This window comes from Lactuca sativa, chromosome 4 (genome assembly GCF_002870075.4).
Source record: "Lactuca sativa cultivar Salinas chromosome 4, Lsat_Salinas_v11, whole genome shotgun sequence".
NCBI lineage: Eukaryota > Viridiplantae > Streptophyta > Magnoliopsida > Asterales > Asteraceae > Lactuca > Lactuca sativa.
This window is the reverse complement of record NC_056626.2, coordinates 398,139,389-398,211,477: the sequence shown is the minus strand read 5'-3', so window position 1 is coordinate 398,211,477 and position 72,089 is coordinate 398,139,389. Positions and strand designations below refer to the sequence as shown.

Here is a 72,089-nt window from a genome sequence, read left to right as displayed (position 1 = left end):
CTGTTTGGCTTGTTTGGTGTGTTTCTTTACTTTTCATAGGTGATATGAATACCCATATAATCGACTGTGGATCTAAGGAAGGTAAGATTCAATTTCAAAATGAACTAGTTAAGGGTCCCTAGAAGCATGCTGCTGCATGTTGTCTTAAGCCTCTACGATCTTGAGCAGGCCTTAATGATTCGGTTGACACCCATCGTTTCTTCCAAATCAGGCTAATTTATATTACTCGGTCTAGAGCTACCTTACTCTTCTCATATGAGTAAAGAGTTTCTCTGCTTTGTCAGGACTATCTAGCAGAAGGTACATTCGGTTCTTTAGCCACCTCCTTATATTCTCCATCTACTTTCGGTTCACCAACGTAACCCTTGACACTCTCGGTCTTTACCACTGAGGTTTATGGTTACACAACATCTGTGTTTGTGATCTTAGATACGTATACCACGTGCTGAGTGAAACCCAATATCCAACACCAAAAATGAATTGACGGTGAATTATATATTCAAGAACTTACTGGTTACCTGAGGAAATCTCTTTTTATTTTTGTGTGATCTTTTATGAAATTGTCTACTACCAAGGCATTTCTTCCCAAAGAGATCCAATTTACTTTTTTGTCAGATTTCTGATTTCTCTATAGTCACTAAAACAATAAAACCCACCTACCTATTCTAAAGACCGCATCGGTCTCACAGGTACTTCTTCCAATGTTCGGTTTTATATTGAAACTCAACGTTCGGTTGAAGATAAGCTACCCTAAGCCTATGATTAAAAGATGCCTTTCAATGTTTATTAACAAACAGTTGATCGTATTTTCGGAAAACCACACAAGCACTTCAAGTCTCTCTTGACTTTGAAGGAAGTGATTGTTGCCCGGAATCCTCTGCTTTCTGTCTAATTATAAGACATCACTCACATCCCATACATATTTGATTTGTTTCTTTATCTTTGTCACACTGATGCACAAAAATTTTTATTTTCCAAAATTCTGGTTACTGTTTGGTTTAAGTTTTGGATTATTTATTGTAACCAAACGAGGAGCTAATGTGGAATGTTAAACGCCGATTGAAGATAAGATTTAGGCACGTGAATTTGAACGGTTTCTAAAGCCATGCGTGCTGACATATACCTAGGAGTAACCAAACTGTCACATCGCGTTTTTTCAGGCGACGTTTAGTGATCTCATCATAATCATCACGGTTTTCTCTCTCCAGACAATGGTATATAAAGAGTTGAATATCTTATTTTTCTTTTACCAGCATTTAATTCTCTCAAACTTACCAGCATTCACTACAAGAAAAAAGGCCTTTTACGACGCGCAAAACACGACGCTCTTTGATTTATGTTACGCATTAGAGAGCGACATTAAAAAAGTGTCATCTCTTCAAAAATTTTAAGGATTTAGGTCGCGCATTACTGAGTGCCCTTAAATTAGTGTCTCATGTAAAAATATTAAAAACACGGAGGGCACCTATAATAAAAAGGGCGTCCTCTACAAATGTCGCTTTATAATTTTAAAAACGCGCGTTTCTGGGACTCAGGGGGGAAACTAAATCCCCCAAAATTTTGAACACCCGCTTCCTCTTCCTCTCTACTCTCTACACCCGCCAAATCGACTTCATTCTCTCCCTTCTTTCTCTCTGCAAACCCCTTCTTCTCCGATCGACTTTCACTTCCTTCTATGTGCCAACCCTAATCAAACATAACACATTTGAAATAGTAATATCTTCTTTCATTTTCTCCCCTGCTACTCTCTGTAAAACCTAGCAGCCGCCACCACTAGAAACATGGAAAATCCCCCAAAATTTTGAAGTACCCCGCTCACTCCTCTTCACCTCTACCCTACTCCATCTATAATGACTCCCCACGTTACAAACCCTAGTCTAGTTGTGCTTCTATCCTTGGTCCTATTTCTTCATCCATTCAGCAAATTAGGGGAACACGACTTCTCATTCATCCCTCAACTTCATCTTCTCAATCAAGAAAAAAGGATTCTGGTTTTTTTCGTGCATCTGCATCATCTTGGTGGCGATAAACTCTCTAAGGTTCGTTAATTGGTTCAATATTGTTTATTCTCAAAGTGTTGGATGTGGGGGTAAATTTGTTATATGTGAACAAACACAACATCACCAACATCCGATTGACGGGTTCGATTCTCCTCTTCTGGTTACACAAAGGTATGTTGTGCTTACCATCGTTCTTCTCCCTGTTACCTAATATGCAACTCCCATGAAACTGAGTTGCTCAACAGGATGAAACTCAACATCTCCGATCCGATCTTTATCTGATTTCGATTATTAAAAGCCAACTATAAACATCACACCACATGGTCGACAATCGACATACTCTCTTTCTCCATGTTGACTCCCTTTCTATCTCTATCAAGTTTCTGTCTCTATCAAGTTTTAAGGGCGTACAAAAGGGATATCAATATTGATTTTTTTTTAACATTCACTTGATTCTTGGAGCTTTTTCACTAAAATATAGGAGAAGATGAGTAATCTATTTCGAAGGGCTGCATCACAGGTTAGGCCCTCTTATTAGTTATTCTTCCCATTCATGCACACAATCAGAATCAAAATCAGTTTAATACACGAATTAAATCAGGAATATATGTTATTGAACTATATATGGTCCTTGTTAAAATTAGTATTATGCTAATATGATATCGGCTAGATTTATATTCTCCATCATAATTAAACCTTATAGCTTATGAAACATTGAAATTTCCTTGGGGCGCGGGACCTGTTTATCTAAATAAATAGAGAAGCTATTAAATTTTTAGCATTGCAAAAGTATGAAAGTTTATAACTTGTTTGTTTTCATAATTCATAGCGTATTTTCCACTTACTTTTTTTTCCATTGCTTCATGTGACTTGTAGTTACTGACACTCAGATGAAAACAGGCTTTATGATTACAACTCTAATGATTTGAATTTAATAAGATATTATATGTTATAGATTGGTTCACATAGAAAAAATGTTGGAGGTTCTAGAAGTGTGATGGTGAGGTGGACTAGTATAGAAGCTGTACAAACTGATGATTCTGCAGTTGATCGTAAGGGGTATGTTATAGCAATGCATCTTTAATACTATGCCTCAAAATATTGGATTTCTTTTAAAAAAATCGTTTTCTGATTGCTTCTATTCCAATATTAGGTATAAGGGACATGACATGTTGGCTCCTTTCACTGCTAGATGGCAGCCTGATGAATTGCATCCATTGGTAATAGATAAATCTGAGGTAAAGATTATTAACATTTATAAGTATTGGAATTTTGTATATTCTATGTCTATTGTGAAAAAGGTTTGATTCTTGTTATGATAGGGTTCATATGTGTATGACATAAATGGGAAAAAGTATCTTGATTCTCTTGCTGGTTTATGTTGCACAACTTTAGTATACACAAAACCCTTTTCTAGATTAAACAGTTTCTGAAAAATGTTTGTTTTTTATATTTCTTTTTGTAACTTTTAGGGGGGAGTGAATCAAGGCTTGTTGATGCTGCAACTAAACAGCTAAATATTACAGAGGTGGGACCTTATCTAGCTTCAACCGTCAATAATACATGACTTGTAACACTCTCTTGTTGTCATCCAGCTTTTGCATCTTTCCACCATCTTGAGGTCTTGGATTTGAGTTCTAACAGTCTTGTTGGGAGCATCCCTTCAGCAATACATGCATTATCTTCCCTAAGAGCTGTCCCATTCGCTCACAATAATCTTAATGGCTCATTATCAAATCATGGTAAGTTATATATCTAAAGCATGCACATTTCATTTTTGTGAGTATTTTGTAACATTACCTTTGGTCCTTTCCTTGATGCTTAATCTTTTTGAACTTGTATGACCATGAAAATGCAAGTAATATATTTCTTGAAGGTTAATCTTTTATAACTTAATTACCTTTTGAGTTTCATGGCTTACGCATATTTTTTTATTTTTATTTTTGTCGTTTGACAGGGTTCTGTGAGTCGAAGAATCTCGGTGAATTGGATCTTAGTAACAACATCTCTTAAGTTGTTTGATATTTCTTCAAACAATTTTTGTGAGTACATTGATTTTAGTCATAACATATTTGAAGGTTCATTCTCCTTTAGCTCCTTCTCCAATCATATAAAGCTTCAATTTGTTCGAATCAGAAGCGACAATGACAAGTTTAAGGTGGAAACAGAAGATCCTATAGGTTGTATTCCAATGTTCCAGTTCCTGCTGTTCCCCTGTTTCTACTGGTGTAACTCTTTTAGTATGTCAAGCACCAATATTACCACTGTGGCATGCTGAAATAACTCGGTAAACCTCAACTACTATTACTATTGATTGATTTAGCTTTATTGTATATATATGCATGCTAATTAGTAATTACTATCTAATTATTTATAGAATCCAGGGACTTTTGAGTTTTGAGGTTACACTGTTTCAGTTTTCACTGCACAAAACTTAGATATTGCAATAGCCACATCTGATGGAATTAAGTGGTATTTACTTTTTACTAATTAGTAATTACTAGATTATTCTTTCTCCCATGTTTTTGTACAAAAGCTTCTAGGTCGTTACAGCTTTATTGATGAGATGTCAGCATTAGATCCCAAACTTTATAATTCATTCTTCTTTTCTTGATATATTATTGCAGCATTATGATAGTGATGTGAAGGATATGTGTCTAGATTTTACAGTTAATGAAGAGTTATCTGGAAAACGACATGTTGTTTAACTTAAAACTGGGGGTAAAGATGTCATTGTCATAAATGATAATAAGTTGCAGTATATATATGCTATGGTAGATTATAAACTTAACCGACAGGTATAATCATCTCTCTAAAATGACCTTTTTACCCTTTCATTTTGGAAAAAGAAACAAAATTTGCTATATTTGATGCCACTAATTATTTACAGGTATTGCCACTTTCAAATGCGTTTTATAGAGGATTAACATATCTTATATCCCCATCTTGATTGAAATTGTTTAATGCCAGTGAATTTAATCAGGTATTAAGTATTGCTTAAATTGATTTATCTTAATTTTTTTAATTAAATCAACTAAAGTTTTTAATATTAAAAAAAAGCTTCTTTCTGGTGGAAACCATGACATTTGATGTTGATGATTTGAGTAATAACACACGGTACACTGGTGGTTACACTGAAGGAAGCTGGACAGTTAAGCTCTTTTGGGAGGTATGCATAAATTACATTTATGGTCCCTGTAATTTTAATTTTCCGGAATTACACATTTGGTCCTTTCACTTTTTAATTTACAAAAAGGAAATCACAAAATTTTAATTTATTTTAAATAGTTTATGGGTAATTTGGTAATTTGATGATACATATAGGTTCAGGAAGTTTTGGATGAAAATGGTGCTCCTTCTATTCTTATTTATAATAATTCACTCTTGTATTTTTTTGTCTAGTACTTTATCTAATCTGTTAACTTTACTTGCTTTCTTTTTTTTAGAGTTTATACAGGGTCATTCATGACTTCTCTTGATTTGCAGGTTTGTTAAGTTCATTTTGTTTTGTGATGCAAAAAAAGTGGCTAATATCTTTGTGTTAGTTGTGTTGTGGTTTAGTTGATATTGATTATTGATTAGTTAATATTGTACAACTGACATGATTATTGATTAGTTGATATTGATTTGAATATGGTTGATTCCACTCTCATACATACCATGTGTATTATTAATTAGTTGATATTGATATTGTACAACTGACATGATTATTGTGTAGGATTTCCGTGTTGTTCTTGATAAAGAGTTGGGATTGATATTGAAGCTAAGAGACATGATGAAGGGTTTTAGAGCTTCTTCAGACACCTTAATGACAAGTTACTAAAACAAGAAGGTGCCCCTTTATTATAGCAATGTAGTATTAGGTTATATTGTTAGGGAAAACCTCTTAATAACAATGTAAATTTAATTTATATATTGTAAGAAAATAGAATTGTATGACATTAAATTTTATGCAATGTATTGTATTTTTTGTATATGGTATTTTATTTTTATTATGAGACATTAAATGAAAATTTAATTTAAAAACTAATAAATATATAAATATTTTTTTTAAACATTTAAATTTACGATACGCAAAAATGTGTGTCATCTTCATTTATGACATGGCCTTTCTTGACAGGGGCTTTCTTGATACGCATTGCGTGTCATTAACACACGCGTCGTAAGGTCACGACACGAGAATGCGTGTCGTCTTTCTTTATGACAGTGCTTTCCTTGATACGCATTGCGTGTCGTAAACGCGCGTCGTAATTGCGCGTCGTAAATGAGCGTCGTAAATGCGCGTCGTCTATAGACGACGCGCAAAAGCGCGTCGTCTCTCTTTATGACAGGGCCTTCCTTGACGCGCATTTGCGCGTCGTCTGAGCCTTTTACGACGCGCAATGAGCGTCGTAAAAGGCCTTTTTTCTAGTAGTGATTCAAGTCTCTCAAACGACGAGTAAACAGTGTTCATCATCTTCTTCATTCATCAATGGCGACTTCCTCTTCAGTACATGAACACACAACATCATCATCCTTGCTTACCATTAAACCTAACCAAAATATGATCATTGAACTTAATCCGTTCTTATATGACTCGTATATGCTGCAGGTTGTGGAATGTTTAAAATATTCCCCCCTGGTTTTAGCCCTAACCCAGGTTGAAGCAGTTCCAATGTCGCTGTTATCACAGGTTTATTCCACGGCGACTTATGACAAAAACAAAGATCGTATCTATTTTCTCATTCACGACAAGAAGGCTTCGGTTTCAAAGGTGAAGTTCTGTTCAATTTTGAATCTTGCAGTCGATTCTTCTGTCATCTCGCCAGACTTCATCACCACATCTCAGCTGTTTTCAATGATGTATGAGATGGGGTATAGCGATGTGATAACAACCATCACCAAAGTGAAGAAATCTTGTTTACCCTCTCAGTGGAATGGCTTGCTCACTCTACTGATTAAGGGTTTGGCAGAACGATGTGGTGGTTCCGATACTACTAGCAAGGGTTTTCTCGCCATTCTTTACGGCCTCTACAACGGGGTCAATCTTCATTATGGCTCTATAATCTGGTCTCAGGTGGTGCAGAGTCTCAATACATTGACGCGGCATTCTGAAGTTTCATGTGGGCGTTTTTGGACCCTGATTACAAGGAAGGAAATTAATTCCTTGGAGATTCCGATCATGCAGGATGCTCTACTTGCTTCAGTTGCCACATTCCACACAAAGAAGATAATTCTCTCTGATCCGCTCAAGTTTCCTCATTATGGAATGATTCCTGAAACCATGTATCGTGGTGTTACAGAAAAGAGCAATGTTTTGGCTGACTATAGGAAACTTCCTCCTATCGGACCCAGAGTTCTGTCTCCAGAGCAGCAAGCAGCTTTGGATGCACTAGAGAAGCCTACCAACAGAGGAAAGAGGGTTTCAAAGAAAGAGGATCCTGAGGAATGTAAGTCCAAGAACTCTAAACGCAAGTCTGGTGAATGAGATACTTCTCAACCGAAACCAAAGAAGATAAAGAAGATGGCTCGCAGATCTAAAGGGAACACTCCTCCAAGCACAGATCATGCAGATGAGTAAAGTGAGGAAGAAGAACTTCATCATGTCTCAACCTGAGAGCCCACTCCTCCACGATCTCCTACTCCACCAAAATCTCCTAATCACAACAGAGTTCCAACTCCAACCCAATCGCCGAAACAGACTGTTCCACTTTCTGTTCCCCCTGTTACTACACCCCTTACCACTCAAGCAACAACTTTGCCAACCTCACCACCAATTACTTCAGTTCCTATTTCCACTATACCCTTATCTTCTCCACTTATAACTGAATCCACAACCACTACCATTACCAAATCCACCGTAGAAGTCAATGTATCTGATACAGGGGCTACTACTGTGACTACAACTCCAACTGATACCAAACCACCTTCACCAACCCCATCATCTGATTCTGGTACTACTCTTAGGGGAGGTGATGAAAAATTTGACTCAATTTACTACAGTCCTTACCGACTTCAAACCGATGATGAGACTGATGCTCCTGTCACAAGTCAACAAATACAAGGCATTCATGAGAAGTTGGATCGTTTGCTTGCCGAAAGCAAAGCCTATGGTGGTGGTGTTCTTAAAGCATTTCTGGAGACAGCCATTGAGCAGTACACTCAAGGAATTGACAATTCTACGAAGGCAGTTAATAAGTCTACTTCCAACTATAAGCAAGCTACCAAAGACGTTTCCGAGATTATTCATACAACTCAGATTTTTCTTGAGTCGTTAAAATCTCATGCTGACACCCATGCAGCACACTATTAATCCTCTGTGGACTCCTTTTCTAATTCCCTTCACGATCAAACTACTAAGTTTGAGGCTGTACGCTCTGAGCTTAAAACAGAAACCACTTCCTTCTTAAAACCAGTGGATTCTCGTTTTGATGCTTTTGCTGCTAATCTTGCAACAGAAGGTGCCTTGAAGGAGGATTTGGCTAAAAAGCAAGCAACAATTGATATTCAGAAAGTGGAGCTGGCCCAAGCAGAGAAAGAAATTTCTTTGTTGAAAGTTCAGAGGGTTGTTTATAAAAGTTGTGCAGGTGATGTAAAAGATATGCTGACAAATTTACTTGAAGCGCATGATCCAATTTTAACTCTGACTATTCGAAATCATCTTCAATCCAAACTCCTTCCATCCATTGCAATTTTAAGTGACATGAAAGGTGTTTCGGAGGGGGTTGTACCTCCAAAACATGGGGAGAGAGTAGTACTCATTATTTTGTTAAATCGTGACCGATTGTGAAGACAGAAGATGAACAACCGAAAGTCACAACAGAACCGAAGGTTAATTTAGCTTCGGGTTCTGGTTCTCAATCAAAGCAGAAAGGGGTTAATGGTGACAGTGAAAGTGATGTTGAAGAAACTATAGCCGGTGCTCTAAAATGAAGGAAAAGAAGCAGAGAGCTTGATGAAACAATGAAAGTGGTTAATGAAGCAGAGGAGCAGGAAAAGAGAAACAAGGAAGAAGAGGATGTCTTGCAATGCAAGAAGGCTTTGTTTCCTGAGTGGGACAGAGACACACTTATCAATCAAGCGATTGAATTTCCTTTTGTTTATTGGTTGGAACCAGTTGCTTCGTTTGATTGTGATAACTCTAAAGACTCGCAGTTTGATATGCCTATTACCAGAAAAGCTTTTATGTTTCACTGCTTTGAGGCGACTGTTGAATTTCCACATCTACACCCGAAGGTTGACAGGGATTTGATCGACTTTTACTTGAAGTATGGTCAGCCGCAATACTTAACTTGGAGTGCACAGAAGATTATAAAAGTTAGGGTACTGAAACCTTCACCTGCTGGGAGATTCGTAAATGTGAATTTCAAAATCACCCATGGATCAGCAAACACGGTGTCTATAATCTCTCTAGCAGATCTTCCAAACCTCAATCCTCATGACTGGATTCTGCTATACAACATTCTACTCTCTGATCCTAAGGAGTATGAGCCGATTTTAGATCATCTTAAGAGAATGTTGGTCTCCTATATTCATGAGCTTGCAACTATGGATCAGGAGATAGCAAAGGTGATGAATAAAAAGCCGACTGTGAAGCCAACGCCTAAACCTGGTGTTGTAAACATGATGAAATTGGGACAGATAGATTCAGCAAATCTAACTGTCGTGTTCATGAAAGGAGAAGGATTCAGGTTTCTGTTTGCTCTGGCTGATAAGCATCTGTTTTCAACAGACTGTTTGGAGCATATCATCAATATCATACACCGATGCAAGCAGAACTTAGCGGCTGATAAGAAGAACTTTACTGACATGCTTCGTTGGTATATTACTTTTCGCCATCATATGATAGTCATTATACCGAAGGTGTTCAAGACTGTGAAGAAGCCTCCGGTTGTTAAAAAGGAATGAATTTTCGGCTCCAAGGACGCAAAGGGGGAGATTGTTGAATCCATTTGTGTTGCGTCTTGGGCCTTATAGATTTTGTATCCGAATTGGGTCTGTCCATCCGTGTCTATCTAGATTAGTTTCGTTGTTATCTAGATTAGCTGTTAGGGTTATAGTATATATATGCATGCATGTATGCGTATATTAATGACGGTGATTAATTACGTAGATTCTTGTAACCCTAAACACCTCTACAGATTGAAGTTCTTTATCGAGCTCTTCTGGGGTGTTATCACATTAATCATACGGCATATTCAGTGCCATACTTGTGTTCTTATTACGTTCTTATTTAATATCCTGCTTAGAATCATACGATCCTAAAAGAACTTTGTTCTAACATTTATAATAATGATAATAAAATTAAACATAAGCTATACTTAGGTAAGGGTAAGCATAACTCACTTACAAGGGGATTGGCTAGGAACCGAGCTCTGCAGGGGCAGAACTTCCAAGGCGAAATGCTCTTTTTCTCAGAGCCTTCTGTTGCTTCGGGACTCGCCTCTTAGCACTTGGGAAATACTAGATGTTAGGGTAGGTTAAGAGAGAAGTTATAGAGAGAGAGAGAGAGAGAGAAGCGTTAAGGTGTGAGATTTAATGGTAGCTCTCGCATGCTCTTATAGCCTTCAGCCTTGGACTACGCTGGACGTACTCCTCGGGGTATGTTGGGTGTTCTTCGGTATGCAGGGCATATGAGCGTATGTTGCACATATGAAGGGGCATGTGGCGAACTTCAAATGGGGCGACATGTATTGTTTTGGTCCAAGCATGCGAGACCGTTGGGCGTACAGGTTATCTGCGTGTGGCGTACAGATGTGTACCCTCGCATCAACCTCTTCCAACTTCTGAATTATGTCACTTTCGAATAAAAGATCCATTTTCGACGTTCTTTATATCCACGCGTAGGTGGACACGTACTCTATAACTTTCGTTTAGACTCCGTCGCATAATTTTGAATTTATTTTTAAAGTCATATTTTAACAGGCCGAGATAGGTAAACTCCGTTAAAAATTCATAACTTTGTCATCCGACGTCTATTTTCATCTGTCATTTTATCATGGAGCTCTTATTAATAGATATTCTATTCTTGTTTAGATTATGTCGACTAAAAATTGGTCGATCTTAAATTCGAATTTCGTGTTGCACACTGTTATGCTAAATCTTGGAAAAATCATAACTTCCTCATACGAACTTAGATTTGGATGTTTGTTTTATGCACGTTCTCGATTTAATGTATACTACTAATTTCATTTAGATAGCTAAGGCTAAAAACTATTCTATACCAAAGTCACTTTTTACATCACACAGTGTCGTGCTGGTTTTGTTGCGAAACTTTGACTGGTCATAACTTCTACGTTATAACTCGGATTTCAATGTTCTTAATATGCACAGAACCCTTGAGACATATACTATAACTTAGTTAATATTATTTATTCTAAATAATCTTCTATCAAAAAGCCATTTTTGATTCTTATTATCTCTAAATTGACTAGCTCGAATTTGCGGGCGTTACAGTTATCTCCCCTTGAGGATGATTATGTCCTGGAATCATCAACGAAATGGGGCTTGTATAATGACTCGATACGTTATCTCTTCATCCTAGGTAATAATCGTAATTTCTATGTTCCTTCGAATGAGTATCTAACTCTTGGACTTCTTAACAGCAGGTGGTGCTCAATCTTGCACCTACTCTTTATCCTATGTTGGACTTTTAATTGTAACCTTCGAGTTACAAAATAAATCCTTATTGGAGACTCCTTCTTAATAGACTTAAGATAAGTTCTTTCTTTCGATTACCATAAAAGACCGATGGGTTATGTTCTAATGACCTCTCATCGTATGATGCAATGCTTAGACTCAGGTCTTTTGAGTCAGATTCCAGAATGGAATATACCTTCCTTCACGTTCTAATGTGATATAATCACATTCTAGTATGTAGCACTTCTATCTACAAGCTTCTTACTTTAACAACGATCACGATATTGCTATTGATCGCTTCAATTATCTTTCCCTTCAATCTTCTGGCTTAAGTTGGATACTACATCGAACTTAGTTCTCCGAACCACGTGACATACTCATCTTAGTCGGGCTCAATTTGGCATGACCACTAGGGTTGGCATAACAACCATCTTCATAATAATTACCGAAACGATGGTAATGACAGACATGATCAAAACAAAATCAATTACTAGCACCTTGGTAACCTTGTGACTTTCCAAGATATATGTGCGAGTCCTGTGCTTCTAGTAGTATAGGCCCGTACTACCATTCACACCTACTCATACTCGTCCCAAGTATTGTCTCGTAGTTTTCCAAGTCACCATAGAAGAATTTTGCATAGTCATTTAACACATCGGATAATGTAACTCAGGTTTATATTAATTCTTAAAACGATTACATAGATGTTCAGGTTCACCCAACGCTAGGCTTCTTTTAATAGGCTACACCACGTGATACTATCTATATGACTACTTTATATCTTGATCTTTGGATATAAATTCCTCACTCCTGATTCCTTGCATTTTCACCTGCTTCATCAAGGATCATCTATAATGCCCTTGCCTTTGGCTTCAGTGTCACATTCGACCTTGTTGCTTCATTCTTCTTCGGACAATCTCTTGACATATGCCCCTTGTCTCTGCATTCGTAGTATAACTTATCATTAAGCATATAATATCTGGAATAGTGACTGATCCTCCCACACTTGTAATAAGTCACTTCTTTGTCGCATCTCCCATAGTGCTTCTTCTCGCACTTTCCATACCACTTGGCTCCATACTTTTGGTCATCCAGGTTAGACTTCGAGAATCTTCCTTTCTTATCAGATCTTGAGGATACCTCAATATTTCTCTTTTCTCCTGCGTTATCTCTTTCTGGACTCTTTTCTCTTATGTGGATCTCTACATTCTTAGCTGCTCTAATGGTTGTTTTCAAAGTAGTTGCCATTTGGATCGTTGGGCCAAATTCCGTTGGCAATCCGTTAGCAAAATTATCGATCGTGGACAATTCAGTAGGCACCAAGTAGGGGAATACCTTCATCATCTCGGTGAATGCGGTGGCATACTCATCAACACTCATCTTCCCTTTCTTCAGGTTCTGAAACTCGTTGTTTAGGTCTATCAGATCTATCTCTAAGCAGTAATGCATTTTCAACTGCTCCTTAAATGCTTCCCAAGACATCCGCATGGCTTCTCCCCATGGCATTGTATCTGCCAACAACTTCCACCAACTTAAAACTCTGGTCTTTAATTGTCTGACTACAAAGGCGGCCTTTTGCTTATAGCTGCAGTTGTAGCTTTCAAATGCCATTTCCATCTCGGAGATCTAGTCCATAATTTCCACTGGCTTGTGGCTTCAAGAAAGTATTGGTGGTTTGGCACCCAAGAAGTTCTTATATATGCGCCCATCCCTATCAATCCATGACCACTTAGGGTCCAACTTAACTCATAGTAAGGCTGTAATTTCCCTCCTCAGACAGCTCTTTATTTAGTTCGGGCTGCACAATAGGTACAGTAGGTTCATCCCTATTAACCAACATTTTCCACATCTCCTCCCTTTGTTCGGGAATTATAGCCCAAATCATTGCTTGGACTCCTGCCATCGTGATTGGCTTGGGTACAGCTGCTACCTCTGGTGCACACTCAATCACAGGCTACTGATTAGCATTAGCATTTCCATTAGCGTTTCTAAATCTGCTTCAAGTTCTTACCATGTCGATCTATACACCAAATCAGACGTTCGGTGTACAGTGACGTGAGTTAAGATAGGGAATGCTTTATTTACGATTGACATATAAGTCTAACTATCACTTCGAAAAGTTATATGCTAGTACTAATACCGTAAGTAAACATTTAGAAATCTGAACACATAACGTTTCCAGATCTGGTTGGCAACAGACCATAGATATGATCAAACAATTTCATCATAAAGCATATAAGACATCTTATAGCATAAATCATTTAGCACATAAAAGTATTTTAGGCATCTTCCTTAAATAAGCTAGTGTTTGTGTCTATTTAGGTGTACAACCTAAAATATATTAGACACACTAAACTTACAATCATCGCTTAGCATTCTAAGTTTAAGTCTATAAATTTTCTGAAATTCCTAGTTCACTTAAACTAATGCTCTGATACCAACTTTGACATCCCCAAATTCACAGTCATTTTAAAATTCTTATTTATGCTTATTCAAAAATCAGAGTATTAATTTTAAAGAAATATGTTGCGGAATTTGTTCCTAGAAAAACACGATAAATATATTATCAAATCATTTCCTAAGAAATGTATTTTGTTTATATTAAAACTTTGGGATGTCATCGTCAATACAGAAACATAAGAATAAGCAGACCTTACATTCATTTACACTAATGATTTACATCTCCTTTAATCTCTCAGTGGAATGTAGCTTCGTATCGACACCTTTCATAAAAATAAACTGAGTGGGTTAGGTTGGGAAACCTGGTGAGTACATAAGGTTTTCAACCCACAATCAGTGTTGTAAAACTCGCCGAGTTGGCCGATTACTCGGCCAAGTACTACCTACTTGGCCCCTTAACGAGTCGAGTTACAAAATCCGAGTACTCCCCGATCGAACCTTTACTGAAGCGAGCAATGTTGTAAAACTTAGCCAACTCGGTGATTATTATGTATAATATTCTTAATCATTTGTTATTTAACACACACACATGAGATTATTACTACATATATATCTTAAATTTTCAATAATTATTCACGAAGTGGGACCATAGTGTGTTTTTCAGTTTTTGTGTATTCAAATGTATCTAATTTTGTTATATATTTCAATGAACTTATGATTTTAACTTATGAGTTTGACATATATAATTTCCCTAAAAATATTTCTACATGAATTACCGAATCCGAATACTCCTAAGTACTCCCGAGTACTCGCTACTCGCTAGTCGGCCGAACAGGTACCGAGTAGCGAGTTCTACTACCTTACCCACAATAATAAAGTTATTATGTTTCATCATCAAACAATTAACCCAATTACCCATCCCCATTATCTTCTTTATTCTCAAGCATCTACCCTAAGAATCATCTAATCCTCAATATTTATTCCTGAGGATTGTCCTAAGGATTAGGCACGAAGTACATCGCTGCCAGGGTTCATCCAACAGGCACTAAGTCCATAGCGGCCGATGTAATATGTTAGGCAGTAAATCCACAGCTACCAATATCCATTTATAGGGCACTAAATCCATAGCTACCAATTTTCATTTGTAAGGCACTACGTACATAGCTGCCAATGTTCATTTGTAAGGAACTAAGTCCATAGTTGTCAGGGTTTAATTATTTGACACTAAGTCCATAGTTGCCAGGGTTTATCTATCAGGCACTAAGTCCATAGCTGCCAATATTCATCTATATCATCTTTCATCTCTCATCATTCATCTACCCATCTTTACCCAATATTTTTATAGATATAAAATACATATACAGTTTAAATCAAATATAACATGTATATTTTGTTCACCCATCATAGATATCAAGAACACAGATAATATGTACACATATCATAGGAGTATTAAATACTTCATATCTATGTGTAAGATGAAAATAACTATGTACTCACTTGTTAAAGCGATGATTCCAAACTCGGGCAACGCTTCGCTTCTAACAATTCTATTTTCCTTCGGTGAAACCTAGTATCATTACCGCTAGATTTTAATCTAATATTTATTGCAACTATTTACAAGCGATATTGTTTTATAAGTGTTAAACAATACTTTTCAACCACTATCTACAGATAGGGGCCAAACATGAAACAAGGACGGGACCATTTTGGCATTATAGCACTTTTGAAATTCAACAACCCTCTGCGACTCTTCAAACTAGATTCCCCGTACCGCGAGTTGCTAAATGATATTATAATAAAACATTGTATATTATATTTTATAATATATTTATTGTTTTAAGTTTATAATAACGATCATACACTTAAACATAAAGTATACTTAAAGAAGGGTAAGCATAACTCACTTACAAGGGGTTTGGCTAGGAACCAGGCTCCACGGGGGGATAACTTCCCAGCCGAAAAGCTCTTTTTCTCGGAGCCTTTTGGCACTCCGGGACTCACCTCTTAGCACTGGGGAAGTACTAGAGGTTGGGGAGGTTAAGAGAGAAGTTAGAGAGAGAAGGGTTAAGGTGTGAGATTTAATGGCAGCCCTCACATGCTATTTATAGCCTTTAGCCTTGGACTACGTTGGGCGTACTCCTAAGGGTATGCGGGGCGTTCTTCGGTACGTAGGGCGTACGAGAGTACGATGCCCGTACGAAGGGTCATGCGGCGAACTTCGGATGGGGCGACGTGGACTCTTGTAGGCCAAGCATGCTAGACCGCAGAGCGTACAGGTTATCTACGCGGGGTGTACACATGTGTACCCTCGCATCAGCCTCTTTCGAATTCTAAATTCCTTAACTTTTGCATACGAACTCCGTTTTTGACGTTCTTTATATCTACGCATAAGTGGAGACGTACTCTACAACATTCGTTTAGACTCCGTCACCTGATTTTGATTTTATTTTTAAAGTTATATTTTAGGGAAAATGACACAAAATGCCTTATAAACTTTCTAGGGTTTACCTGTTGAGTCCCTAAAGTTTTTGTCCGGCTTTATGGGTCCCTAAACTAGGATATGATATTCTCTTTTAGTCCCTATCAACCTGTAATAGCCGGTTTAGTGACATTTTAGACAAAAAAAAAACTCACATTATGCCCCTATAAAGCCAAAAAAATTAAGTTCAGGGATCAATTTGTACAAAAAAGACTCCCCTTTTCTTCTAAAGCCAATTCACACTCAATTCGTATTAATCCTCGAACTTATGTTTTTGGCTTTATAGGGGCACAATATGAGTTTTTTTGGTCTAGGTCACTGAACCGGCTATTAGAGGTTGACCGAAAGTAAAAGAGCAAATCATATCTTAGTTTAAGGACCCATAAAGCCTGACAAAAACTTTAGGGACTCAACAAGTAAACCCTAAAAAGTTCGTAGGACATTTGTGTTAGTTTAAGGACCCATCAGCCTCTTCCGAATTCTAAATTCCTTAACTTTCACAATAGACTTATCAATATATTTACGATAGCCCAACGATTCTTAGTCTAGATTCCACAACGACGACGATGATGGTTATGGTGGTGGCGGTGTGAGTGTAGAGCGACCAAGAAAAAGTTATGATGAAAATGAGAGATGTTGGATGTTGTTCTGCAAAAGGAGGTTGGTTTGCTTCAAACATATATTCGAAGCTTCAAAAGGCGTGGAGAATAACTGGATCTGTAAATATCTGATTGGCTAACAGTTGCGGTGGAAACAAGTATGAGACCAAAACTTGCAATCTCAACGAACTCTTATGACCAAACTATAAACTTCAAAAAATGCATTGTTTCTAAACACCACGAAAATCAATATGTAATTACGTTTGACATATTCGTTCAAAATTTATAATTCAGAATAGTAACAAATATACCATATAATTCAGAATAGTAAGATATAGACCATAAATAAAGAAATAAATAAATTACATATATAAATATAAATAAAAAGATGGAAAAATTAGCCTGTCTTCACATGCTGTGATGCTAACGTGTTGCCATGTGCATGGTTTTATTTATTCTTTCTCTATAGACTTTTACTTATCATCATATATTTAAATATATTTGTGAAAACTCAAAAATAAGTATTGTAATGTGTATATATAGATGACAACAATGTTTGTTAATGGTTACATCATCCTTACCAATGCAACGCCATTAATATTTAAATTGAGATAAATTAGTTTTTGTAATTACTTTATCAATGCAATACCATATGTTTTCGTTTTAAATTGATCGCACTACACAAAACCAACTCTTTTATAAATATTTGCAATAACTCAAAGAGTTAAATCACTAATTTAAATATTGAAAATATCATATTAGTTTGCTATATATCCAATAAAAAACCACATGTAAATAGGACAGTAAAAGAACCAAACGAACATGTACGAGACTTGTTCATGTTCGTTCGTTTAAGTTAACCGAACAAATGAATGAACACGAACGGTTAAACGAACGAGTTTTTCTTGTTCATGTTCATTCATTTATCTTCGTAAACATGTTAAACGAACAGAGATAAACAAACATATATGAAAATAAATGAACATATAATATAGTTACGTAATCAAACACAATTAAATATATGGAACTTATATGAACGAACATAAACAAACGTAAACGAACAACATAAATGAACGTTTATGAACATAATTGAACGAACGAGACAATTGTTCATGTTCGTTTGTTTAACTAAATGAACGAAAATTTGTGTTCATGTTCGTTCATATATTAAATAAGCGAACATCAATAAATCTCCTACAGAACGGTTCACGAACAGTTCGTTGAACATTCGGTTCATTTACAACCGTGAACATCACCATCACAAATAGATTTTTCAAACGAGTAAATTGCAAAAATGGTCCCTGTGGTATGCAAAATTTTGGGGTTTAGTCCAAACCACGAGTTTTTTGGAACCATAGTCCTTTTGGAGTGGTTTCTATGTGGTTTTGGTCCCTGGACTTAACTCCCGTTAAGTTGGAACTGTTAAGCCCCCTCACGTGCCTCACACGTGAGGGTAATTTCGTCATTTCATGCCAGGGACCATTTTTGCATAAACGGTTTTTTGGATTAATTGACATTTACCCCTCATTTACTTTCCCCAACACTCGTCAACTCCCCAACTCCCTCCTTCTTGCTTCTGCTCCATTGAACCTGCAAAAAACCCTCGTTGCTTATCTAAACAAGATAATCGACACTACACATATAAGGGCATACGTTTAATAGGAAATGGTGTTCGTAATGTGGCATATCAGACCAAAACACGAAGTTGTTGATGTATCAACTGTATATGGTAAGCTGCTCTGTTTTCTTTAACTTTTATACTTTGCATTTTCTTATTGATTTAGAACAAAAAAATGCAAAATTTTAACTTTGTTAATATGTATAATTTTGATTTTTAGCTGGTGCACCCACATGGTTTAGTATTAAGCTTCATCACGGTGGGAAATTTACTAAATTACCTGATATAAAGTACATTGGAGGTGAAGTGCGTTATGTTGATTATGTGGACATTGATGAGTTTTCTGTGCATGAACTTGATGCCATAATGCTTGACCTAGGTTACCCAGACCCACGGAATTCTGAATTCGCTGATGAATCCCCAGTTATATACTACCATTTTAGGATACCCAATGGTGACTTTCAATTTGGTCTTAGAGCTTTAGGGAATGATCAGGATGTGATCAACCTTTCTAAATATATTGCACATAACAAGCTGATTGAGGTGTACACAGAGCATGGAAAGACAAATTTATTGACTTACTTCATGTCACCAAATGCAAAGGGTAAAGTTGTCATTGAGGAATTACCAGAAAATGATGATCAAGGGGCTGAAGTTGAGGGTCAAGTTCATGCAGATTCTTCAATGAAAAATGTGAACCATGGTAATGGTGAGCCTATTGGTGAGTTCATGTCTCTGATTCTTTTTGGGAGTAAGAATGATAGTTTCTCACCAGAGTATAGAAGGGGTAGGGTTGGGAATTCCAAAATAGGTGAAAGTTCTTGTAGCAATAGGCTTAATTTAGATTATATTGATGAGGTTGTTCACATTTCAAAGGAAAAGAATGATGATCTGGATGGTTCAACTAATGTTCAGGAGGCAGCAACTTGTGTTCATATTGATGAGATGGATGGTGTTAGGGAGGCTGCAAATGTTGTTCAAGAGGCATCAACTTTTGATGAAGAAGGCTACAACACCCCCCCCCCCCCTGTTAATAATGCTGATGAACAATTGAATGAGTTATTTGATAACCTTATGGAAAATTTGATTGGGAGTGATGATGATAATGCAGAGTATGAAGGGGATGGAGAATCTGAAGAGGGTAATCAAGAGTATGAAGAGGATGATGAATCTCAAGAAAGTGATCCAAATTTTGAAGAGTATGATGAATCTAAAAATAGTGATCCAGAGTATGAAGAAGATGAGAGAGAAATAGAAGATGAAGATCATATGGATGACATAATGGATGTTGACAACAATATACAGGATGTGGATGTGGACATGGGAGATTTCACTCTCAATGTTGAAAGTGATGTGGAAGGTGGGCATGAACCTGAAGATATGGAAGTGATTAACAATGAGGAATTTGAATCTTTGGATGAAGGATCCGACCAAGACAGAGAGAGAAGAGCTCTTATCAAGAATTTGAGAAAAGAAAAAAGGTGCAGTCTTGGGGTAGTACATAAACAATCTTTTTCAGTTGGAGATAAATTTAATAGTAAAAAAGAATTAAAGGAGGCAATTGATTTGCATGCACTAGAATCAAGAAGGAATCTTTTCTTTAAAAAAAATGACAATGTAAGGCTTAGGGCACAGTGTAGAGGTGTTGTACCTGTCACCAATAAAGGCCAAGTGGGTAGTCAAGCTACCACTTCAAAAAGAAAGGGTAAAGAATTAAAGACACAAAAAGTAACATGTGGTTGGTACATTCATGCATCTAGGTCAAATCCTGAATCCGACTGGTTTATAAGGACCTTAAACCAAACTCACACATGTTTGCAAACAAGGAAACTCAGGGCTTGTACTGCTTCTTTAATCAGCAAGAAAATCTTTGATCAAGTTGAGGCGAATCCAGATATACCTTTGAGAGCCATACAAGATCACTTTCAAAAGACCTACCAAGTGGGTGTTAGTATGGACAAGGTGTTCAGGGCAAAGGATAAGGCAAGAAAGCATATAACTGGTGACTACACAAAGCAGTATGAACTGTTGAGGGACTATGTTCTCGAACTTCAAGCCACCAACCCAGACACCACAGTGAAAATAGATGTATGTTCTGAGCCTAACCCTGATTCCCCAACTAGGCAGTTTAGAAGAATTTATGTGTGCTTGGGTCCACTAAAAAAAGGGTTCAAGGCATGCCTTAGGGACTTATTAGGTTTTGATGGTGCCTTCATGAAAGGACCATTCCCTGGGCAAGTCCTTTCAGCAGTTGGTCTTGATCCCAATAATGGAATTTACCCATTAGCATATGGGATTGTTGAGTCTGAAAACACAGAAAGCTGGAAATGGTTTTTAGATAACCTTGGGGATGACTTGGACCTTGGAAGAAACTCAAATTTTACTTTCATAAGTGACAGGCAAAAGGTAAAGTTGGAAGTAGTTTTTATACATTTGGTCATTTAAAGTGTGGTTGTAAGTTAATTCTAATGATTGACAATTAATTTTTGCAGGGTTTACATACTGCAGTTGAGCAAATTTTTCCCAATGCTGAGCATAGATATTGTATCAGACATATTCATGACAATATGAGGAAAAGATGGAGGCAAACAGAGTACAGGGACCACTTATGGAGGTGTGCATCAGCTACCACCATTCCTGAGTTTGAACATTTGATGAAGGAGTTTAGTCAGTATGATAAGGAGGCATGTGAATGGTTGAAGCAAATTCCTCCTAAACATTGGGCAAGGAGTCATTTTTCAGGTAAATCTATATATTCCAATTTGATCCTTATGTCTTTCACTTAGTGAACTATTTTACTTGTATGTGAATTGTATTAAATGTTTTTTAATGGTAATTTACACACAGGAAGAGCAGTTTCTGATGTGTTGATATCAAACATGTGTGAAGTGTTTAATGGGAAGATAGAGAAAGGAAGGGATAAACCTGTCATTGGATGTTTAGAATTCATAAGGGAGTATCTAATGAAGAGGATATGCAATGTCATGAAGGAAATGAAAAAGGCTAAAGGTCCACTAACACCCACAGCAACAGACATCCTAACTGCAAGAAAAACAGTTGCTTCACAATACATTGCTAGGTGGAATGGGGGAGACAAGTATCAAGTCACAGGAGCTTTGCAGGATCAACATGTGGTTGATGTTAGGAACAAAACATGCACTTGCAGAAAATGGGAATTAATTGGAATTCCATGCAGACATGCAATTGCAACTCTGAATGAGATGAGTAAAGACCCAGAGGCTGACCTTGACATTTACAAATGGGTTCACAAGGTGTATTTTCTAGAGACATGGAAAAAGGTTTATTCTTTTAAGGTGGAGCCAATTAAGGGTAGATCCATGTGGCCCAAAAGTGAATGTCCCACAAAGCTAATCCCTCCTCCACATCGCACTCAGGTGGGAAGGCCTAAGAAAAAGAGAAGACAAAGTGAGGGTGAAAGGTTAAGCAAAAAGCAGAAGGCAAGTCAAGGTGATGGAGTGAATGCTGCACAAGAAGGAGGTTCCCAAAAACCAACAAATGACGGAGTGCAGAAGCTATCAAGGAAGCATATCAGTGTTACTTGTAGCAAATGCAAGAACAAGGGACACAACTCTAGGACCTGTAAAGGGCAAGGTGGGAATCAATCCAAGAAGTAATGTGTCATGCATGCATGGAGTTTTTTGTGATTTTGGTTGGTTATGAAAACTTGGTTGTTATATTTACAATATTTTGTTGAAAATTTTTGGTTGGTTGTTATGAAAACTTGGTTGTTATCTTAGGTATGGTAATGTGTCCCTTTTGGTAATGTTTAGAATCTTTGGTTGTTATGTTTAGAAACTTTGGTTGTTATATTACAAATCTTAATGAAATATGCATTTTGGTTATGTACAATTGGTTCTAAATATATATATTTTGGTAACACATTCATACCATTTCTATTCATATGTTAATTCTTATACATTCATACCATTTTGGTAAAACATTCATTACACTTGCATCATAAAATTGTACATATATCATTATCATCATAAGTCACTACAAACTTGATCACATAAAATTACAAAAAAATGACCAAAACACCCTTCAGAGTATACCCCTACACAAACCAAATATAAAAGAATACAATCACAAAGAAAAACCAACTTCCAAACATGTATATTTTCAGCTTCAAATTATCATCCTTCAATGCTCTGACATTTGCCACCAAAATGTTGTTCTTGCATATCAGTCCATTGCATTGATCTTGTAGCATGTTCATACCTCTAACCAACTCATTGCACCGTTCCTGCACTGAATTCAAATTTCTTAGCAGACCAGGTATGATGGCTTTAGACCTATCACACATTGGGGGATCAAGCCACCCAATAAACCCACAAACGGAATCATTCATAGGGCATGCAAAAAATCTCCTTCCTGGATTCAGAGGGGTCCAAGACGTTTTCACCACAGCAACTTTTCCACAAAAACATAGCACCATTTTTGTTGTAGCAGAGCTCAAGAAGAAGAAGGGTAGAAGAAAAGAGACGTTGGGGAAGAAGATCGCAGGAAGTGGGGGTATTTAAAAGGAATTAATCCAAAAAACCGTTTATGCAAAAATGGTCCCTGACATGAAATGACGAAATTACCCTCACGTGTGAGGCACGTGAGGGGGCTTAACAGTTCCAACTTAACGGGAGTTAAGTCCAGGGACCAAAACCACATAGAAACCACTCCAAAAGGACTATGGTTCCAAAAAACTCGTGGTTTGGACTAAAACCCCAAAATTTTGCATACCACAGGGACCATTTTTGCAATTTACTCTTTTCAAACTCATCATCACCCACCCAAAAAAAAACGTTTAAATGGATGAGGCCCAAAATTGAAGCATGTATTTCTTAACCAAATTGGTGTATGGCCTGCCCAAACTATATCAAGCCTAAATATTGTGGTACTTATCCATTACTTCATGTCACCAAAAATATATCCAACTTTGCCATTCTTCGCCATGGGTAGTTACATGCGTATACAAAAACGATCATATTGGCATATCTTACAAAGAATCTTCCCCGAATAAAAATATCAATATATTCCAACAAAACACTGTAGAAAGTAATAACATGTATCTCGAATTGGCTATAGAAGGTTGTGATAGAACTTATAATTTGTGTCCCCCCTCTAACCCTACTTAATTTTTATGTACAAAGCTAGTTTTATTTTTTTATACTCTTCAGTATAAGCCAAATTCTTCAAATAGTTTTTTCAATCCATAGAAAGTTGGTTTTCACCCCAGCCATTTTCAAAAAAATTATCCAAGTCAATATAATTTTAGAGATTTTATTTTTCGGCCACTTTGTAGTTACTTTTAATATTATTCTTTTATATTTTAATAGCCCGTTTCAAGGTTTTGAGCACACTCTTGATATGCACAGTAGGCAGTAGGCAGTAGCATTGACTTCTTCCGCATTACGACATTGGGCCGAAGAATAAGTTATAGCTTTTTCAAACCCTTCATCACCCAACCAAGAGTTAAAAGTTTACAAGGACTAGGCATAAACTTCGCAGCCTATATTTATGTATGGTATTACAAAACACTATCAAGCCCAATAACATAAATATTACAGAATTTATCTATAAATCATTCTATAACCAAAAATCTATCCAACTTTTCCATTTTTTACTATGAATATTTACCGGTATATAAAAGACACTCCCATTGGTATATGATACAAAGAATCCGTAACATCCATAATATGGATGTGTGAAAAGTATGAAGAAAGATAGGAAACAACATGAGAAATTCGAAAGTGTAGAAAAGGCTCTAATGACAAAATGGTAAAATAGCTATTTTGCATTACTAACAAAAGAAATAATCTAAAAACCACTTTGTGTTAAATATAAAAAGTTTAAATTACTTATAGTACAAGTGGACTATGCACAAGGGCAAAAGTGGAAAGAAAATAATATTTCTAATTTCACATAAAATGATGGAAGTGGGAAATAAAACTCTATCTTAGATGCACGAAAATAAAAAAAATGCATGAAAAGGTAAATTATAGTAGATATAACAAGGAAATAAGATCAAAAAGGATCGGTTCAATACAATATCTAATGAAGGAGTTACAAGCTTGAAAAGTTAGAAGTAGAGCTGTACAAACCTAATGGGAATTCATACATTTTAAAGACGTCATGTTTGGAGTCTTATGCCCTATAATCTAACAACAATGAAAGGTAAGTTCCTTAATGAAAGTTATAGTTTATACAATAAAGAGTACACAGGAAAAAGATTTAGGCCCATGAATGAAGAAGTTATATGTGTTTGAAATCAACATGTTTAAGCACATAAAATGATGAAAGTTGAGTGAGCTTCTATGTTCAAGACTATATACCTCAAAAGCTACGAACATTTAGCCAAATATTTGTGTATGGAAGTTGTATTACTCAGGAGAAGCCTTCTATAGAAACAAGAAACTCTTAGATCCTAGTAAACTAGAAGGTTTTATGGGTATTTTAAATTTAGAAGAGAAGATCAGCAAAAGACTTGGTAAATATCACTATGTATTGAAATTATAATTATAAGAAACCAAGTTTAGGTTTATATGAAATGGTCAATACCCCATCTAATCCTATCATATTTAATAATAAAGAAAATAAGTATTAAAAAGCATCAATCCAAATGAGATTTATATGAAAACATTATGAAATTTGGAAGCTGGTTATGGACACACTTAGTATTAATCAAAAGTGAAAATAAAATGTTTTTAGTTACCAATTTGTGACGAGTTATTTAGTGGTTAATTCGTGAAAGCATTTCTTAGTGTTAAACCAGTAGTTTAGGAGGAATTGGAAGAGTTCGTGAAGTAAATTGAATAATTTCGTTTTTTTAGAGAAGTTCAAATATCACTAAGAATTTTACTTTGAGACCTAAAAAGCTTAACTTCTGGATGTTCAAATTATGGTTATACTATATCAACGGATAGTTGTTGTCATGTAGAAAACAATGAGAGAAGTGTGACAATCGAGACAAAAAGTGTCACCAACCGCCGTTAGAAATCGATGTAAACACAGAAATATAATTGGTTAATAATATAATAAAGGAAAAAATTCAATTACCAAACACGATCATTACGGCGGTTAGACACATACACGAACAGGTTAACATATTTAGAGAATACATGATAACATGATTCCAAAAATATAAACTTCGTAAAAATTCGGGTTTGTATAGAAGAGATGATATTTCTATTAATAAAAATGTTTACAACACACAAGAAGTTAAAACGTCAAAAACTACGAAGAGAATGATGGACTTATAGCTAAAGTCACCAAAGTGAGAATCGTAGTACTCATCAAAATAGGAATTTTGAGACGAAGAACGCCTAAAACGGAACCCTTATGAGAGAGTTATGATTTTTAACAGTTAAAAAATATAGGCTAAAAATAAAAGTTAAAAATTTGCAAAAACGCCCAAAAAGAAAATTGTAGTGTACGTCGAGATCTACAGAGGGAGATAAGAATCGTCGAGAACAAAGCCCGTCCGCAAGAGATACGAATTTTCAAAGTTGAAAATCACTTACGCACGCACAATCTAACATCTAGATCCGTCACGATATGGGTGACGTGACACAATGTAAAGAGGGCACGTGGCAACTTCCTGATGGAGGCACATGCACATCATGTGTGGCGCGACGCACAACGCACACACCAAACCTCCCTATATCTAAAAAGCTTCGGCAGTCCATTCATCACACCTCCATACTCACTATCCTATCTCCTTCAATTTTCGTGCCTATGCCTCCCTAGCAATGCATGAACTCCAGATCCCGACACTACCATATTCGTTTGATTCATGCTTCAAAGGTAACTTCACGGCTCCACTTTTACATTATTCAAACCTTTAACGGGGGGGGGGGGGGGGGGGGGGGGGGGGGGGGGGTATGTTTTATACTACTAATGATTTCATAATAAATACTAACTCTATAATATTAGTTATATAATCATGCCTAGTATATTAGGGTAACTTTATGCCTGGTAGATATCATGCAAAACTTTTATGGATAATATTATTCTTAGTTATCACTTTGACTTACCCACATAAATAACAAAACACCTGCTCGTTACGTTGTAATGTCTGGTTCCTAGTATGTATTTAACTTATAGTTTATTCTAATTTATAGAGCAACTCGACGAGTTGGGAGCCCCAAACTCGTCGGGTAAAGATCCTAAGGGCTGCGTATTTAAGTAACCTACTCGACAAGTTAGGAGGCCTCAACTCGACGAGTAGGCTGGCAGATATGAACCCCTAATTTTCAGGTTTTGCACCATATTTAGACACATTAACCCCAAGGTTTTGGCCTCATTTCCTTCCTCCACTGTCCAAAACCCTAATCTCGAAACCCTAATGCTATTGTGAGTGATTGTGAGCCATTCTAAGTGTTTTAGTGTGTATTTGAAGCCATTGGAAGAAGGAAAAGCTTGAGGACACAAGAAGGACCTTATAGTTCCAGAACCCTTGCCTCATTCACGACATTTTGCTGGTATAAAGCTTGAACCTTGTCTTGTGGTCATTTAGATCTCCATTTTGGAGTTCCTTGCTTGTTTTTGGTCTAAATGAAATGATTCTTGGGATTTGGATGTCCTAAGTGGAGAATATTTCAGATCTACGGTCTTGAGGGGTTTTCATGGCATAAAGGTGCCAACTTTATGGCCATGGAAGTCCCATGTAACCTTTAGACCATCATTTTGGCCTTTTGGAGCTTCTAATGGCCATGCATGTCGAGAAAGCTAGGACTTTACATGATCTTTTTGTCCCTAGAGTCCAGATCTAGGACCTCATGGTCTATCTTGCAGTTTTGGTGGTGTTTGGATTCAGACTTTGGCCTTTTGGGTTAGGGTTTGAGCTTAATCCCTTTAGGAAAGGTATTAATGGGTAAAGTTGGAAACTTTACCCTTCCAGAGGCATTTCCAGTTTAGATCTATAGTATGGGGTGTAGATCTTAAGAATAAGGGCTTAATGTAATAAGAAGGGCTAACAGACTGAAGAACTCGACGAATCCATAGAGGAACTCGACGAGTTGAGTCGAAGTGCCCCGATTCTGCTAAAAGAAAAGAACTTGGCGAGTTGAAAGAAAACTCGATGAGTTGCATTGAGATTTCACGAATTTATGATTCATGGAAACTCGGCGAGTTGAAGGGCATACTCGACGAGTTGAGTCAACTCGGAGCATTGACATTGACTTTGACCTAGACTTGATTTTTACTATAGTTGACCCTAAAGGGTTATGAGTATGAAATGGTATGTAACGGGTTGTTTTGGTTCAGGGAGTGAGCAGAGTTGATTCCAGGCAGAGGCGTTTCAAATATTATCCGACATTTGAGGCGAGTTTCCTCCTGGATTGAACGGGTCGAAGCCACCAATTCAGGACCGTGTATATTATGTGTGCTGATTAGTATCTAAGTGTGGGCAGGGCCTGTATGTTAGCATTACTTGAGTATGGATATGGAAATGGATTGGTAGATTTGGTTATACTTGTTGTCTGTGTGATACTTGTATGTGCTTCTTAGTTAGTTGAGTGTGGGCGGGGTCTGAATCTCACTATTAGCTGAGTGTGGGCGGGGCCCGTAACTCCTAGTTATCCGAGTGTGGGTGGGCTTGTATCTCACTAAGCATGGGCAGGGTTCGTTATCCGAGTGTGGTCGAGGCCCGTATCTCCTTAAGTGTGGGCGGGGCCTGTATCTCCTAGATGCATGTTATGTGTATGGTATGTGGTAGTTTGGGGGAAATTCACTAAACTTCGTGCACGGTTTGCAGATTTGGTTTCTGGTACTTCTAGTAGCAAAGGGAAGAGCTCGGGATGACTGCATTGCACACACCATGATGTTTAGCCTGTGATGTTTACTCTAATATATTTGACATATGTTTTTGATATGGATACTCTAATTGTGATGTTTTGAATACTTTGACTTATGTTTTGATAACTATGGTTTTATTTAATACTTAAAAATGAAATTTATGGTCATGAATTTTTGGGATGTTTCAAGTTGGTATCAGAGCCTTGGTTTGAGGGATTTGGGCACACTCTTGGGTGTATCTAAACTCAAAGTGAGGACTTGGTATAAAAAATTTCAAAAAAAATCCATTTTTATAAAAAGGATTTTGAAAAAAGAAAAGGGTGCGGTGCATGCAATCAGCCGATCTCAAGTAAGTTCTCCCAAATTACTCATACACGTTTAAGTTATGATATGAATTGTGAATATGTGAACTGCATGACAGATTAGGGATAAGGATCTAGAAATGATGGCTTGTATGCCTACTTTATGAGCTTATTGAACTGCATGCTAGTACTGATTAGTCCGGGGGAGTTGGACTGTCCCCTTGATGTAGAGAGTACGGATGATAGGACTCATCGGGTCGCGAGGGTTCACCGTGGATGTACACTGCAGTTGTTCGATGAGTAGTATTCCATGAATTTAGTTCCCATTCCCCTGCGAGGAAATAAGGTTATCGTGGGTATGGACTGGTTGAGCCCCAATGGGGCAGTGATCGATTGCAAGCAACAACTAGTACGAGTTCCGACCCTAAGTAGGGGAGGTTTGGTAATTCAGGGTGAGAGGCCGCAGTGTGGACCGACTTTGTGTTCAGTAGTGAGGGCGAGACGCTACCTACAGCTAGGTTGCACAGGTTATGCCACATATGTCATGGATACCTGGGATAAGGGTATGACGACCGTGCATGATGTACCGATCATATGGGAGTACCCGGACGTGTTCCCAGAGTATTTGCCTGGAGTACCTTCGGAGAGGCAGGTAGAGTTTAGGATTGACCTATTTCCAAGTACAACTCTGATAGCCAAGGAACCATATCGGTTGGCTCCTCCCGAGATGTAGGAGTTGTCTACACAGTTGCAGAAGCTGTTAGACAAGGGATTTATCAGACCAACCAGTTCGCCATGGGGAGCCCTGATTCTGTTTGTGAAGAAGAAGGACGGGGCACATCGAATGTATATAGATTACCGGGAGTTGAATAAGGTAATGGTGAAGAACTGTTATCCCCTCCCAAGGATTAATGACTTATTTGATCAAATTTAGGGTGCATCTTGGCTCTCCAAGATTGGTTTGCGATCAAGTTATCACCAGATGCGAGTCAGGGACGACAATAAGCAGAAAACAATTTTTTGAACTCGCTATGGCCACTATGAGTTTGTAATGATGCTGTTTGGGCTCACCAACGCTCCTGCTGTGTTCATGGATCTCATGAACCGCGTGGTGAGACCGATGTTGGACCGGTCTGTAATAGTCTTCATCGATGATATCTTGGTTTACTCTAAGACTCAGGAGCAGCATGAAGAGCACCTGAGGGTGGTGCTGGAGACACTGAGGAGGGAGAGACTTTTCGCAAAGTTCTCCAAGTGCGAGTTCTGGTTGCATTAGGTGCAGTTTCTGGGGCACCTTTTCAACCAGAAGGGTATTTTGGTTGATCCGACCAAGGTAGAGGCCGTGATGCAATGGGAGGTTCCGAGGTCTCCATCTGAGATTCGGAGTTTTCTTGGTCTGGCGGGTTATTATCGGAGATTCATCCAGGATTTCTCCAAGATTGTTGTTCTATTGAACCGACTGACCAAGCAGTTGGTGACATTTCGTTGTGGGCCTGAGCAGTAGGCACTTTCGAGACTCTCAAACAATGGTTGTGCGAGGTACGGATTCTGGCCTTGCCGGAGGGCATCGACGATTTCATGGTTTATTGTGACGCTTCGATCACGGGTATGGGTATAGTGTTGATGCAATGGGGTCGCACGATATTGTGCGCTTCGAGGCAGTTGAAGCCTCATGAGGCGAAATACTTGACACATGATTTGGAGCTGAGGGTTGTGGTTTTCGCCTGCAAGATTTGGCGACACTACCTTTGTGGGGTTCGTTGTACCATTTAGACTTTCCACAAGAGTTTGAGGTACCTGATGGATCAACTGAATCTGAACATGAGGCCGTGTCTTTGGTTGGACGTGGTGAAGGATTATGACTGTAAGCTTCTTTTTCACCCGGGGAAGGCCAATATGGTGGCTGATGCTCTTAGCTGCAAGGCGGCCGCGGCTCCGATTCGGGATATATGCCTGAGGATGAAAGTGATTACTCCACTACTGGAGCGCATTCGGGAGGCTCATATCGAGGGTATGAAGGAGGAGCGCCAGAAGTGTGAGCGGATCATAGGTCAGGTGGCTTCATTTGATTATGATATTGTGAGTCGTTAAACTTGCATCGGAGGGTCTGGGTTCCTTACTGGGGCGGTGTACGCTAGGTTCTGATGGAGGAGGCTCACAAGTAGAGATTCTCCATTCGTCCCGGGGCGACAAGAATGTATCGGGATCTTCGCCCTGATTACTGGTGGCCCTGCATGAAGCGGGATATAACATGGTATGTAAAGCGGTGCTTGACTTCTAGGAAAGTCAAGGCCGAGCACCAGCGACCTCATGGCAAGATGCAGCTGTTGGAGATTCCCATGTGGAAATGGGAAGACATCACTATGGATTTAATCACAAAGTTTCCTAGGACTGCACGTGGAGTGGATTCGATTTGGTTCATCGTGGATTGGTTGACCAAGAGTGCACATTTCATCCTGATCCAGGAGAGTATATCGGCCGAGAAGCTAGCCGAGATCTACGCATGTGATGTTTTTGCACTTCAATGAGTATCAGTGTCGGTTGTGTCAGACCGAGATGTTCGCTTCACTTCTAGATTTGGTAAGTAGTTTCACGACGAGATGTGTAATAGTCTTCACTCCAGTACAAATTTTCACCCTCAGACGGATGGGCAGAGTGAGAGGACGATTCAGACTCTGGAGGATATGCTACGAACATGTGTATTAGATTTTGGTTGGAGTTAGGATACGTATCTTCCATTAGCAGAGTTTTTATATAATATTAGTTATCACGCTTGCATAGACTGACCTCCCTTTGATATGCTCTATGGGAGGAAATATAGGACCCCAATCTGTTGGGGCGAGGTCAGTCAGAGTGTCATAGGAGTACCGAAGTGGTACTCAAGACTACTGAGAAGATCCAGAAGGTCCGGAGCAGACTTCAGATAGCTCAGAGTCGGTAGAAGAGCTATGCTGACAGGCGCCGATCGGACCTAGAGTTTCAAGTAGGAGATATGGTTCTCCTGAAGGTGTCACCTTGAAGGGTGTCATCTGATTCAGGAAGCGGGGCAAGTTGGGACCCAGGTACATCGGTCCATTTAGGGTATTGGCTCGGGTGGTCCGGGTTTCATATCGACTGGATCTGCCAGTTGAGCTTAAACAGATCCATAGAACTTTTCATTTCTCCAAGTTACGGAAGTGCTTAGTAGACGATTCCGCAGTTGTGTCTTTGAAGGATATTCAGGTGGACGATCGCCTGAACTACGTTGAGAGGCCAGTGACGATTCTGCAATGGAAGATGAAAAACTTGAGGAACAAGGTTGTATTGTTATTGAAGGTGCAGTGGATGCACCGCAAGGGGTTAGTGGGCTTGGGAGCCAGAGGAGGAGATAAGAGAGCATTATCCAGAATTATTTGAGACTGTAGACTTCGAGGACGAAGTCAGAGTCAAGCGGTTGAGAATTGTAATGCCTGGTTCCTGGTATGTATTTAACTTATAATTTATTCAAATTTATACAGAAACTTGATGAGTTCGGATCCCCAAACTCGTCGAGTATAGATTATAAGTGTCGCGTATTTAAGTACCTACTCGACGAGTTGGGAGGCCTTAACTCGACGAGTAGGCTGGCAGATATGAAACCATAATTTTCGGGGTTTGCACCCTATTTAAACACATTAACCCTAAGGTGTTGGCCTCATTTCCAGCCTCCACTGTCCAAAACCCTAATGCTATTATGAGTGATTGGGGCCATTCTAAGTGTTTTAGTGTGTATTTGAAGCCATTGGAAGAAGGAAAAGCTTGAGGACACAAGAAGGAGCTTATAGATCCTGAACCCATTCCTTATCCACGACATTTTGTTGGTATAAAGCTTGAACCTTGTCTTGTGGTGCCAACTTTATGGCCATGGAAGTCCCATGCAACCTTTAGACCATCATTTTGGCCTTTTGGAGCTTCTAATGGCCATGCATGTAGAGAAAGCTGGGACTTTACGTGATCTTTTTGTCCCTGGCATCTAGATCCAGGACGTGATGGTCTGTCTTGTAGTTTTGGTGGTGTTTGGATTAAGACTTTGGCCTTTGGGGTTAGGGTTTGAGCTTAATCCCTTTAGGAAAGGTATTAATAGGTATAGTTGGAAACTTTACCCTTCTAGAGGCGTTTCCAGTTTAGATCTAGAGTATGAGGTGTACATCTGAAGAATAAGGGCTTAATACATTAAGAAGGGCTAAGAGACTGAAGAAGTCAAAGAGTCCATAGAGGAACTCGACGAGTTGAGTCGAAGTGCCCCGATTCTGTTAAAAGGAAAGAACTCAGTGATTTGGAGGAAAACTCGACGAGTTGCATCGCGATTTCACGATTTTATGATTCATGGGAACTCGGCGTGTTGAAGATCAAACTCGATGAGTAGAGTCAACTCAGAGCGTTGACTTTGACTTTGACCTAGACTTGACTTTGACCATAGTTGACCCTAAAAGGTTATGAGTATGAAATGGTATCTAAGGGGTTGTTTTGGTTCAAGGGGTGAGTAGAGCTGATTCCGGGTAGAGACATTTCAGTTATCATCCGACATTTGAGGAGAGTTTCCTCCTAGATTGAATGGGTCGAAGCCACCAATGTCGGCCCGTGTATATTATGTGTGCTAATTAGTAACTAAGTGTGGGCAGGGCCCGTATCTTTGCATTAGTTGAGTATGGATATGGAATGGATTGGTAGATTTGGTAATACTTGTTGTCTGTGTGATACTTGTATCTATTTCTTAGTTAGCTGAGTGTGGGTGGGGCCCGAATCTCAATATTATCTAAGAGTGGGTGGGGCCCATAACTCCTTGTTAGTCGAGTGTGGGCAGGGCCCGTACTCCTAGATAGTTGAGTGTGGGTGGGGCCTGTATCTCACTAAGCATGGACGGGGCCATATTTCATAGGGAGGGGCCCGTTATCCGAGTGTAGGTGAGGCCCGTATCTCCTTAAGTGTAGGTGGGGCACTTATCTCCTAGTTGCATGTTGTGTGTATGGTATGTGGTAGTTTGGGGGAACTTCTGCAAGCTTCGTTCTTACAATTTTTAGTTTTGGTTCCAGGTACTTCCGAGCAAAGGGAAGAGCTCGGGATGACTGCATTGCACATACAATGATGTTTAGCCTAGGATGTTTACTCTGATATATTTGACATATGTTTTTGATATGGATACTCTGATTGTGATGTTTTGAAAACTTTGACTTATGTTTTGATGGGTGTTTTGATAACTATGGTTTTATTTAATAATTAAAAATGAAATTTTTGCTCATGAATTTTGGAATGTTTCATAGTGTGCCCAAAATGTCCAACTAAAACAATTTATCCATAAATTAGTTATATATATATATATATATATATATATATATATATATATATATATATATATATATATATATATAGTGTTCGAAGTATATATTTATAATAAGTATAACTTATAACATAACAAGAGTAAAAGAACAAGACACGATATAACGACATCACATGACGACAACCACTACTACTAAACTAGGTTGTATCCATGTAGACAACCCGTGATTATAAACATTTTATGTCGGTTTTTTTTTGAAGAACATGAGAGTGAAGGTCATGTTATTGAAGATAAGTTTTCCTGTCGTTCAATTATAGTGAGTATAACCTATGAAAACCCGGTATTATAGGTTAAACCCATCATTATATTGTTGAGTATTTTTTGAGATATATTTATCTTCTTTTGGACCGTCATGAGTAAGACACCAATAGTGATGTGTTTTTTCATATCGAGTTATAAATGTTTACTTACGGTGGCCGTTTATAAATACTATCACGACCATTATTGACTTTCGGAGAGACAAATTTAATAAAGTTGTAAGGATACATTATCTTTCCTTACATATTTAATCATTTATCATTAGTATTGTTTACATACACCGACAAATAAAAGTTTAAGACGTCACGAAAAATGATCTATACTAACATGTTATTTCTTTTATTAGGATTATTGATCACTTTTAGTGATATGTTTAATATTATATCTTGAATATTGTGAACATTTACTCATTCACACACAATTAAAAGGTGAGCAAAAAATACTTATAGTGATGTGTTTTTTGATATAGAGTGATTAGTGTATACTTACGATGACCGTTTATAAATATTATCGTGGACATTGTTGACCTTTAGAGACACAAATGTAATTAAGCTGTAATGATAGGTTATACTCCCTAACACGTTTATTCGTTTATCATTACTATTGTTTGCGTATACCAACAAATAAAAATTTAAAGGCATCACAAAAAGTGATATATGCTATCATGTTATTTCTCTTATTATGATTAGTGATCACTTTTAGTGACATTATTAATATTATATCGTGAGTATTGTGAACGTTTACTAACTCACAAGCAATTAAACGGTGAACATAAAATACTTATAGTGATGTGTTTTTTCATATAGAGCGACTAATATTTACTTACAGTGACCATTTACAAATATTATCACGACCATTGTTGAATTTTGGAGACATAAATGTAATTAAGTTGTAAGGAAAAGTTATCTTTCCAAACATGTTTAATCGTTTATCATTACTATTGTTTACATACACCGACAAATAAAAGTTTAAGACGTAACAAAAAATGATCTATACTAACAAGTTATTTCTCTTATTATGATTATTGATCACTTTGGGTGACATGTGTAATATTGTATCGTGAGTATTTTATGCATTTACTCACTCACGAACAACTAAATAGTGACTATAAAATACTTATCGTGATGTGTTTTGTACCATGAATAATTTTAAAGTTATAACTTCAAAAACAAAATGGATATATATATATATATATATATATATATATATATATATATATATATATATATACACATAAAATATTTTTACAAACCTAATAAACTAATTAAATTCTACTTTTTTTAGTTCTACTTCTTAGTTCTTCTACTGTACAATATACTTTGGGTTATTTTCCCTTGGGCTTTTGCACTTTATTATTAACTTGAAGTATATGTAAATTTGGATCATGAACAACAACAAAAATATAAAATAGGTGTTAAGCATACACAACATATTTTATGCAACAAAAGTACCTTAGGATCAAGGGTTACAATATATTTTTCCCAAGACACAAAAGAATGTAGCGTATCATTTAATGTTAACGTGACTTTGTCTCCATTTGGTATGCATACGACCGACTTAATTACTTCATCCATAGAAACTCTATAGTAATCAGTGGTCAATGACTTTCCATGTATTGTTTGGTTTTTATCAGTAAAATAGTTGGCATAACCCTTCGCAACAACATTGCTAAGTTTACACACTAACACTGAACATTTTATTTTCTACAAAGATATAAATGCATATATTATTATTTTTAAAAGTATAAAGTTTAACTGAGACATGTATATCTTCGTAAATATGTCGAATATACGTACTTTGGTCAGGTGTAAGAGTGTGTTGGGTTGAGGCACTGTAATCACATTTTCATGTGCCTTATCACACATAGATGCAACATTTTCTTCAACATTATTCAAGCTTTCCTAAAAATAGTGTTCTATGTGTAGTCTATGAAAACCAATTAAAAATATTGGAAAATATAGTGTACACAACTTATTATTTTATATCAACCTACATTATTTTGGAGCTCTGTGAGGGGTGTTTGCGGTGCTAATTTACCCACATATTTTTTTTTTCCTTTTCTAGGATGACAATATGCGATGAAAGCATTAATTAGCAATCCATTATTAAAAAAGTATCATAAAAAATTCACTTAGTTATTTACTTTTTCTATAGGAGATTGTTTTGGAGTTGGAGTAGCAGTTATTGGAGAATCCACGTGATTGTCGCAGGAGGAGCCAAACTCAACTGATAATCAACTTGCAACATCATATCATGATTTGTTGTTTTTTGCTCGTTTATGCTTTCCTGAAGGAAAACAATTGTTTCTTTTGATGAGTATCTGGCTCAAGGCGTATGCCAATATCTGGTTGGAGGGACGCTCGTGCCAACCCCTCTTACAAATCCACCATGTTCTTTGCCAAAGGCCAGTGATAGGGCATCTGTGGCTTGTTTAAGAATTGTTTTTCCTCCTTCAATTGCATTCTCATGACTAATCCGGAAAAAATGTACGTCAAATAAATATAGTGTTAGTTGTGTTGTTTATCAATTAACATTAACAATCACCAAAACCAGATAAAAGCTTCTAGTTTGACACTATATACCAACTCATCTGCAATACGCTTCACTTCTTCTCAATCATATTTTTCCTCTTTATTTTCCAGTCCTTTCCTCCATGTTAAAGACCGTAGGGGAACTTCTTCCGCACCCATCTTTCACCTATGAAAAGCATGATCAGCCGATGAAGCGGAAATCAAGCAATTTGCAAGTATATATATATATATATATATATATATATATATATATATATATATATATATATATATATATATATATATATACCATATTAACTAAACAAGAAATTAATAAATACAAGCTCAACAACTGAAATATCGATCAATGGGCTTACTAATTTTTCTTTTAATTTAGCATACCCCCACATCCCATGTATGTGGATAATATCACTTTGCTCAAGCGACTTTTCCTGTCGAACCTCGAAGACTTGCGAATTACGTGATAAACCCGAAGACCAAGTCGTGGTGGACCGACTTTCAGAAAGCTATAAATAGAAAACACACTCCTCTGAAAACTAGACTTTTGTTGGAGCTATTGTCGTCTTTTGAAATCCAAGAACATACTTTGAAACTTAGAGTTGCAGAAGATCGATTAAGAGCTTACATTTGAGAGATTTGAGGCAAAATAAATTCCTATTACATTTTTCTTCTTTTTTTTAATCATGAATATTAAGTTAAACTTTGTTTTTATGTGTTTACCTACTGAAATCATTGGCTAAAAACCTATGAATTTCATTTAGATTAGATTACTTGACTTTTTATGGCTTGATTTATGGTTTGGATTATGATTAGGTGGTTATTTGTTACTTTAACTTATTAAAGAACCTTTCTATGCATATGAGAACTACTTTTCGGTTTATCGTTGAGTTTAATTTAGTTTTCATGACTATCATCTTGATTAACCTTGAATCTTATGATCTTTGTGAATTGCAAAATTGTAGGACTAGTGTTTTGACTAAAACATAGGGTTAAATAGAAAAGTGGGTAAGTAATTGTAAGAGCTAATATATGAAGACCAATCATATATTGAATTGATTCAATGAACCAAAATTATCAATCCAAGTCTAATTTAACTCGAACCGAAAACTAGTAGATTTGTTAGTTTATCCGTCTGATCACCATAATTATGTTAGTAAACATTACTTTGGTCATCTTAGTGCTTTAACGTTGCTTATATGTCTATCCTTCTCATCTTATGATACGTCTTTTACATCAAGAAGAAGCTTGTTGTAGTCGGCTTGACTATTAATTTCCCTTCTTGTTCTTGTATGAGTAAATGTATGAATAGCAATGGCTTCCCATATAAGATAGTCATTGTCTTCAAGCCCAAGTACACAGTGTTTTAAATGCAACTCCCACACTTCATAATCATTGGGGAAAAGAATAAGGATTCTGGTTATGGATCCAATGCTGCTTGAAAGATTTACAGAGTTAACTTGAGAATCGTCTAACATGTTTAAAGATTGATTAGAACCTGTATGAATCAGATGTGTAAGCTAAAATTGTTTTTGGTTAATATGAAGATCAAAGATCAGAGTCAATAACAATGATGACGGCTGAACCATATCCAATAATAGCGGACACCCTAAAAACTCTTTAACAGAAGCAATGCGTACTGATTACACAGTCCCCTGCTCTGATACCAATTGTTGATTTGAAAACTCCAAAGATCGAATAGTTTCAAATAGGTAAAAACAATCAAACATGGAATATGAATTAAGAATGTTTCGAATGATTAAAAGTCACAGCCTCAGAAGAGCTGGATTAAGAACTGCTACTGTAGAGGCTATGTAGGGTTTACAATGACACGATTACTCAATACATGATGCATGCAAGCATCTTAAATAGTAGAACCCTAATTAATAATTTACGAGTGGACAGGCCCAACTCGGATACAAAATAGACTGAATGATAAGCCCAAAACACGCAACACTAAATACCCAACAACTTGTATTTAATTAGAAAATTATTATTTGATGGAAATAATATTTTACTAATTCAAAATTTATTATTTGTGGTAATAATATTTATTGGAGAAATAACAACTTCTGAAATATATCATAAATTGTGTTTATTTATAATTTATATGTATATCTTAATAAACTAGTTCAATTTATATAAAAGATAGTTTTATATAAAATAAGATATTTATATATTCATATTTATATCTAAATAAGCTAGTTACAATTTATATAAAAGATAGTTTTATATAAAATAAGATATTTATATGACTAGTTATATAAGTATATATATGTTGGGAATTCTTTATAAAAATGATTGATTTTTATAAAGATAACATGTATGTGTATATAAACTAGCCACGAGACAACTTTTTTTTCATTATGCCTAGCTTTTTTGAAATTAGAAGAGGAGACCAAGCATGGCTCACTTTTGAATTGTTTAATTAATTCATGCCATGCTTGGAACAAAGTTTTCCGTGCTTTTGCTTTATGGTCTCCTTTCACTTTTTTCCATTATATAAGAGAGAGCATGGAAGGGTTTTGATACACTTCTTGCAAGCATTCTTCTTCTTATTCTTTGGAGTGACAAAACCGAGAGCTCTTTGCTCTCTATGGGGCTGCCAAATTTCGAGGTTTGCAAGCCTCCCTTCTCCCTCATTCTCTTGCATATTGATGTCAAAGAATGCCCATTTGTTGCTTCACCTTTGAACATATATTTGGTATATATTAAAAAGGATTATGAACAACAAATTACAAGTGAATACTAGCATGTTTTGGTGGTTCTACTCTTGCTTGGTGGATACTAGTAAAGAACTCTTGTTTTAGAGTTTCATGCCACACTTCATCAATTTCCAACCTCCTATGAGGATCAAAGTCTTCAAAGGTTGTTATGCTTTCCCTTCTATGGTTGTTTTAATCTTGCTAACTCTTGCAAAATGATCATTGGTGGGTAAAATAGTTTTAGTTTTATTCATAAGCTTCCGTTGTCATTTTTACTGGTTGTGAAACCGGATTTTTGAATATAAACCCAACAGAAGAATCTACCCCAATTCCAAATAATTTTCTTTTTTTGCAAAATGCATGCTGAGTCCTGAAGCCAAGTGGAAACACCCGAGAACTCACATATAGGTGAATGGGTATGTACCAGTCTGTCAATTGAGAATATGTGTGATCTTTGTAACTTGTGAAGAATCTACCCCAATTCCAAATAATTTGCATTTTGAAAAATGCACTTTGAGGCCTAAAGCTAGCTCCCAAGTACTCTTTCAAGATTGTGGAAGCTTAGAATGGACCATTCTCCCATGAATATCACATCATCAGCGTAGAATAAGTACAAAAATTGGGGGCAGTTGGTTGAAGGTCTGATCCTACAAAGAAGTCCAAAATGACACACATTTGAGGTAGCCACATGTAATGCTTTCATTTCCATAGTAAATAAAAATGGTTATTGTAGGGTTTCAAAGCACTCCATGGATGATGACAATGAGCCCCTTTGATGAATTCTAGGTTAAAAGCCCAAGACTTGTCTTTTCCCTATAAATATTCATGTATTATTCACAATTAGGGTTAAGAGTGAGGCAAAATGTAGCCGCCACGTGAGGTTTCTTATGTAGTGTTAGATTCTTTAGTCTATGCTGAAAGTGTAATTTATTCCTCATATTTGAATAAATCGAGTGATCATTCGACATAATCTTCGTATTTGTGTTTGTTTCTTATTTTCCGCATCTTGTTCATCAAATCTCAATTAGGGTTTTAATCTCAACAAGTGGTATCAGAGCGGGTCTTTGAAGATCTATTGATTTTTGAAGTATCGGTTCTTGATTTGATGATTTTTTGCACAAGATTTTGAAGATTATTGCTGGTTTGGCATGTTGGAATCAAGTTTTCTGTTCAAACAACTGTTCATGGAAAATTATGTGTTCTGTTACTGCTCATCTGGTATTTTCTTTGATCCGATCTGTGTTTCTGTTCGTATTCATGATTGAATCTGTTTGTTAATTCAGTCTAAGATCAATAATTGTTCTATTGTTTTAATCTGGCCCAAATAATGGATCCTTTACTGTTCATGATCCATCATCTTTTGTCCTATTTGTTTTCTTTTTGGGTCCCTGGAATGTGCGTTTGTCGTTTGCGTTGTACATCATTCCTTTATCTATTCGATTTCTCATTGTCTTCTTGATCAAAATCGATGAATATTGGTTATTGGTTGTTATCGTGAAGTTCATCAATCGATTATTTTCGGTTGTAATCCAAGGTCAATTTTATTTAATCGATTTCCCTATTCCTATTCATATAATCGATTTGATTTTCCGATTAATTTGATTTATGTTGAAATTGGAAAACTTCTAATGATATTGTTCTAACTGTGAGAAACATCGATCTTTGGAGAATAGATTGGAAGTTTGATTGAATGCAAATCTCGATGTCTGATGATAAAAGGATAAACAACGCTGTTTCTTGATTTAGATGGTCAAAATTGAAAAGTCAAAATTAAAATCTGGATGATGTAATCATTGTGGAAGTATTCAATGTTTCTGTTCGCAATCACTTGTTAGTTTACCAATCGCAATTTGGTAATTGCATTCAGAATTTCCTTGACGTCCTGTTCGCATCGCCAAGTAGGTCTCTTAACAGGCGCTTAATACAACCAAAAAGAACGATGTTGAATTCGCAACCTTACCTGTGAACGAATGCAATCAGGACTTGGAATATGAGTGTCTACCTGTTCACAATTGGGTGTCAATGTTAAAAGTCAAAATTAAGACTTTGCAAATGGATTTGCATGCAGACGCTTTCAGTGTCAGAAAACGAATCGGGGCTTAAATCGATTGAAACAAATGGAATTGGATTCACAATCGGAAATATTGTTGATCGGTTAATACGGAACGAACTGTTGCTCGCAATTGGTTGATTCGGAGTGTGATTGTTTGACATTCGGAACTTAAACAGACATCGTAATCGGATCTCTAATTCCAATCTTATCGAGGTTGCTGTTGATTCGCAATCGAATGAACTACCCTGCGAACGAATCTGTGTTCATCTGTTGCACTTGGAACGAAAAGGGCTTGAAGCGAATGTAGAGTGAGAACAATAAGCGAACCTGAGAATGGAGATTTGCCTTGGAGTATAATCGAAAGACTTGGAACGAACCTCGATCTAACTTGGGTTCGCGTGATTATGCTTGGAACGAAAGAGGGAGGGACCGAAAGCGAACCTGTGATCGGACCGAACTTGGTTTCGGTTGCTTGTACTTGGAACGAAAGTATGATTAACGGGTATTAATTTTGGGGTCTCGCATTTGTTCTAGTCAAGGGGAAGAAGATGCTTTAATGTTTCATATTTGATCCCTATAACTCCAACGAATTGGCACTTTTGGTCCCTGATGGTTTCACAGTTTAATATTTTTGGACCAATCTCAGAAATTGTTACAAATAAAGGGGTATATTGATGCTGAATTATCATTCCAGCCCCTATCTTTCAGCAAGTGACAGTTTTGGCCCAATATTCAGAAAAATTTACAACTTTGAGGGCCGGTGAACAGTTTTGAATTTTTTAACGCACATATTTTTTCCGTGAACAGAAAAATAAAGATTCCATCAAGTCTTGGCGGTTCGGAAGGTCGTCTTTCGTGATAATGTCAAATTTTCACGACTTTTTCGGATTTTTTACTTCATTGTATATATCATTTTTTGCGGGGGAGCACATTAATTTTTTATCCATTCAAGATCATTCTCATGACCATTTGAAGGCTTTATAATCACGTTTTCGATTATAAATCGGGGGAGAATTTGGTATGGCAATTCGAAATTGGATTTGTGACTTTTCAAAGTTGAAGATTTTTTATAAAGCTTGTGGTAGAATTATGAAGGTAGCTTTTACAGCGGAAGTTCTTCATCGAGCTCTGCTAAAGCTTTTACAGAGAAGTATCCTTTACAGCGGAAGTTCTTTATCGAGCTCTGCTAAGGACTTGTTATATCTCCGACTTCTTGTATTTTCTCGATCAAGTGGCGTTACGAATCTTAAAGTTTGGGTCGTTACATGATATTTTTTGATGGCTTATACCATTAGCTTTTTTGAAGATCATTGTGACTTGGAGGGGGAGCTCTTCAAAGACAAGAAGTGATTCGGTTTCTTTGTTCTGAAATGGATTTTTATGGCGGGTTTGGTTTTCATGAAGATTCTTTGGGATTATATTCGAAAATGAAGTTTAAAGACATTACTTCAGTGCTTGGTTTATATATACAGGATCCCTTTGCCACATCCTTTTGCTTATATTAAATTCTAATGTCGGAGATCCATTAACAAACATTGATGATCTAGAAGAAAGACAACCCCAAATCTATCTTCTCCAAGTCACTAGGAAGCTCATTTGCATCTTAGTGGAATTGAGAAATTCTCAGTTCAACGAATCAATAGTCTTTTCGAAATTTAGTTTGAACATCATGGCTTCCTTCTTGTAATGTTTGACTCAGGCGAAGAGTTCATTAATAATAAGTGATCCATCCATGATGTTTCTGCCTCAATGAAAACTTGTTGAACATTGCTCACAATGTCGCCAACCACCAATTTAATTCTATTAGAGAGAACTTTTATGATTACTTTATATACATCTAGTTAAATTAATGGGTCGGTAATCTTTGAGTGTAAGAGGATCGTTCACTTTTGGAATAAGCAAAATGAAAGAGGAGTTGCAAACTTTATGTATTGATCCAGCCGCATGAAATTCTTCGAATATCTTTAGGGCATTTGCCTTCAAAAATCTGTTAGAAATTTTTAATGAACTTAAATAAAAATCCATCTGGACCTAGTGCTTTTTCACCTCCAAATCCCTAAACAACATCATTTATTTTTGAAGATGAGAAAGGTGTGAAAGTAGATCTTCATTTACTTGTGAGAAAGTTTTAAAATCAATACTAACAAATTTCGGTCGCCTAACACATTTTTCTAAAAACTTTTCTAATAATCAGATGTGAATGTTTGTGGATTCCTTTAGACGAGACGGTATGGGCACATCTCGTGCTCGTTACGGTGACGTGGAATGCCATAACGACATGGTAATGAGGGGAACACCACCCTCCCTTCTCGTTTTTGCTCGTTAAGGGTGTATCTCGTTGGCGTCACAACCGGAAGAAACGGGAAAATTTCAAAGTTTTCCCATTGACCAACCGTTGCCAAACGGGTATTTTTTTTTTTAAATATTAACTATTAAAAAAATTTCATTTATCCTATAAGTACCTAACATTTTATAAAAAATTTCACAAAATTTCTCTCATTCTCTCTACATAATTTCAATTATCTTCAAAAAAATATGGACCCTTTCGACTCGTCCTATGATTCAGATGATGATATTTTGTTCAGGATGATCTATCATTATTACACTACCGACCTGCTACAACCAGACCTAGTCCCGCTACTAACAAGACGTTCGATTTAACAGAAATCAAGAGGAAGGAAACGAACATCTATATCGCGATTACTTTGTAGATAATTGTGTATACGGGTCAAAAGACTTCAAAAGACGATTTCGTATGAGTAGGAATGTGTTCCTACGGATCTCCAACGCCTTGGAAAGCCGGTATCGCTTCTTTACTATACTTTTATACAAAATAAATAAAAATGTACTACATGTTTCCTTAATTTTACAATAAATATATTTTTAAACTGTAGTTAATTTATGTTTAGGTATGATTTTTTCAATTGAGATATGACGCTAGAGGTAGACGAAGGTTTACAACGTTGAATAAATGTGTTACGACCATTCGTTTGATGACTATTGGGGAGTCCCCCGACACCATGGACGACTACATGAGAATGTCTAAAAGAACCGCAAGGGAGAGTTTGTATACAATGTCAATGGGTGTTGTTGAAACATTTGGAGACATGTATTTGCGGAAACCTTCATTGCGTGATTTGCAAGAATTGTATGCGACGCATGAACAACGCCATGGGTTTCCCGGAATGATCGAAAGCATTGATTGCGAGTTCCAACAACGACGTCAACATTCTTGATCAGTCGCCAATATCCGACGATCTTTTGAATGGAAAGGCCCCGGATGCTCATTTCACGATGATTGGAAATGAATACAAATTTGAGAATTACCTTACAGATGGAATATATATTCAGTATTCCACATTCATGAAGTTATTCCGACACCCGGTTGAAGAAAGAGACAAATTTTTTAAGAGAAGACAAGAAAGAGCGGGTAAGGATGTGGAACGTGCTTTTGGAGTGCTGAAGGCGAAGTGACATATAGTTGAACATGCAGCACAGCCATTGGATTTAGAACCTCTACGATATATCATGTATGCATGTATCATAATGCGTAACATAGTAGTAGAAGATAAATGACGAAATAATGCACACTATATCCCAACGGAGCCCATACATATTCAATTTAAACCAAGAACAACAGAGTATTTGCATCGAGTCATTGCCATTAAGGACGCAAATAAACATATACAACTTCGAGAGGAGTTGACGGATTATATTTTAAAAAAAATGTTTTTTAACGAATAGCGTTGTATTTTATTATTATTATTATTATTATTATTATTATTATTATTATTATTATTTGAATTTGGATGTTATGTGTAATTTAATTTTTATGTTATTTTTAATTTTTACAAATTATTTTTATTCTATGTTATTTATAATTTTTAAACATTATGTTTTATTTATTATGTTATATTTAAAATATACTTGTTTAAGTTTACAAAAAAAAAATAAAAAAAGAAATTCGAAAAAAATTAAAAAGGAAATTATAAAGTAGAAAAAAGTTGGTATTTTAACAAGATGTAACATGGTGAACATTTTTTCCACTTGGTGTTATAACACCATTGATGATGTGACATATGAGGTCGCACTAAAATCATGTTATGACTAGTTGTTTACACCCGATTCTCTTAGTCCATCACTATTTTAATAAATGAATAGTTTTAATCTCCTTTTGTTAAGTGTGACTCTAATAACTATTCATTAATATTATGTCATATGTTATATAAGTATATTAGACAATTCATTTCAAAATTTAAATTTACATTTTCTAATTATATGTTAAAGTTGAAGTTATAATAATTTAAATTTTTTGATATATGTCGTAATTAATAATTTATTTAAAATAACTTATTTAAAATAATTGATTAATAATTATAATTTTTTATTATAAAAGTTTAATTATTTTTATAACCGTGATTCTTATAGATTTTAAACTACTAAACATAACAAACAATATCCACCTACAAAATTAACGTTTATAATTACTGAAATATATAAAGTTGGATAGCTGCAACATTGCTAAAAATTTAATATAATGTTATTGTTTGTACTTTGATATATATATATATATATATATATATATATATATATATATATATATATATATATATATATATATATATATATATATATATATATATATATATATATATATCACAGTTAGAATCAAATTAAATGGCCGTAATGACCATTGTTTTGTCTTTAAAACACATATACGTGACTGGTGGTATACTATATAACCAGGTATCGATCAGTGTACAAAAATCCAAATGAACAATAAAATATCCAACAGAAAAATCTGAGAAAAAGAAATTATCAACAGTGGATGGAATTGGGTAGTATATTTGTTATCTATAAATCTGTTCAAACCATTTATATGAAATAATTTTTTCTCTTGAAAAAAGTTTATCTACTTTTTTTGAGATGATAAAATGTAAGAATTGTCAAAGAACAAAATCCAGGAACTTGGAAGCAAGAAGCTACCATAAATTATGGGCATTTGAAATGCCAGAGCGATTTAAGTAATTAGTAGCACTAATTGTCGGAAAAGGTAAAAAAAAGTGTTTTTTTATGTCCCCTTAAAAGATTTGTAGCTTGGAGACGACTGCTTTTCCAAACTTTTAGCATTGGATAAATTAGCTCATTTTTGTATTTTTATATATTTTTTAAACAACAAATTTAATCTAATTCGAATCTACTACTTAATCCATTTATGTTTTATACGAAACATGAACCTCAATTTAGAAAAAGAGAACGACACCTAATCTCCTATCTTAATAAAAAAAAAATTGATGACATTTCACTCTTACAATTCATTGTTAAATTACTTCAATACCCTTTCAATAGCCTTTAAATTTCGTATTCCTTGCATATCCTACTATCTTAAATCAATTTTCACAAATTCATTTGATTTTTTTAATTTTAATTTTAATTTAAGTTTAGAAAAGTTGGAATATAGTAAGTTTTAAAAGCAATTCAAAGCCCACAATATCATCAATACATTTAAAATGTTTAAAATTCGTAATTCATTATAAAAATTTGTTAAATAAAATCCAATGGTATCATGGTCTTGAACCGTTTATCTCACAGATCCTCTGCAGATTTCGATCCAATTATATATGTATATATGTGTGTGATATTCCATTTACATGTTTGTTTATCTCACAATCCTTTGCAGAAAATGAAAATACTTCATCCTTTCAATCGATTTCATTCAGAAAATATGTGTACTTGCTTCTTCCTTAATCTTCTATTCCTATCTCATTCTATATGTGTATGTGTGTATGTCATTGTCTGCTTACTTGCATACTTGGTTCGTGATCTTCCCTTTTTTTCCCATCGACTTCATGTTCCTATGATTCTTTTTCTAATACTCTCACATAATAATGTTAGCATCGTGTGACTTATCCTGCATGAAAGTAAAAAAGAAAATTGGTTAGGATATAACAATAACTGTAATGAAACCAGTTTAAAATATAAAGTATATGCAAAATACTAAAACTACAATATACCCAATTAGATATGAAGTACCATAACAGAGTAAAGTGAGTAAGAAAAATAACTTTGCACTTTTATGATTCGATAGATTTTTCAATTTATAATGTTTATTAAGAAAAAGATTGAACATAAAAAGTGAATTGCTCTATCTGTTTGATTATTTAAAATTCATATATATATATATATATATATATATATATATATATATATATATATATATATATATATATATATATATTGATTATTTAAAATTATTATAGCGATAACTTGAATCAAACCATATTCCCTACCTTTTTCTGTTTATGTTACTCCATATGTATGTCTTCCACTTCATTGTATAGTTATATATATGTGAATGTAAAATCTAATCAATTACCAACCTTTAAATATGACAATCAGATTGATGTTGGCATGCTTCTCGAGTGTCGTCATGCAGTCATCTCGACCCATTCAAAAGATTATGCACCTGTATAAACAAACATTCGAAATTGGTTTTTTTTTTTTTTTTTTTTTTTTTTTTGTCTATTTTCCTTTTGGACGGTTTTTCCCTTGTTGTTGGTTGTTACACGGCTGAGGTTGAGATCACATGTGGGGTTGTTGTTGCTAAAAGATGGTATGGAATTTTGATCCTATGATCACATAATACTATATAAATAAACAATGGAAATTTGATAAAAGGTATTGTTGGTCCTTTTATTAAAGGTAATACTATATAGCTAACTATAATGATATTGTGTAAAAAAAAGATAATAGTAGGATGCTATTTCTAATTTTCTATAGTTCTTTCCATTATACAATTCTTTACAAAGTTGTGAAACCCTGATCATGTTCATTTTATACACAAGGGTGAATCAATAATTTTCAAAGATGGTATGGATGTTTGAACTCATATTGGGATCCAATTATAATTTTGAACAAGGGAAATCTAGCAAATGAGCATCTTCATCCTTTTATCTAGGGGTAAAAGGGCATTTTCCTCTTTCCATGTCAATTATAGAATCTTACTTATATGTTTTAAGACAAGTATTAAAATAAATAAAATGCGAAAATAGGTTATGTTAAAAAAATGATTTTTGTTTAAAGATGGTCTTTAATGAATAACACTATACTTTCAAGAAATATTCAAGTTATGGTCAAAATGGTAATGTACTTTCCTAAATGGTGAAAAAGGTATTCTACTTTTACAAATGGTTAGAATGGTCATACAAAAAACATGATTTGTACATTCCTTTTTTGATAAATAATAGCATGCTAATTTGATTTGAATAGGATTAGTACAATGACTATTTTGGTAAAATTACACTTTGTAAGGACCATTTCTATAATTACTATATACCACTTGCATGGACCATTTCTGTTAATATCATTATAATCTTATAGTTTAGAGTTTTGACTGACCATTTATACAAATTTGTAACTAATAGGGGATAATACAAAAAACATGATTTGTAATACTTTGATTTATTTTAAACAACATTATAGAGATGACATTTTACTCTCAATTTGATATTACTATCTTTGATTTATTTTAAAAAACACTATGAAGATGAGTTTTTACAAATAATAGCATTCTACTTTGATTTATTTTAAAAAACATTATGTTATAAACAAGTGATAACGTTTACATTCAATTTGATACTACTACCGCCATAACTTCACCACCATTAGATGTTTTAATAACAATCTGATAATATGAAAATTTTGATAACAAGGCAGGATCTAAAAAAATTTATAATCTGAAAAAAGACATAATATGGAAATGAAAAAACAACATTATTTTCCAATACTAAATATCTGAAACAATGTATAATATGATAATAAAAAAAATCTGAAACAAAGCATATTCTAAAAAATCTTAAACAACAATAAAGTTCCAACACCAAACACCATCAATCCTGATTTTGTTTAAGGTTTAACCAAATCTTAGTTTCAGATTGGGTCTAAGTTATTTAGCAATAAAGTAGGAATGAGAAGAAAAAATCGAATCCCCTGGTGTAAGTTGAGTGAGAGTAAACCAAGGAAGCTGTTTTAAAAAAATAATCTTATAAATAATTTAAATGTTTTATAAATATTTTACCCGTGGTTCCCACGGGTTGTAACCTAGTACCACACTATTAGAATCCCTTTGATAACTCATTATTTTATAGAGATTAGATTCATCTCTCAAATCATATTCTGAGTTATACATATATAAATATAATACATTGTTATTCATTTTCATTATAAAAGAGTTTAATAAATCTTTATAGATTTAAGATATATGTTTATAATCAAATAAATAAAAATGCACTACTCAAATAAGGTTTTATTTATTTTTTATTTTTTAAATGAAGATATATTATTAAGATACTATAAAGGAGCGAGTAGAATAATAAAAATAATTACAAAAACATATCACTAGTCGGTTCAAATCCCAACCATCTACCAATAAAAGTCTAAACTTGTAAAGTATCAATAGAAATAGAAAAATATATGTTGCATTGTCTCTATGTCGTCAAGACAAGTGAAACATAAAAAAGTATCCATGTGAATACCTTTGATTGCTAGATTTCACCGCGTAGGAGTATGAGAAAGTCAAGTCCTCCAAAATAAGATATTCAACTAGACAGTAACATCATTGTTTCATCTAGTTGAAACATCACTATACATCAAAGTATTGCTATCCAAAAAACATCTTACTGAAGAAACTGAAAAGCTGCCTGAAGAACCCACAGACCACCCCGAATAATCATCTATTCCTGTTAAACATAATTTTGGACAATAAAAAGGAAAGCGGCCCATTTATCTACATCCGTTCCACTGCTTAGACTTTGTAATAGAGAAGACGACAAAAAATCCAAACAATGGTGATATGAGACCGAGTAATCCTTAGTTAAACCTGACACATAAACTATTGGGTACTATTGATTAAGTGTGGCGTTACCAATCAAAATATTCAACAATGATCAAGTGTGAAGATTGTTACCTACTTTGTCCTTGCAAAATTCTTGTTAGTCAAGGCCCTTTATATGTAAATGCATGATAGATCAACAATGAAAATCCATGGCTCATTGTGTGCATTTTTGATATTATAGTGACATAGTCACCCATTAAGTAATACCATGGATGGCTTTAATAATTTGGACCTAAAACAAATCATTTTGCTCAGAAAATTGCTACCTTTACATGAACAATAAATAATGAGTAAATAAGAATGTGTAACACTTGGTTTTGGATTTGCTTCATTATTCGGGGTTGCGGCCCAATCTTTAGTTGTCATGAGGCTTAAGGCCTTGGGGAAGAAAGAATTTGGCCTTTTTGGGTGTGGGTGTTATAGTTTAAGTGATCCAAGTGTTCGGTGGTGTTTTCGGAGCCCAAGGGTATAATCGTAATTTGATAACTTGGTCATTTATGAATTTTGGGTTTTGCTCAGGAAGTTTTAAGGCTATGGTGAGTTGTTAGAAGCGTAGGGATTCTCGCCACCTTTCCATGGATACAAGGATCGTTGGAAACGGGCCTAAGGCGAGGAAGTTAAGGTAATTTGAAATAATTCGCAGACATGGCCCTTAATGGAAAAGATTTGCAAATCAGTCCCATACATGTAGGGAGGAAAACACGCCTCTAGGTGAGTACGCCCAACGTAAGATGGGGTACACCCACCATAATAAACAGAGTGCCAAACCCTAATTTTTAGGGTTTTGGCACTATTTAAACATCCTTATAAGCTCAAGGTTCTCTCATTTCTCAACCTCCACTAACGTCTAGCCTCATTTCAGAAACCCTAACCTCTCATTGAGTATTTGTGAGATATAAGTGTGCATTTTAGTGTGCTTTTTCTCATTTACAAGGAAAAGGTGTTTGGTGCTAGCTTGTGGTTCAATGGAAGACTTATAGATCCAAACTCTTGGCTTCATTTCCATCTTATTTAAGGTATCAAGTTTATTTCTTGACTTCTTCTTATGCTAGTTTGAGTTTAGGGTAAGATTAAGAGCTTTTATGGTGTGTTAAGTTCTCCGTGTGAGTTTGAGCCACTCCAGGAGCCTGGAGTGATAGATCTTGCCCTTTCTGATGTTGTTAGTTCGTAAAAATGGTATCTTGATCGTTGCTTTTGGTCCATGCATGTTCTAGTTAGGTTTATATGGGTCTTAATGGACTAACATGGTTGTTAGGTCCCATTACAACAATTAAATGCATAAAGGTGCCTACTTTATGCATTAAGAGCTTTATTTTAAGGTTTTTTGAAGTTTAGGTGCAACGTGTTTAAGTGTTTAAGCCATAGTATCAGTTTTGGAGTAAGTCATGTTACGCCTTGCATAACTGACTATAGGCCCAACATACCGTGTTTTTGGTCGCGATTTGGATTCGTTGAGTACGCCCAACATACTGAGCGTACGCCCCGCATAGAACGTTTAGCTGGACTTTGGACTTTGGCCGTAAACTCAAGAGTATATAGATGATACTTGGCCATTTTTCCCATTCTTTCCTTTCCTTGGCCGATTTTCTTCATTCTCTCTCAACTATCATCTAACTTTCACCTTAGATCTTCAAAAGTGTAAGTGTTCTATCCCTTGATTAGTTGATACATCTTATTAACTAGCTACATACATTGATTTCATCCATGGAAATCATGTTTGTTTAGATCTTCAAGTTACACCAAGAACACCAAGAACACACACTAGTGTTCTTGGCCAATATCAACCATTTCAAGCTTCTAGATCGTAAGTACTCTTCCCTATACTTCATATCTAGTTAGTATCCATTCTTAGAGACTTAAAAACATCAGGAACACAAGGACAAAAGGAGTTTAAAGCCAAGCCATCTCCCAAGTCCGTAAACCCCTTTAAGGTTGCCATTTTGGCCACAAACCCTCCTAGATGCAAAACTAGTGACCTAGGACCCTTCATGGATGAGATTAGGACCTTAAACTACTCTCAAGTACACAATGACCATGAGTTTACGACCGTAAACTCCTTAGGGCCGTAAACTCATCAAAAGCCTCAATGGAGGTGGTCTTTTTCATACTAGTGTAGAACAAAGTCCCTAAAGCTTCCCTAGCCTTCAAACTTGCAATCATACATGAGTGACCATGAGTTTACGACCGTAAACTCCCTTGGGCTGTAAACCCATGGTATTAAACTCATGTGAGTGCCATTCTACATTACTTTGGTGAATCACATGTGATTCCAACACTTGGTCAAAGTGTTTCCTAGTCCTGGGAGGTGTTTCCTTTCATATAGTTGTTTATAAACACTATATTCATGCCAATATGCGTCATTATATGTCATTTAGGACCTATTGTGTCTCGGGACTTCATTCATGGAACTTCTCATCCTTACACGCATACACGTTTGAATCACCCACATCAGGTGAGTTCATACCCTGTAATGAATCTTTTAACTGTTTTAAATGCTTTTAAGGGGGGAATACAAGCTGAACACAATGATAATTGTGTAATTGTTTGTTATAACATCTTTCAAAATGTTACTTATGACTTATATAAGTGGTCAAAACATTTCAAAAGCTTCTTTACACTTATAATGCTTTATAGTTTAACAAAACTCCATTTTTAAAGTACAAGCATAACTTGGTAGTAAAATGAGTCTTTTCAACAACAGTTCAAGTAGAATACTAGTAAACTATAATATGTATAGTTTAGAGATTCAGTTCATACTAGATACAATACACGATAATAGAAAGAACACACTAAGATACAATAACAAGAGAAAGTACTAAGATACTATAACAGAACGAACATACTAAGATGCTATAGCATGGAACACTTACATGATCTAACTATACCAATGAATCACTAACGCATTATTCTAAATAAAAGGTGATAGTTATATTAGGTATACATGATCATATAATTTTAATGTGGATGCTCACGACTTGCAATTGATTGCAGAGTTCGCGTTTAGTTCCTAGAATCTTTTGACAGGGAGAGCGTTTAGTATGTGTGACAACTCAAAAGTTTCATTCGGTCAAACCTTAAAAGTCAATCACTTCATATTATAGTCAATTTCAGTTCTATTTTTTTTAACAAATTTAAAGTTCGTTTGACTATTATAATAATTATTCTTTAAATGAACGGGTGAAAGAATGTGTCGTCTCGGGTCTTGAAATTTCTAAACCGCGAATACCACGTAGCTAAGAAGTTCACGACCAAACTTTAATGTTTGGGCTCTAAACTACCCCCAAAAATGTAAACTTATGCTTAAGCATGAGTTTACTCCCCAATTTACCACACTTCTCATTTTCACCCTAAAGAGTAAACTCCAAACTCTCTCAAGTACAATCCCGGTTTTAGCCCGATTTCCCGAAAACATAAGTGTTTCTCGGCTTGATTAGTTGATATAACCTAACACCTAGTGATTATACATCCTTTAATCCATCCATTTTTGTGTTTTGACTAGTTTTCCAAAACACCAAGAACACACACTAGTGTTCTTGGACTTTAAGTTCATTACAAGCTTCCACAAAGTAAGTTTCTATCCTAGAGTCATTTAAAGCTTGCTATACATATTAATATCAAGGAAAAGTCCCAAGAACACCAAGAACGAGGTGTTCACGGTTTTGGGAGGCTCCCAAAACCGTAAACACCAAATAAGATGCAAAGTGGTGCTTTAGGGTGTCTAGATGCTTCACAATGCCTAAGGGACTTGTCTAGATCCTTCCTTGATGTGTTTAAGCCATGAAAAACACCAAAGTCCATCATTTTTATATGTTTACAGTTTGGGGATCTCCCAAAACCGTAAACACCCCAATGTGGGTATAAATGGATCATATTCCTTCCTTAGGCCAAAAATCTAACCTAGACGTTTACCTTGTTGAGCTAAGGACTTGAAAACATAACAATACCACTTTCCATATGGGTTTAAGGTAGTAAACCCAAAAGGAAATGGCCTTGGGGCCGTAAAATCCTCCAAGGAGTGTAATAATGCCCTAATCCCTTCCAAAGGCCTAACCACCAAGTAGAAATGCTTCAAAGGACTTGTAAAACCTCAAAACAACTTATGGTCATATAGTGTAGAGTTTACGACCATAAACCCTTGAGTTTACTGCCGTAAACTCCTTGGGTAATGTTCATGAAAACCGTAAACTCCAAAGGAGTTTACCCTTGGATCCCAAACACTCTAGCCTTGACCTACAACAACTTAGATGCCATTCTTAGGGCTAATAACACTTATGTAAGGTGTTTAGCATGTTCTAGGAGGTCTTATCATTATAAATTAGTAGTTTAAAACTAATTGGGTACACATATGTGTTATTATATGTTAACTAGGATCATAGAGTGTGTTCAGGACTTCACTTAACACCTAGCAATCCTACATCTTCAGTTCATCCGTACCACTCACTACAGGTGAGTTCATACCCCTAATCAATGGTTTAAATATTTTTAAATGCTTTTATGGGGGGGGGGGGGGGTGGGGAATACAAGTTGAATACTTATAGTTATTACATCAATCACATGTGATTAATAACTACAAAACCAGTGATTTTCTTACTGTTCAAACTGTTTATCAAACTATTTTGCTTCAAACTGTTTTACAAACTCTTTTACTTATCAAATACTTTTACTTAAACTCTGTTATACTTATTATTAATTGCATGTCCATGTATGTATAGTTATATAAGCAATGTTTAAAAGGCTTAGGAAGGCCTGCCCGCCTTATTTCCTTTTCGCCGTTGAGATGTGGTCTGGTGGGGGTAACGGGTGTCCGTCCGAAAGTCGTTTAAATATTAGTTATATATCATGTGTACATATATAGTCATAAAAGGTCCTTCCAGTCAATTCAATACCCTTGGGTAGCAAGGGTATACTTCCATGTTCATACGTACAAGTTATATTACTAGTAAACTACAATAGGCGTAGTTTAGGGTTTTACTAATACTAATACAAGAACAATGAATCATACAAAGTGTCAGTTCATACATGAGTCATAATACATAGTGACGAGAAACAAACATTATACATAGTGATGAGAAACAAACATTATACATAGTGATGAGAAACAAACATAATACATAGTGATGAGAAACAAACATAATACATAGTGATGAGAAACAAACTGTTGGATAAGGAGTCTAAGTCCATAACTTATTTGGTACATACTTGACCCGGCCCGGCATGGTCCATTTAGGTTGCACTTCACCCAAACGATTTATGGATAATTTTATGAGAATTGTATACTTATGATTTATTAATATATTATAAGTTATAATATATTAATATGAAGTCATGTTATTTAATTAGTTTTAGTCTTAAATTAATTATGAATTAATTTAGAGATTAAAAAGAAGACTGATTAAATTATGGGCTATTATATTTTATATAGTGTGGGCTAATACTCATTTGTTAATGGGCTAAGCTAATATGGAAGTCCATGGATGGTCCATGGAGCTTTTAACCCATGGATCCTTGGAAAGGAAAAGACATGGGTTATTAGGGTTTCACCCTAACCATGCACACTATATAAAGAAGCATATGATGCAAGAAATGACACACTAGTAGTGTGAGACTTAGTGGTGGCTGATTCCACAAGAAAGTATACTACTTTCTCAAAGTTTTCCAAGTGTTTGTGGTGATTTGTGATTCCATTTGAGGCATTCACACTATTGGTGCTTGGCTCTCAAACTCCAAACAGTCAACCATCATCAAAAGGTATGTATTTCTACTAGTACTTTTATGATTCATAATCCTTATGCTATGCTAGTTAGGAAGAAACCTTTGGAAGTTATTATTTGCATGTATTTTAGAAGAAAACATAGATCCAAGGTTTATTAGGGTTGCATGCACACTTAGGAAGTGTTAGATTACTCAAAACCCAATAGTGGTATCAGAGCCTAGGCTTGTTTTCTTGAATACTTGATGCAGATTGTTGAAAATCGAAGTTTATGTGCTGTCTGCACAACAGACTCGCCGAGTCCATGAAGGGACTCGACGAGTCCAAGACAAAATTCATCCAACTCGGCGAGTTGGTTCATGCACTCGACGAGTTGGAACCCCAGACAGCATATCTTCGAGTTTTGGTGTTGGAATTGGTCTAGAATCATTACCTTAAGCTGTTTTGGACTCATAAAACCTGTTTTTGATGTGGTAATGATGATGGTGGACCAATTTCAAAGTTATAATCAAAATTACAAGTTTATATGTGTTCATATGATTCTTGAAATTGTTGATGTGGATGTTCATGTTCATATGAGTTTTGTTAGATCATAGGAATTATTTGCAAATTGTTTGTTAGTTAATTCTTGATCTTAATGTGTTTTAATGGAATTCATAATTTGTCCTCAAGTTATGGAATTCCAAAAGTTTTTTCTTTTAAATGTTTTTTTTTTAAGAAGTCATAAGTTACACTTTAGAAGAGTTTTTCTAATAAATGCTTTTATGGACTTCATAACTTGTCCTCAAGTTATGGATTTCCAAGAGACTCTTCATTAAAAGTATTAAACACTTAATTAAAACTCATAAGTTATGAATATCCAAAAGTTTATGAATTGTTCAAAACTTGCCCTCAAGTTTTGGAATTTGTAAAGTCTCACACAAACTTTAATTCCATACCCTAGAAGTTTTAAAAGTTAAAATTCTACACTTATACTATTTATAACATTAATGGTTAATTATATATATATATATATATATATATATATATATATATATATATATATATATGTATAAGAACAAGTCGTTTTACCGTTAGTAGGCCTCATTCACGAAGCCGGTCTATAAGGTGGGTATAAGGTTGTTGCCTATAAAATGGCAACTTAATGGGTGTCCACTCTCACCCACCGCTTGCTTGACTGGTGGATGGTCGTTAGCCGAACGGGTAAGACAAGGACTTATAAATTATCATTAAGTATGATGAATATTATAAAGTAACTAAAGGTTTTATTTAATTCCCAATCTTAGTTACTTTAGGAAAAATGTGAATTTGGTTCTAGCCCATGGAATTCACACTTTGTACCTTACCAAGTCGTTGGTGGAGCGTGTGTGGTTAACCGGCACACTAACTTGGACTAGTAAGGATCACGAAGGGTGACTTAATGTTTGTCATAGATCAATGGAGTGTGTGTGGTTAACCGGCACATTGATTGGGTGATAATATTAAGGGTACCAAGTGAATTGGTATGGTTATTCACACCTTGTTTTGTGATCCTCGGCATCCCAGTCACAAAATTCGAGAGGGCACACTCGAGATTGAAACATGCCATTGAAAAGTTCAATGAATCTCAAAAGATCTAGGAATTTCAAATCCAATTAAAACCTAATAAATTATTTCGTTTTTCATGGTGGAAATTGGTGAATCGTCATTCGCCTACCTTCAAATATTTTATAGCTTGGATTACGACATCCCTATTCAAAATTATAAAATATTGTGTTGGGTCCTAGCCTTAATATTTCATATTGGGTGTTATATTAAGGACTTTGAATCAACTAACTTGATTTTCTCCCATTATAGATGTCTGGTTCAGACAACTATGATCTTCCCAAATCTCTTGAAGATGGTGTCCCTCAACATCATGCTTCACTTCCTCCACCTCCTCCAATTATTCTCCCTTACCCACAAGTTCTTGAAAAGTTTAAAGTCACTCAATCCCTATTGGCAAGCATAGTTTATGTGTGCTCACATCTTGGAGATAAAGTCACATATTGACAAGCCGGGAGAGTTGGGTGTCAAAGTCTCGTGAAAGTTGGATGTTCAATCACTTTCTTAGTAACATAGTGAGTCTCTTTGGGACTACTATGAGGCAGACTATGACATGACCCTTAATGATGTTATCTATTTGCTTGGTGTTGTGGAACCAACAATGATTTGGAACACCAGTAAAGCAAATTTGATTAAAAGAACAACTTCCCAAGTCTACATGGACATTGACAATGGTAGCATTGGATATCTAGAAAAGGATTTCTCTTCCCAATGGAAAGGGATCGACCATAGTCAACTCGGTTGACCAAATGGTAAAGAGAAAGTCTAAGTCTGAGATAGTCTCATGTGCCATTACCAAAGGGTCCGTGTGTTTTGTTGCCAAAGGAAGGGGCATTGGTTGCGAAGCTGCCCTATTCACCTGAAAGGTCATAAGGTTGATCAAGTCAAGAGGTTTGACTCTACTTCGGGTAAAGTCCACTGTCTAACTCGATTAAGTTCCTATTTGGAGATTCTTATTACATAATGTGAATGGGTCACATGCTGATGTTTTTAAGAATCAAAGAAAAGATAGGAAGCTTAAAGTAAGTATATGTTGATTCTGATTGCAAAGGTGGGTTTTCGATCGCATGGTTCGGCAATTAGAATTTTGAGCTGTTGCTTAAGAGTTATAATATATTGCTTATGAATGGATAACAACAAGGTTTTCATGTGGATTGTAAGGATAAGTTTTTCCGCAAAGTTTTAAAATAAAAGAAAAAAAGGGTTTTAATTTTATTTATTTTAAAAATATCCTTACAATGGCATCTGTGGAAAATTGTTGCTTATATGTTTCCAGTAATAGCAATATTGGAAAGTGGATTTGATTCTTTCATTTGTGGTAGTGTCTGAATTTACCAAATGAAGAAAGTTTTTGATCACCCAAGTTTCAATTGGACAGAAACTTGGAATCATACAAGTTGTATTGTATGATGAATGAGAATTTTCATCTTTGAAAATTAAGACTAATTCTTTGATCACATGTATATGTGAGTCAATTGAAGGACTAAGGAATTAGGTACACTGGGTGTGCGCTGGTAAAGGTCCACCACAAAGATTGATTTGTCATGATTTACTAAAGATTAGTAAATATGATTATACTTATGAGGTTAAGTATAATTCTGTAACATTGGAAAGGTTACAATGTATGACAAAACAAATGAGAAGAATCAAATTAGGCAGAAAGATAAAAGTTTCTCAAATCTGAAAGGATGGGAGAGTACTTTAGTATCATATTTCATGATCATCTTAATGATTATGAAACCATATCACAAACTCATACTCTAAGGACGTCTTAGTGCATTGTTATGGCTAAGAAGAGAGGTCATGAATTGTTGGATTGGTTAAAATCAAGAAGATGAGTCATACTTCGTTCCAAAACAATTCTTAGAGTCATACTCCAAGATTGTAACATTGAGTGACATAAACTAAGGTTTAAAACACTTATCAAATGTAGTGTAAAATGTTTCTACCCTTGTACATTTGAGATTGGTAAGTTGTGATGTCTTGGATGAGACAAAGACCAACTAAGACCAATTGTGTGAAGTGTTAGTCTTGATAAGAATCCGCACTATCCCTTGAATATTTGTTTTGTCAAGGAATGGTTCTTGACTGGGGAAACTTATATGTCAAGGGGACAGTGGGAGCCTTAAAGATCCTGAAAGAGTTTCATGAGTTAATCAAGAGTAAAACCTGTAATTTATCACTAGCACACAACTTAAGGTTTGCAACCTATCGTGTTGACATAATTCTTGTTTCTGTACCTACTTCAAATAAGTTGAATTTGCATGTGAGTTATCAGAGTTCAACTTGGAAGCATTGGTGGGCCTTGTGCTACCAAGGTGACAAGAAACTAAGATTGAACAAGTTTAATCCATGTAAGACTGAATTTGTCACTAACCTTGTCTTGTGATTATGGTTTTGACAAATTCACATGGATAGGAACTCATACACTATAAAGTATAAGTGTCATAAGGTTTCTCTCCGATTCATGAAAATGATGGTGAGGAAACACTTTCACTAAGTAGATTTTACGTAGATATCAATTGTGTTATTTGCATTTTCAAAAGTCGTTAGTGGAGCGCATGTGGTTCACCGGCACACTAACATGGACTTATGAGAAATGGCAACCATCTAAACAATTAAGACTATGATTACGGTATCCCTTTTCATATTTCTGAAAATTGTTTAGACACACATGTGAGCTATCTAAGAAAGGGTGTATGAATCTAAATTTTAGAAGTCTAGCAGATTTCTGGAAATATGTCAGAGCTAGTGGGAGCATAAGTGTTTTGCTAATAATCATCATGTTAGTGGGAGCATGATAATTATGATTAGTATTGCAAGCTAGCAATGTTAATTATAGAAAAACAAAGTTTCAATTCGTGAAGTTGCAGGGGTTGAAAAGTTGTTTTTCTATAATTAAGGGAGAGGAAATTATACTTCGTTTCAATTCTAAAGCTTAGATTGAGATTTTAATCATCTTTAGTCAATAATATATATGTATGAATTTTATGTTGGAATGGTTCAACTTGAAGAAATTCTATATATATTGCGTTCTCAAAATTCAATTATGACTACGACATCCCTCTTCATAGTTAAATTTTGAAAACATGGCAAATAAAAAAAATATTGTAGCAAAAGACTGGTCTAGTATCATGTCTTTATGTCAAACATCATGAATCGTGTCCCATATGCTTCGGATATAGGATCGATTGCATGTGCTATAATATTCATCTTTTCTAAATTTTCCAAATGTTTAAGGCATTGAGAAGGGAAAAGTTTAGAACTGGATCTGACTAAAGTGATTAAGCAATTGTCGAGGACAAATCTGAGGTTCGCCAAAGATTGGTTGTTCAGGGAAAGTTGGAAGTATGATGTAAGTTGTCGGAAAGGACCATATTGACATATTCTGAAAAGAAGTAACTCTTGTTCGGAAGTGATAGTCAAAATGGGACTATGGAAATGTCTCCATAGGTGGAAGTTATTCAATCTATGTAAGATTAGAAAACCTTAATGCAAGAAGGATGTTCAAAGCAATGTACTTTGAATATGAGACTTCCGTTCCATAGAAGTTGACCTTCTTTGGAATATTCTGTAATGACTGGTGACAAGGTTTTGGTGACTTTGTGAATAATAATTACAAGAGGAACATTGCATAAAAGTTTAAAATCTAACAGTTTTTTTGGTAAATGATAGGAATCGGGGATTCTCACATTTACAATAAGGATTTGGGATTGTGAAATGAGTATCAATGGAATCATGTTCAATTGATCTACATCACAATGTAAGGATCATAGACAAACATAGTGTGCATACTTGGAGTATGGCATAACTATTGTTTAGAAAAACAAAGTGTGCATGCTAGGAGCATGGGACGACTGTTGTTTTTTATTCAAGACTTAAGTTGATTGTTTGAAACATTATACAATGAATAATGTGTATTCAATATGGTGATAAATAAAAGGTGGTTCTATTTATATTCAAAAGGGTTCTGAGACCATATTGGATTCGATTATTATTGTGTTTCACTTTGCATGTTTTGACTTCCAAAATAACTAGGTTATTATTTCCGAATGACTAAGTTATTTAAACACTCCACATTCGTTCATATGTTGGAAGTAGGTATGAATCAAGACTGTCATGAATCGAGTTTGTAGATGGCTAAATGGGTTTAGTCATAGCAATGGTTGCTACAACATTCATGAGTGCTCATAAGTTATGAGTATTGGAATAAACCCACGCTCACTTGTATCACTTCATGGAATTTATCTCGAGTGATCGTGAGACGGTAATATCATATAAATCTTCAAATCTAGAGATATGAGTTGTTACCTACGAGTTGGTTGTGCATTGATTGCACGTAAACGCATCAGTAACTTGATGTTATAAAACGTGCCTTTGTGTACAATTCAACAAGTAGTAGAACAAGCATATGAGTCGAAGTTTATCTGTTCCTTCTAGAAATAGAAGCGATATCTGGGCCCCTCGATGATTTTGTTGTGACCTATGTACCGGCCGGTCAGAACTAAATTGATGTGTTCGATTAAGTTCTTTGTCAAACAAATCGAAAATCGGGAAACAAACTGCTGGACAATAAGTACGACGTTGTTCCATGTATTTCTCCGGCTGATATCATGAGAACAGAGTTTTTGAGAGCTACGATTGCTGGTTGGTTCCTGATAACATACGCAAATATAGTTATTAGACTTATCCAAGTGGGAGTCTGTTGGATAAGGTGTCTAAGTCCATAACTTATTTGGTACATACTTGACCCGGCCCGGCATGGTCCATTTGGGTTGTACTTCACCCAAACAATTTATGGATAATTTTATGAGAATTGTATACTTACGATTTATTAATATATTATAAGTTACAATATATTAATATGAAGTCATGTTATTTAATTAGTTTTAGTCTTAAATTAATTATGAATTAATTTAGAGATTAAAAAGAAGACTGATTAAATTATGGGTTATTATATTTTATATAGTGTGGGCTAATACTCATTTGTTAATGGGATAAGATAATATGGAAGTCCATGGATGGTCCATGGAGCTTTTAACCCATGGATCCTTGGAAAGGAAAAGACATGGGTTATTAGGGTTTCACCCTAACCATGCACACTATATAAAGAAGCATATGATGCAAGAAATGACACACTAGTAGTGTGAGACTTAGTGGTGGCCGATTCCACAAGAAAGTATACTACTTTCTCAAAGTTTTCCAAGTGTTTGTGGTGATTTGTGATTCCATTTGAGGCATTCACACTATTGGTGCTTGGCTCTCAAACTCCAAACAATCAACCATCATCAAAAGGTATGTATTTCTACTAGTACTTTTATGATTCATAATCCTTATGCTATTCTAGTTAGGAAGAAACCTTTGGAAGTTATTATTTGCATGTATTTTAGAAGAAAACATAGATCCAAGGTTTATTAGGGTTGCATGCACACTTAGGAAGTGTTAGATTGCTCAAAACCCAACACAAACATACAGGCTAGACAGAGAAAGAACACACGATACAACTAGCACATACATTACATATACATTACATTCAGTTATGCGAGCCATTAAACGGGTCATGGCACTACCTGCCATGACAGTTTTTGTATCCAGAATCTCCTTAATTGGGGAGCGTATGAGTTTGCGTATAGATCTATACTGGATTGACTATCCTGCACCTTGCTGCTCGCTACAGTGGGACTTGCAAGTCTACGGGTGCCAAATGTCATTTCTTACGACATCTTACATCGTCGTTTTACTATTGAGTCAGTAGTAAGGTACAGGCCGATCACATGGTACTTTAAATAACAATTGGTTTAAGGTAGTTAGTACAACAGTAGTTACTTAATACAACACTACAGTACTATAATATTTATCCCATTACATTCACTTCATGAACATTCACACGATGAACGGTAATGTAAAAACTATATTTATGGTTAATGATAGTTGGATTTGGGAAAATACACACTCTTACAAGAGACACACACACAATTACTAGATGCCTTGGTAGAAGGCTACTCTTAGTAGGAAACATAGGGTTTTCTAGGATAGTTCAAACAAACACAAACTTTACAAAACTTATACATTACATCTTACAAATGATTTTATACAAACTAAGACACTAATATACTTTTGATCTCACTAGCTTTTCAGATGATAGTCGCTTTCAAAATAACTTGTATTCTCAAGTCACCACTAGACAAGTATAGGTGCTAGGCTTTTGAGAAGATGGAGTTCGTTCAAGACTCATCTTTTATTTTGATATGTATATTTTTGGTGTCTATAACTTTGACAGAACACATATGTATGAAATTATATTATTAATGCAATGGATGATGTTGTTGCTTGTTTACTACTATTCATTGTTGTGATACTGTACATGACGTCCTGCGCCCCGGAATGTTTCCGTCATTCATGGTTTTGGGGTGTGACAGATTGGTATCAAAGCATTGTTTATAGTGAATTGAGTATAGCAACCCATAAAAGATATACTAACTATAAATACATTGGGATTAAAATACTCTGACTAAGAGTTTATACTTTAAATATTTAAAATATTTAATTAAGTATATGTACCTGCATTCATACTAAAATCAATGTCACTAAGAGAGTACAAAAGTATTACGATTGTTGGGCAGCACAAGTAGACTTAGAGACATATGGTCAACCCTGGGAAGATGTAGCCTGATCAACTACATTATCCGAGGAGTGACTAGCATGTGCCTAAGGATGGTTTTGAGGTTGCAACAAGTCTAAAAACTTACCAACACTACCACAATAAGAACAGTAAAACATAACATTAAACTTAAAATACTATAGGAGTATTATGTGTTACTATGATTATTTACCTGAGAACTAAAGGTCTTTATTAGTAAGCCCAAGTCAAGTATTGGAGTAACTAATAGAGATCACCTTATAATTATCTAGTTAGCCGTCTATTAATTATTTCCTTACCCCTTTTCTCGCATAGATATCATGGCTGGATTTCATCATCATGACGACACGTACTTTCCACCCTACGACAATGTTGCATGGCTTGAAGCAGAGTCCGATGATGAGAATCAAATCCATTTGGATGATCATCAAGCTGAGGGATTCTTAGATGGATCTGACTCTGAGCCTGAAGTCAACAACCTACCTCAAGTAGGTCAAGCTCCGGATAACAACCCCCGACCCGCATTTCAAGGACCCACACCTCTGTGGGAAACAAACTTGAATACCTGGAGCCATGAACAGGGTCAACCCATCCCCTATAATGGAGACAGAAGTTTCTACAACCTCACTGATGGAGGTTCTGCTGACAGAGTCCTACCTATCATGGTTACTAGGATGTCCGGGAATACGATACTGGGTTAATCATCTATCAATCGAATCTTGGAGATTGATGCCAACACTGGTGTTAACACTGTCCACATTCGCCAACTAGAGTCTGCTCATGAAAGGGCTCTGGTTCACAATGCAACTCTTCAGTGGGAACTCACTAAAACGCAAATTGAAGTCAAAGAACTTCGAGCTCAGCAAGCAAGAGCTGACAGGCGCATGAGGGACATAGAATGTCTCCTATCGGGATCAAGAACTCACTCTGGTAGTTCTTGTCGCCGATAGATTCACATCAACTTCTCCCTTTTGGATATAAACTAGTTATGTAAAACTCTGGTCTAATTCCCTATCTTTGTAAATCGTAGGCCTGTTAGGTCATAGTTGGGTTGTAATTCTGTCAAAAATTTCCCATTTTGGTTGATGTAAGGCCTATTTCTGTTGGCCGTTTTTCCCGAACTTGTTACATCTGTAATTCCAGTAATATTGACAGGTACCTAATCTTATGGGAATTATTATCCAAATGTGATCATATATTAGCATTAGCTTTCCATTTAATCGTATCGTTGGGCTATGGAGAGTTAGTCCATGAGTCATTCTCATCAATTCGTCCATTAAATTCTTATCAATATTTTCATCTTCATAAACTATAGATCAAAGATGTCGCCTCGCAGAAATCCAAGGAGAAACCTCAATAATGAAACACCACCTCCTCCACCTCCTCAACCACCTACTCCTCAGTTCAATACTGCAGCCTTAAATGCTGATGTAGCTGCAGCTGTGGCTACAGCCATGGCTCAGTATCAATCATCTGGTTCCATTGGAGGAGGAACCCCTGTTTAGTCTGTTCAGGTTGAAGCTCCTGTGTGCTCGAGAGAGTGCTCCTATAAGGACTTCACCAACTGCAAGCCTTTGTCCTTCAAGGGGACTGGCGGAGTCATTGCCATCTCGCAATGGTTCGAGAAAACCGAATCGGTTTTCGAAATCTGCTCTTGTTCCGAGGAGAGCAAGGTGAGGTTCGCTGCTTGCACCTTCGAAACTAAAGCCCTAACATAGTGGAACGACCATGTTAAGTCATTATCTCTAATAGTGGCTAATGCTATGGGCCGGGATACATTAAAAGACCTCATGATTGAGGAGTACTACCTGAGGGACGAGATCCAAAAGCTAGAGGAAGAGCTATGGAGCCTAACCATGAAGGCCTCCAACGTAACCGCTTATACCACCAGATTCTGCGAACTGGTGGCTCTCTGTCCCAACATGGTTCATACAGAGGGAAAGAAGATTGAGAATTACATATGGGGACTGGTGCCACCATACCAAGGAAATGTCTTAGCATCACACCCACTACATTTGATAGTGCCAAGCGATTGGCACAGCAACTCATAGACCATGGGGTTCGTACCCCGGCCGCAACAACAACTACCCTAATCGTATCAGAACCTGCAAGAACCGCTGACTCCAAGCGCAAGTTCTGGGATGAAAAGAAGAAAGCTAAGGCTGCCAAAAAGCAGTAGGTCGTGGCAGTGCGTGTTGCGATAACACCTGTCGCTGCTGCTCCGGTAAAGCAGTATTCTGGAAGTTTGCCCAAGTGCAACAAATGCAACTTCCATCACGTCGGCGCCTGCCGGGAAATGCAGTGTATGAATTGCAATAGGAAGGGGCACACTGCCCTTTTCTGCAAAGCTCCGGCGAAGGCAGTCAACCACGTCCCCGGTGTAGGAGTGGGCCAAGCTTGCTACGGATGTGGCGAAGTAGGCCACTACAAAAGGAACTACCCGAAGGCAGGGATTATCGGTGGAGTGGCAAGAGTTCTGGCCATAGGCCACGAGGAAGCGGTTGCCGACCCCACAGTGGTCACTGGTACGTTCCTCCTAGATAACGCTTATGCATGCATTCTATTTGATAGTGGAGCGGAGAGGAGTTTTGTGAACCAAAAAATTGCTCATTTACTTAAGCAAAAATCACGAACACTTAATGAAACGTTCACTGTAGAAATGGCTAATGGGAAGACAGAGAGCACTAGCTGTATATTCATAGGGTGTACCCTAACTTTAGATAACCATTCATTTTCTATCGATCTCATGCCGGTCTCAATTAAAAGTTTCGACGTCATTATCAGCATGGATTGGTTGAGTCTTCATCGTGCCGATATCATGTGTTACGAAAAGGCTGTTCGCCTAAATCTAACGTCTGGCAAAACCTTAATAGTTGATGGCAACAAACCCGACATGAACCTTCGTATCATCTCGAGCATCCAAGCTCGGAAATTCTTACGGAAGGAATGTACAACATTCCTTGCTCATGTAGTCGATGTGAGCCAAGAAACGAAGGACATTCAGAACATTCCAGTAGTACGCGACTTTCTCGACATCTTTCCAGAAGAACTCCCAGGATTACCTCCGCAACGTCAAGTCGAGTTCCGAATCGACTTAGTTCCAGGGGCTACCCCCGTAGCCAAATCGCCCTATCGTCTAGCACCTGCAGAGATGCAAGAATTGTCCTATCAACTTAACGAACTGCTCAACAAGGGCTTTCTAAGACCAAGCTTCTCACCATGGGGAGCTCCAGTCTTGATCGTCAAGAAGAAAGACGGATCGTTTCGTATGTGCATCGACTACAGGGAGCTCAACAAGCTGACAGTAAAAAATCGTTATCCTTTGCCTCGGATCGACGATTTGTTTGACCAACTTCAAGGGGTGAACTTCTTTTCAAAAATCAACTTGAGATCCAGATATCACCAACTACGAGTGCTGGGGGAGGATGTTCCAAAGACAGCCTTCCGAACTCGTTATGCGCACTATGGATTTGTAGTGATGCCGTTCGGATTGACAAACGCGCCCGCAGTATTCATGGACTTAATGAATAGGGTGTGTCGTCCTTACTTAGATCAGTTCGTCATCGTCTTCATCGATGACATACTTATCTACTCTCGTAGTAAGGAGGAGCATAGTCAACATCTGCGACAAGTCCTCGAAATATTACGTTCGGAGAAGCTCTACGTGAAGTTCTGAAAATGCGAATTTTGGATTCGACGAGTCGACTTCTTAGGGCATATGGTTAGCGAAGAAGGTATACACGTGGCCCCTTCCAAAATCAAGGCCATTGAGAACTAGTCAGCACCGAAGACGCCTACGGAAATTTGTCAATTTCTAGGCCTCGCTGGCTACTATCGTAGGTTCATTCAGAACTTCTCCCACATAGAGAAACCTATTACAACACTGACCAAGAAGGGCGTGGCCTTTGACTGGGAAGAGAAGCAGGAGAGAGCGTTCCAAACTCTCAAACGAGCCTTGTGCACCGCGCCAATACTATCCCTTCCTGAAGGAATAGAAGGCTTTGTCGTCTATTGCGATGCGTCGAATCAAGGACTCGGATGTGTTCTGATGCAGCGAGGTAAGTTCATCGCCTATGCCTCGAGACAGCTAAAGACACATGAGGTCAACTACACGACCCATGATCTTGAAATAGGAGCAGTTGTGTTTGCTCTGAAGATCTAGAGACATTACTTGTACGGGACGAAAAGCACTATCTTTACAGACTACAAGAGCTTACAACACATATTCGACCAGAAGGAGCTCAACATGAGACAACGACGGTGGGTCGAGCTAATCGGTGATTACGAATGCGAAATTCGTTATCATCCGGGTAAAGCCAACGTAGTGGCTGACGCCTTGAGTCGGAAAGAATATTCTGGTCGTATAGTCAAATCATTGACTATGACTATCCATTCACACTTGTCCACACAAATTAAGGCAACTCAACTTGACGCTTTGAAGCCTGAAAATGTGGCGGGTGAATCCCTAAGAGGGATGGATAAGAACTTAGAGGTTAAGGGTGACAGAGCTTATTATTTCATGGACCGGATCTGGACCCCGAAACTAGGTGGTTTCAGAGACTTGGTCATGAACGAGGCGCACAACACTCGTTATTCCGTACACCCGGGATCAGATAAGATGTATCTGGACCTCAAAAAGTTATACTGGTGGCCTAACATGAAAGCAGAGATTGCGACCTTCGTGAGTAAATGCCTTACTTGCACAAAGGTCGAGGTCGAATACCAGAAACCCTCCGGTCTACTACAATAGCCGGAGATACCGGAATGGAAGTGGGAACGGATAACTATGGATTTCATAACCAAGTTGCCCAAGACGACGGGTGGACTTGATTCCATATGGGTCATCGTCGATAGACTGACCAAGTCTGCACACTTCCTGCCGATCAAAGAAACAGACAAGATGGAGAAACTTACAAGAACTTACATTAGGGAGATTGTAAGACTGCACGGTGTTCCCTTATCCATTATCTTGGATAGAGATAGTAGATTCACTTCGAGGTTTTGGCAGTCGTTACAAAGTTACTTAGGAACTAGGCTGGACATGAGTACAACCTACCATCCACAGACCGACGGACAAAGTGAGAGTACTATCCAAACCTTGGAAGATATGTTGCGAGCCTGTGTGATAGACCTCGGGAAAGCATGGGATACTCATTTAACCCTTGTTGAATTTTCCTACAATAACAGTTATCACACGAGCATAAAGGTTGCTCCATTTGAGGCCCTCTATGGCCGAAAGTGCAGATCTCCTCTGTGTTGGGCTGAGGTGGGTGATACCCAGTTACCTAAAGGACGAGTTCCTGAAAGCACTCTCACAGGTCCGAAAATCATACGGGAAATGACGGAGAAGGTCGTTCTGATCCGTGAATGATTGAAAACCTCTAGAGCCCGACAGAAAAGCTACGCTGATAAACGTAGGAAACCGTTGGAATTCCAAGTGGGTGACCGTGTTCTATTGAAGGTCTCAACCTGGAAGGGCTTGATATGCTTCAGAAAGCGTGGAAAGCTAAATCCAAGGTACATAGGGCCTTTCGAGATTCTCGCAAGAATCGTTCCTGTAGCTTACAAACTTAACTTACCGCGCGAACTCAGTAACGTACATTCTACCTTCCACGTATCGAACTTGAAAAAGTGTCTGTCTGACGAAACTCTTGTTATTCCACCTGACGAGATCGAGATCAATGAGAGCCTCAACTTCGTGGAGGAACCAGTAGAGATCATGGACCGAGAGGTCAAGCAAACGAAACAAAGCCGTATCCCGATTGTGAAGGTTCGCTGGAACGCCAAGCGAGGACCAGAATTCACTTGGGAGTGTGAGGATCAGATGAAACTGAAATATCCTCATCTTTTTGCTTAGTTATTTGTAACTACTTTATTTGTTTAGACATTAATATCGGGACGAAATTCCCTTTAACAGGGGGATAATGTGACAACTAGAAAGTTTCATTCGGTCAAACCCTAAAAGTCAATCACTTCATATTATAGTCAATTTCAGTTCTATTTGTTTTTAACAAATTTAAAGTTCGTTTGACTATTAAAATAATTATTCTTTAAATGAACAGGTGAAAGAATGTGTCGTCACGGGTCTTGAAATTTCTAAACCGCGAATAACACGTAGCTTAGAAGTTCACGGCCAAACTTTAATGTTTGGGCCGTAAACTACCCCAAAAACGTAAACTCATGCTTAAGCATGAGTTTCCTCCCCAATTTACCACACTTCTCATTTTCACCCTAAAGAGTAAACTCCAAACTCTCTCAAGTACCATCCCGTTTTTAGCCCAATTTCCCGAAAACGTAAGTGTTTCTCGGCTTGATTATTTGATATAACATAACATCTAGTGATTATACATCCTTTAATCCATCCATTTTTGTGTTTTGACTAGTTTTCCAAAACACCAAGAACACACACTAGTGTTCTTGGACTTTAAGTTCATTATAATCTTCCACAAAGTAAGTACTTCTATCCTAGAGTCATTTAAAGCTTGCTATACATATTAATATCAAGGAAAAGTCCCAAGAACACCAAGAACGAGGTGTTCACGGTTTTGGGAGGCTCCCAAAACCGTAAACACCAAATAAGATGCAAAGTGGTGCTTTAGGGTGTCTAGATGCTTCACAATGCCTAAGGGACTTGTCTAGATCCTTCCTTGATGTGTTTAAGCCATGAAAAACACCAAAGTCCATCATTTTTATGTGTTTACGGTTTAGGGATCTCCCAAAACCGTAAACACCCCAATGTGGGTATAAATGGACCATATTCCTTCCTTAGGCCAAAAATCTAACTTAGACTTTTACCTTGTTGAGCTAAGGACTTGAAAACATAGTAATACCACTTTCCATATGGGTTTAAGGTAGTAAACCCAAAAGGAAATGGCCTTGGGGCCGTAAACTCCTCCAAGGAGTGTAATAATGCCCTAATCCCTTCCAAAGGCCTAACCACCAAGTAGAAATGCTTCAAAGGACTTGTAAAACCTCAAAACAACTTATGGTCATATAGTGTAGAGTTTACGATCGTAAAACCTTGAGTTTACTGCCGTAAACTCCTTGGGTAATGGTCATGAAAACCGTAAACTCCAAAGGAGTTTAGCCTTGGACCCCAAACACTCTAGCCTTGACCTACAACAACTTAGATGCCATTCTTAGGGATAATAACACCTATGTAAGGTGTTTAGCATGTTCTAGGAGGTATTATCATTATAAATTAGTAGTTTAAAACTAATTGGGTACACATATGTGTTATTATATGTTAACTAGGATCATAGAGTGTGTTTAGGACTTCACTTGACACCTAGCAATCCTACATCTTCAGTTCATCCGTACCACTCACTACAGGTGAGTTCATACCCCTAATCAATGGTTTAAATGTTTTTAAATGATTTTATGGGGGGGGGGAAGCAATACAAGTTGAATACTTATAGTTATTACATCAATTACATGTGATTAATAACTACAAAACCAGTGATTTTCTTACTGTTCAAACTGTTTATCAAACTGTTTTGCTTCAAACTGTTTTATAAACTCTTTAACTTATCAAATACT

General features: G+C 36.5%; 2 protein-coding genes across 2 annotated transcripts; both read left to right on the top strand.

Annotated features, from left to right (window-relative positions):
- Positions 1 to 18,658: 18,658 nt before the first annotated feature.
- On the top strand, positions 18,659 to 22,349 carry LOC111906774 (uncharacterized). The gene is made up of 4 exons (XM_023902546.3): positions 18,659 to 18,825; positions 18,935 to 21,120; positions 21,207 to 21,456; positions 21,562 to 22,349. The coding sequence occupies exons 1-4, from the start codon at positions 18,762 to 18,764 to the stop codon at positions 22,347 to 22,349; spliced, it is 3,288 nt and encodes a 1,095-aa protein (XP_023758314.2). The 5' UTR covers positions 18,659 to 18,761.
- A 22,394-nt stretch (positions 22,350 to 44,743) lies between these two features.
- LOC111906775 (uncharacterized) lies at positions 44,744 to 45,197 on the top strand. The gene is made up of 2 exons (XM_023902547.1): positions 44,744 to 44,945; positions 45,058 to 45,197. The coding sequence occupies exons 1-2, from the start codon at positions 44,744 to 44,746 to the stop codon at positions 45,195 to 45,197; spliced, it is 342 nt and encodes a 113-aa protein (XP_023758315.1).
- The last annotated feature ends 26,892 nt before the right edge of the window (positions 45,198 to 72,089 follow it).

Excerpts from the sequence above, each read along its gene's own strand:
- LOC111906774 (XM_023902546.3), top strand. The coding sequence starts at position 18,762 with ATGGTGTTCGTAATGTGGCATATCAGACCAAAACACGAAGTTGTTGAT. Across the intron at positions 21,121-21,206 it reads TCATAAGTGACAGGCAAAAG|GGTTTACATACTGCAGTTGA; the intron begins GTAAAGTTGGAA and ends TAATTTTTGCAG. Across the intron at positions 21,457-21,561 it reads GGCAAGGAGTCATTTTTCAG|GAAGAGCAGTTTCTGATGTG; the intron begins GTAAATCTATAT and ends ATTTACACACAG.
- LOC111906775 (XM_023902547.1), top strand. The coding sequence starts at position 44,744 with ATGGACGACTACATGAGAATGTCTAAAAGAACCGCAAGGGAGAGTTTG. Across the intron at positions 44,946-45,057 it reads TTGCGAGTTCCAACAACGAC|ATGGAATATATATTCAGTAT; the intron begins GTCAACATTCTT and ends ATTACCTTACAG.